Below are 72,089 nucleotides of genomic sequence, written 5' to 3' on the forward strand. Positions count from 1 at the left end.
AATGGAATACTACTCAGTGATGAAAAAGAATGAAATCTTGCCATTTGCAACAACATGGATGGAACTCGAGGGCTATTATGCTAAGTGAAATAAGTCAGTCAGCAAAAGACAGATATCATGTTTTCACTCATATGCGGAATTTGAGAAACCTAACAGAAGACCATAGGGTAAGGGGAGGAAAAATAAGTTACAGAGAGAGAGGCGAACCATAAGAGACTCTTAAATGCAGAGAACAAACTGCGTGTTGAAGAGGGGGAAAGTTGGGGGGGGGACGGGGAAAATGGGTGATGGGCATTGAGGTGGGCACTTGTTGGGATGAGCACTGGGTGTTGTATATAAGTGGTAAATCACGGGAATCTACTCCCGAAGCCAAGACTACACTGTATACCCTGTATTTTAGCTAACTTGACAATAAATTATTAAAAAAAAAAAAAAGGGAAGGGCAGCCTCAATATCTCAGGCAGCTTCCGTGTCCAAGTGGACAACCCGTGCAACACTTGCAGCCCTCAGATCCTCGGCCTACCTGCTTCCAAAGAGTTTCATCCTGTTCAGTATCACAACCACATTCTGGACCTTGCTAGTATTCATCCTCCCTGCTAAGCCCTGTCTTCCCTAATTCCACCTCTGGCTTTCTGCCTCTCCCACTACACCTGCTCTGAACTCAAACTCTTCATGTTTCTATCCACTTCATTTTTATGGAGGCTTCATTATATAGGCATGGTTGATTGAATCAGTAGCCGTTGGTGATTGGCCAATCTCTCACCGCTCTCCCCTCCCAGGAGGTCAGTGGTGAGACTGAGCTCCAACCCTCATATCACAGGGCTGGGTCCCCAAGCAATTAGACACCATCCTTTAGTGCCCTCTAAAAGTCACCTTATTAACACAACAAAAAACACCTTTATAGCTCTCATCACTTGGGAAATTCCAAGGGTTTTAGAAACTCTGTGACAGAAATGGGATGAAGACCAAATATATATTTTGTATTATAAATCACATTATCTTATCTATCATTAGTTTCCCCCATCTATTTACCTTCCTACCTTATGGTTTACTGTTGCTAGAAGCCCAAGCCCCTTTTCCTTTGTCTTGTCACTTCTCCCCAAATTTATTGTCCTTTCTTTTTTTTTTTTTAATTTTTTTTTCCAACGTTTATTTATTTTTGGGACAGAGAGAGACAGAGCATGAACAGGGGAGGGGCAGAGAGAGAGGGAGACACAGAATCGGAAACAGGCTCCAGGCTCTGAGCCATCAGCCCAGAGCCTGACACGGGGCTCGAACTCACGGACCGTGAGATCGTGACCTGGCTGAAGTCGGACACTTAACCGACTGCGCCACCCAGGCGCCCCTATTGTCCTTTCTTAAAATGGTAATAAGCTCCTGGGTCTAATTGCCTCTTTGGGTCTTCATTTTTTTTCTATTAAGGTCTTCCATGAATGTACAAAAATTAAGATATTAGCATCAAATAAAATTTGTGTGCCTCTTCTCCTGTTAACCTGTCTTTTTTCAGTTTAATTCACAGGAGCCAGTCACACTAAACATAGAAGGCAGAGGAAGGTCTTTTTTCCTTGCCTCCAATTAGAAATTTGAGTTTATCAGGTCCCTTGATCTACACATCAACTGGTTACCCGATTCTGTAGGCAAATCTACCTCCTCTCCGTTGTCTCTATTCCCATGACTGTCTCATGTCAACTTTTTGAATGTAATTGATGAACCTGCCACGCCTGATGGAGGATCTCACTAAAAGCCACTAGGAGCATCTATTTACTACTTTCAGAATTCCTCTTGACCTGCTTCCTGCTTTTCTGATTTCCCCAGTCTCACAGCCTTTCTTGTGGCACTATATCTTTAATCCAGCTCCTTGGAGAGGTCTTGGCATCCCTCAAGAGAGGGGGATTGAACACCCACTGGCCCTCCCTAAGTTTAGGCCTTCATCACATCTTGCCTGGATTATAGCAGACAATCTCTCGCCTTCTTACCTGCCTCTGGTTTTTTTTTTGTTTTTTTTGTTTTTTTTTATATTTATTTATTTATTTATTTATTTATTTATTTATTTATTTATTTATTTTTTGTTTGTTTTTTTTTTTATATATGAAATTTATTGACAAATTGGTTTCCATGCAACACCCAGTGCTCATCCCAAAAGGTGCCCTCCTCAATACCCATCACCCACCCTCCCCTCCTCCCCACCCCCCATCAACCCTCAGTTTGTTCTCAGTTTTTAACAGTCTCTTATGCTTTGGCTCTCTCCCACTCTAACCTCTTTTTTTTTTTTTTTTCCTTCCCCTCCCCCATGGGTTCCTGTTAAGTTTCTCAGGATCCACATAAGAGTGAAACCATATGGTATCTGTCTTTCTCTGTATGGCTTATTTCACTTAGCATCACACTCTCCAGTTCCATCCACGTTGCTACAAAAGGCCATATTTCATTTTTTCTCATTGCCACGTAGTATTCCATTGTGTATATAAACCACAATTTCTTTGTCCATTCATCAGTTGATGGACATTTAGGCTCTTTCCATAATTTGGCTATTGTTGACAGTGCTGCTATGAACATTGGGGTACAAGTGCCCCTATGCATCAGTACTCCTGTATCCCTTGGATAAATTCCTAGCAGTGCTATTGCTGGGTCATAGGGTAGGTCTATTTTTAATTTTCTGAGGAACCTCCACACTGCTTTCCAGAGTGGCTGCACCAATTTGCATTCCCACCAACAGTGCAAGAGGGTTCCCGTTTCTCCACATCCTCTCCAGTATCTATAGTCTCCTGATTTGTTCATTTTGGCCACTCTGACTGGCGTGAGGTGATACCTGAGTGTGGTTTTGATTTGTATTTCCCTGATAAGGAGCGACGCTGAACATCTTTTCATGTGCCTGTTGGCCATCTGGATGTCTTCTTTAGAGAAGTGTCTATTCATGTTTTCTGCCCATTTCTTCACTGGGTTATTTGTTTTTCGGGTGTGGAGTTTGGTGAGCTCTTTATAGATTTTAGATACTAGCCCTTTGTCCGATATGTCATTTGCAAATATCTTTTCCCATTCCGTTGGTTGCCTTTTAGTTTTGTTGGTTGTTTCCTTTGCTGTGCAGAAGCTTTTTATCTTCATAAGGTCCCAGTAATTCACTTTTGCTTTTAATTCCCTTGCCTTTGGGGATGTGTCGAGTAAGAGATTGCTACGGCTGAGGTCAGAGAGGTCTTTTCCTGCTTTCTCCTCTAAGGTTTTGATGGTTTCCTGTCTCACATTTAGGTCCTTTATCCATTTTGAGTTTATTTTTGTAAATGGTGTGAGAAAGTGGTTTAGTTTCAACCTTCTGCATGTTGCTGTCCAGTTCTCCCAGCACCATTTGTTAAAGAGGCTGTCTTTTTTCCATTGGATGTTCTTTCCTGCTTTGTCAAAGATGAGTTGGCCATACGTTTGTGGGTCTAGTTCTGGGGTTTCTATTCTATTCCATTGGTCTGTGTGTCTGTTTTTGTGCCAACCTGCCTCTGGTTTTGATCACTTCATTATCCTGCCTGAAACACGAGGACACCCTGGAGGTAGAGTAGCTGACTGAGTAGCAACACTAATTTCTGAGTGTCAGGAATATTCAGAATGGGAGAGAATTCATGGACCCAAGAGTCTGGCAATGGAGAGAGGAGATCAGGCTATAAACATGGGAATCAAAAGATTGCTGGAGTCTATCCTTATGGGTGGACGCACTTGGTTTTAAGGGGCAGAGATAGGGTGAACTGTGATGCATAATAATATCTGGAAATAGTAAGATGTTTTTTTATTCTGCAGTATTTTATTTGTGAGACATGTTTTAGAGAGAAATTGCTGGGTAGATGGTGTGGTCTCTGATAAAGGGCCACCTTCATCCTGTCTCTCCATGGGGCTCAGCCTTCCTTGGAAGGCCTATGATAGGAATGGCTTTGTAGGGTGTTGGGCTAGGCAGAGCCTCAGTTGGCATCCCAGCATTTCTTCATGACTACCTCAGAGAAGTGTGGCGACAGGGAGATGGGTGGGCGGGGGGTGAAGGATGGAGAGAAGGGAGTAGGGAGGGAAGGAGAGAGAGAGACAGAAAGAATCCTAGACTTCCAAGAGCCCTGTGGGAGGAGAGGAACAAAAGGATGGCTCAGTAGGTGCTGTGTGGACCTATACCAGAGGACCAGAGAGGCTGACAGCCATCTCAGTAGATGCCGGCATGCACAGATGACAGAAAAACACCAGGACCTGCTTCTGGATGCCTCTGGAGAATCCCTGAAACCTACATTTAACCCCAGGGACAGGGCAAGGGGAGCCCAAATTGACTGGAACACAATAGAATGAGAGTTTCTACTGGAAATTAGATTGAGATCTAAAAGAAAGAAAGAAAGAAAGAAAGAAAGAAAGAAAGAAAGAAAGAAAGAAAGAAAGAAAGAAAGAAAGAAAAGAAAAAAAACCCAAAGAACATTTTCTTTCTTATGTTATGGATAAAGCTTTATACCCACCTCAGAGATAACTGATTTACTGGCAGCAAGTTCCTGAGAACAGGAGTGCGTATTACCTATCTTCCTAGGCCCAGCACCCAGCATAGTACTGGCAACTGTAGGTGATTGCTGCCTTTGACCATGTGTAAGAACTGCCCTTCCTTCCTGACATACATGTGCTCTAGGCTGGTCTGACTATATCTGAAGTGCTGTGTCCAGCTCTGAACACCTCATTTCTAGAGGCTGAGAACATGGTGCGTGTTCAGAGAGGACTGGTTAGGATACTGAGCGGTTATGACAGTTTTAACTCCAAATCATACCTGTCTCTTGAGATGCAGAAATTTATATCCACTGTCTTCTAGACAAATGTTTTTGAATATTCTGTCATTCCCTCAAACCTGAGATGTACATAAATCAACTCAACACTTTGTCCCAGGCCTGCTCCTCGTCATGTGTTCCTGTCTCAGTAAATGGTTCTATCCTCTCCTTGGTGGATTAGGCAGAACCCTGAACATCATCTTTGATGCCTCTCTTTCAGTGATTATTTTCATTATTGTTATTATTACTAAGTATTGCCTTCAAGTAATACTACAGTAAATTTATAGTAATAATGATGGCAATCATAATGGGTAGCTCACTGAGCCCTTACTATGTGCCCACCACTGTTTTCAGAACTCCACATGTATTCATCCATTTAATCCCTCATGGCAATGCTTTGATGCGGGCATTGTTTTTATCCCTTTTATGAAGAAGGAACTAAGGTCTAAAGATTAGGGAACTCAAAGACACACGGCTAGTGAGTGGTTGAGATGGGATTCAAACGTGGTTAGTACAACTCCATGTGCAATGCTCTTGACCTCTTCACTCAACTGCCTATCTTTGCACTGGTCAGATCAGAGAGGTTTTTCCTTATCTTTTCTCCTGTAGGGTATAAATTCATAGAACAGGAACTCCCTTATTTATTGTTTATCCCCAGAACCTAGCAAAGTGCCTGGCCCAAAACAGATGCTTAATAAATATATGGTAATTGAATAAATGTTTGAAACACTGTCATGGAAAGAAGATCAGGTAAACTCCAAGTATTGAATTGGATAGCAGGATGAGAACTTAGAGTTTATCCAGTCTTGGGGACATTGGGCCTGGAGAAAATAAGATATATATCCTCTATAAAGAGGATATAAAAAGTGTCTTTAGGGGTGCCTCAGTGACTCAGTCAGTTGAGCACCCAACTCTTGATTTTGGCTCAGGTCATGACTTCATGGTTCATGGGATCGAGTCCTGTGTTGGACTCTGCATTGACAATGTGGAACCTGCTTGGGATTCTCTCTCTTTCCCTCTCTCTCTGTGCCTCCTCGCCCCTCAAGATAAAGAAACAAACATTTAAGAAAAAAAGTGTCTTCAAATATTTGAAGAGCTGCCTGGTGGAGGGAGGGAATTGTGTTCCCTGATGCTCCTGGGCACTGAGTCTCAGCAGTGGTCTGGGAAAGGAGCTAGGAGAGAATGTGTGTAGTACAAAAAAAGGTGCACAGCAAATGACAGAAAATAAAAGTCAGCAAATCTTTTGTCTGCTGAAAATAATTAAGTAACAGAGTGCAAAAGGAAGGTTTGGTTTGACCCAGTGGAAAAACTGAGTCATAGGAAGGCCGATCTTAGTTGACAGTATGGAAGAATTTCTTCATCTTCCAGGGAAAGGGTCATTCCACAGAAGGTGACTTTTGGACAGAGTCCAATGTTGGGTTGTAGGTTTGAGCAAAGGTCCCTAAGTCTCTTCAAGCTCTCAAAGCCCCATCTTTCTTCTCTGTTCACTCTGCCCCTCATATGCCTCTGGTTCTCTCTCCAGAATCAGTTGGTCCCTAATCCCTTGTTTCTGGGTCCCTGCACCCTTTCCAAGTTCAGAGAAAATGGCCACCAGTAATGGGTGGTGTAGAACCTGCCTCCAGAGAAGGAGGCTGCCTCAGCCAAGGTTTCACCCCTTCCTGGTGTCAGCCTCAGTCCAATGACAAGTGTATGCTGGAGGCTCAAAGGCCCTTTGCTTCCATTTGGGGCATTTCTGCAGAGTCTTCCCAAAACCAGAGCTCCCCAGGGCTGAGGCCACTTCTGCCAAGGTACCCTCTGCAGTCCTGCCAGCCTCGCTCCCTACCGTGTGCAGCTCTTCAGAGCACTCTCTAGCTCTATCTGTTTCTGACAGCTGCCATAAAAAGTATAGCAAACTGGGTTCCTTACAACAAGAGAAATTTATTCCCTCACAGTTCTGGAGGGCCCCTGCTCCCTCCTCAGGGCTCTAAGGGAGGATCTTTTCCAAGCCCTTCTCTTAGCTGCTGTCATTGCCAACAATCCTTGGCATTCCTTATAGATAGATGCATCACCCCTGTCCGTGTTGTCATCGTCACATGGCACTCTCCCTGGCTGCATCCAAATTGCCCTTTTCTTCTGAGGACACCAGCCACATTGGGTTCAGGACCCATTCTAATCCAGTGTGATCTCATCCTAATCAATTACATCTGCAAAGGCCCTATTTCCAAATGAGGTCACATGCATAGGTATGGGAGATAAATTGAAGACTTATCTTTGGGGGGGCATAAATTCAGCCCCCAACATCAACAGATTGCCTGCTTGCAAATCCCTATTTCAGAATCTGTTCTCCAGGGAATCTGATCTGTGACACTACCCATACCTGTTCTCTTACAGTTCTGAGTTTCAGAACCTTAGCCATCCTCCTCCAGAGTTTCATGGCTAACCTTTACCATTCCCCTCTTTAGTGCCCTCTCACTAGGGGCATTCTACTTTTTCCAGGATATTTAAATCACTTTTCTCCTTGCCCCACTGGCTGCCTTTTCCCTTTCATGCATTAGCCAGGTCATAACTGTTCAGTGCAGTCTTTGGGCTGATGACACAGCCCATTATAAGTCAGCATCCACAGCCACTGATTTACATACTATGCACTTCATTGGTGTTTACATGGTCATTCATACATATATTTTGTATCCACAGATATGTCTGTCTTCTGCAATAAGATAGAAAAGTTCATACATGCACATACTCTGGAGTGAAGGTTATGGTGGAGAATGGGAAGGAGAAAAACATTTTGAGGGTGCAAAAGTGGAGAGGAGAGAAAGAACTATTTTATTTAAAGTCTCAAGTTTTTTTTTTTTAATCCTACAAGCAACTCATGTTTATTAAAGGAAATTTGGAAAATACAGAATAGATCAAAAAATAATTCTACCCCAAGCACAATTATTTTAAATTTCATATTCTGCTTGTTTTCATTTAGCATGATCTCAACATTCTTGAGAACTTTCATTCAGAATTTTATTAAGATTGATGGCTGCAAATGTTAAAGGATATGAACTACTTTCCCCCAATAGCATTTTTTTTCTTCTTATTAAATAATATATAATTGCCATAAACATTTAGGGGGAGGGGAGCCTGGGTGGTTCAGTCAGTTGAGCGTCTGACTCTTGATTTCCGCTTGGGTCAGGAACTCATGGTTAGTGGGTTCAAGCCCCGTCTCTGTGCTGGCAGTGCATAACCTGCTTGGGATTCTCTCTCTCTGCCCCTCCCCCACTTGCACTATCTCTATCACTCTCAAAATAAATAAACAAACTTAAAGAAGTGACATTTACTTCTGAACTTCTGGAGAACTCTTCTGTACCTTGAAAAAAAAAAAAAAACATTTAGGGGGAAAAGCTGACTTTCTTTTTACTCCCAAAAGATGCCAGACTCATTCATGCCTCAGGGCATTTGCTTAACTGTGTCCTCCGCTGAGAATGCTCTTCTCTCTGATTTTCCAATGGCTAGATCCTTCTAGTCTTTCAGACTTAGCTGTCACCACCTCAGAAGGGTCTTCTTTGATGGTTATTGTAGAGGAAATACCAGTCAACTCTGTTATTAAATTATTCTATTTAAAATTTCTTGTGGGGGAACCTAGGGGGCTCAGTTGGTTGAGCGTCTGACTTCGGCTCAGTTCATGATCTCGCTGCTCATGAGTTTGAGCCCTACATTGGGCTCGCTGCTGTCAGCACAGAGCCCACTTCCGATCCTCTGTCCCCCAGTCTCTCTGCTCCTCCCCATTCATATTCTCTTTCAAAAATAAATTAACCTTAAAAAAAAGAATCCTTAAAAAAATTCTTGTGATGCTAAAGATCTGAATTTTTTCTTACTTATTTGCCTATTTTTTGTCTCTCCCCAAAGCAGCAGAAATCTGGTTTTTTCTATAGCCTCAGCCCCTGGCATAGTGCCTGGCACACAGTAACACATAGTAGATGCTCCATAAATATTTGCAGGATGAGTGAGCTCGGGTTCCACATACCCAGGCTATTCACTAGAGGGTCTTCCTCCTCCCTTCCTTCTTGGTGGGATTCAAAGAACTTACTGGTGTCAAAGAAGTAAGGCTTACCTCTTCATCTGCACCTTCATCTGCACCTTCTGTGAGCTTGCTTTGGCCACACAGAAGCTGACCCACTGTGGCTACGGGAGGAAAAGTTCTGTATTTTCAGAAATTCATCTGCTAAAAAAGGAATGTAAAATATGAGGACTCATTCATGGTATTAGATTGGTCTGGGTTTATGGATATACTCAGCATGTGCATCACGAATAATTCAAAGATGGGGAGCCTGGGTGGTTCAGTCAGTTGAGCATCTGACTCTTGGTTTTGGCTCAGGTCATGATCCCAGGGTCGTGGGATTGAGCCCTGTGTTGGGCTCCATGCTGAGTATGGAGCCTGCTTAAGATTCTCTCTCTGCCCCTCTCCCCCTCTTGTGCACTCTCTCTCTAAACAAATAAGAAATAATAAAAAAAGATTAATTAAAAGTTAATCTGCAACTTTTATCTAAGATCAACTAATTTCTTCCAAAAAGGGTTGGAGTTGGTGGGGTCACTAATAAACAGGCTTCCTGGTTCTTGTGCAGGCTGGTCCCTTTTTTTGCAAATGCTTTGGTCACACACATTGCCAAGTGTGCAGAATGACTTTTGGTCAAACCATCTAAATATAAGTTCTGAATTCTGCTATGCTTATCTGTGTTGTACCTAGTCCATTCAAAGATAAATACAAAATGAGGTAAAAACTCAATTTTTACTGCTTAATAAATATTTAAGCAGCATAATAGTATAACATTTACTAAAAATGTCAAATATTGACTAGAGCCAAGGTAAATATTACTTAAATTGGCAATAGAACTGGGAAGGCATAAGAGCTGAATAAAACACATGGTGATTGTAGAAAGATTAAGGAGTATATAAGAAATTTAATAAACCTCCAACTTGAGAACTGAGATCCAGTAGTTTTTTTTAAATACCATTTTTGAGGACTGGGTTTTATTCCTGATTTTCTTTACTGGAAGGGGGACTTCAGGAAGGCTTTAGTAAGGGAGCCAGATTTCCTCTCAAAATCCTCTGATAGCATTAGATATGGTAATTCAGTATGTTTAGTACTTGAATGTTTATAAAATTAGATGATTTTTGTTATGCATATTTTTGAGGTCACTTAATAAAAAACTTGTTTTCTTATTCAAAGTATTCAGAGGCGTTTCATACTGGGACTATTTAAAGAAATCACCCAGTGGAACTACAAGTTGACAGTAAATTGGAAAGTCAAATTGACTGTTGCTGTCATCAAAAGATGAAGCCTTAGTTTGTCTCGAGTGAGGTTTCGTGAATTATGCCCACACTTGGCATAGCATTGCAAACACAATAAGGATTCAAAAGCACGTGTTTAATGGATAAATAGTGTTTATATGCATTGCAGTTGATCTGTCACATGTAGAATCATGCCATATTTTAAGATTTTCATTTTATGAGTAATTGCCATGCAAATTCTTCTCTACCAAATCCCTTCATTTAAGTCACATTGTTCACGGTTTTCCAGATACCAAAGCACACTTGCCCTCCATCCCCTTGCTCATTCTGGGCCCTCTTCCTCGGATCCTCCCCTCTCTGCTCACCCTAATCTTATCCATCTTTCAAGATGGTAGGTCAAGCTTGAGATCGTATGAAACCCTCCTCTGCCCATGGTGATTAATACTATTTATCCCCACCTTTCTTGCTTTCCATTCCCTTGTTGGGCCGCCTGCACTGATCAGGAGAATCACATACCACCAATGCTAATCCAACGTACAATCACCCGGAAGAATCTACAAAAAGTGGCTGCTGTAACAAACTGGGTTGGGGGTAGTCGGGTAAATAGAAATGTTTTTTTTCTCACAGTTCTGGAGGCTAGAAGTCTGAGATCAAGGTCACCAGGGTCAGTTTCTTTTGAGAGCTGTGAAGAAGGATCTGTTCCAAGCCTCCCTCCTGGTTTTGGGTGGCTTGCTGGTGGTGATCTTTGGTGTTCCTTGACTTGTGGGTGCCCCGATCTCTGCTTTCACATTCATGCTGTGCTTTCTCTGTGTACAAGTCTGCCACTGTGTCCAAATTTTCCCTTTTTATAAGGACATAGTCATATTGGAGTAGAGCCTACCCTAATAACATCATTTTAACTTAATTACATCTGTAAAGACCCTATTTCCAAATTAGGTCACATTCTGAGGTACTGGGGTTTAGGACTTGAACATATCTTTGGGGGAAAACAATTTAATTTTTTTTTTTTGAATGTTTATTTATTTTTGGGACAGAGAGAGACAGAGCATGAACGGGGGAGGGGCAGAGAGAGAGGGAGACACAGAATCGGAAACAGGCTCCAGGCTCTGAGCCATCAGCCCAGAGCCTGACGCGGGGCTCGAACTCACGGACCGCGAGATCGTGACCTGGCTGAAGTCGGACGCTTAACCGACTGCGCCACCCAGGCGCCCCGGGGGAAAACAATTTAACCCACCACAGTGGCCCATGTGGGAAATGGTTCTATCAAAGATTTGCATCAAAGCCTTTGCCCTCATGGGTTGGGGTTCAAGGGTGAAATAGAGGCTCTATCTAGATTTCTCTCCCAATGGCTTCTTAGCACCCATGGCTTGGTACTGACCGGACAGTGGTTTTATATTTCAGCGGCTTTAGAGGATGAAAACCTACAGCTTTGAGGTACCTTCCTGGACGCTGCAAAAGTGATTCTGTGTGTACTTAAATAAAATGGATTTACCATTTTAATTTTATTTATAAAGATTAATCAATATTAGTTGATAGGCCATAGAGTATAGAAGTTAAAAGTGTGGATTCTGGAGCCAGAGAGCTTGGCTTCAAATCCTTGGTCACCTCTTATTAGATATGCAATTTCAGGCAAATTCTTTGATTTTTCTGTGCCTCAGTATCCCCATCTATGCAGTGGAGATATTAATAGCCCTAAAGTCATAAAATTCTCATGACAGTTAAAAAATTGAGTACACATGAAGCTCTCAGCAGAGCGTCTGACACATAGATACATTGAAATTGCTCAATAAATGGCAGCTACTGTTATGTGTCCCTAGCTACCTCTGCATGTCCCTCCCTGTGCTTAGTGCTGGGTCTACAAAGTCGAAGACACAGTCCCCGTCCTTCAGAGCTTATGGTCTAAAGGAGACACTGCTGCTCCACTGTCACATGGTAGGAACTGGATGTTCTAACTCTTCCATAACTGGCACTTAGCTGGTTCGTTTTGTAGTTGCTCATGGGTGGGGACCTGCTGGGAAGAGCTGGGGTGCAAGATTCCAGCAAAGGGCCTCAGCTAAGGCCCTGTCCGGGTTCATGAGCACCCCAGGAGCTGAGTCATCATCACCTGCTTGTTACCCAGCTTCCCCTTGTCTGCAGCAGGACCTCTGCCAGCTGGTTCCCTCGTTGGTGCCAGAGAGGACTTATCTGAACAGCATCAGGCACCTCACCCATTGTTGCCCTGCAGGATCAATGCCTAAAAGGATTCTGACTCCAGTTCGTAAGTCAGGGGCAAGGGGGTTGAGTGGGAGGACAGGGATGGGGTGATTTCCCCACACCAACAAGCAATTTTTAGACACCAGCTGAGTGTGCTACAATTTAACTTACTCTGACAACATCTATCCGGAGAAAGCATCACATCCCACAAGTTAAGGGCTCGGTTCTACAAGACTGCTGCCCCCCACTTCAAATGCCAAGTGCAAGCCCTGGTTGTCACCTGTGCTCCTGACTGAAAAGATCAGGGGTTCCCGTGACCCCCTCCCTGGCTATGATAAATTTGCCAGAGTGGCTCACAGAACCCAGAGAAAGATTTTGCTTATTAGACCATCAGTTTATTATAAAAGCATACAACTCAGGCACAGCAGGATGGAAGAGATACACAGGGCAAAGTATGTGGATATGGGCACAGAGCTTCCATGCCCGCTCCAGGCACACCACACCAGGCACTCCAGGCACCAGGCACTCCAGGCACCAGCACCAGCACCTCCATCTGCTCACCAACCCAGATGCTCTCTGAACTCTGAAATTTGGGTTTTTATGGAGGCTTGATTACTTGGCATGATTGATTAAATCATAGGTCTTTGGCAGTCGATTCAACCTCCAACTCCTCTTCCCTCCCTGGAAGTGAAGGGTGGTGGGTGGGACTGATAGTTCCAACTGTCTAATCTCTTGGCTGGTTGGTTTTGGTTCTCTTGGCAAACAGCCCCCATCCTTAGGTGTGGTCCAAAAGTCACCTCATTCACATGACAAAAGACACTTTATGGCTCTGATCACTTATGAAATTCCAAGGTTTTGAGGGGCTCTGTGCCAAAAAAAACAGGGACAAAGACCAAATATACATTTCTTATTATAAATTACAATATTACAATGCGTGTCTGTATCCAAGAGTTGGTTTAGGGTCTGAATGATTACTCTGATTAACACCTCTTGGTGTCCTCCAGGCATGCAGAAGCTCCCCTAAAGAAGGGTAGGGACTTTATACACTTACTGGAGTTCTGGAGATGAGTTTTGTTCAGGTGCAGTTGCTGATATGGGGCAGTGGTTGCTGACAGCTTTGCTAGGAAGAGGTGGCAGAGACACAGGCTTGGTACAGAGGTGGCTGCAGAGAGGGACTGAGCAAAGCAACTGAAGGTACAGGCACAGAAGTTGCTACAGACTGAATGTTTGTGTGTCTTCCAAAATTCATAAGTGGAAACCCTAGTGGTGGTATTTGGAGATAGGGCTTTTGGGAGGTAGTTAGGCCAGAAGGGTGGAGCCCTCGTGATGGGATTAGTGCCCATACAAGAACTTGGTCTCTCTTTTTGTCTTTTATGTGAACAAACAGAAGGCAGCTGTCTATAATCCAGAAAGCAGGTTCTCACCAGACACCAGATCAGCTGGATCCTTGATCTTGTACTGCTAGGCTTCAGAATTGTTGAGAAGTCAATGTTTGTTGTTTAAGACACCCAGTCTATGGTATTTTTGCTGCTGCAGCCTATACAGACTAAGACAGAAGGCTCCCCAGAGGAAGTTCTTGATCTAAGCCTTAAAGAATGTGGAGACATTTGACAGGCAGATGGTGGGGAGAACAGAGGCCCAACCTTAGGAGAATGGGAGGCATTTCATTATAGGCAAAGGTTAGAGAGAAAAATGGCCAGAGGTGAGGCTAAGAAGGGACTGCTGGCTTGGCCCAGCGGGCTTTACTAAGAATTTTGTGATTGGTCTTGTGTTACTGGGGCTTATTGAAAAAGTTCTGAAGTGATAAAAAACTATTATATTTTTGACAGATCCTGCAGGTTTTCTGGGTATTGGATAGATTGATGAGAGGGGGGTGGGTGGAAGAAAGAGCCAAAAATGGAGGTAAAGAGACCATTTAGGAGGCATTTGTAACATCCAGACATGAAATATTAAGAACCTAAGCTAAAGTAGTGTCTGTGGGATTGAAGAAAAAGGGATCTACTTAAGAGACATATAAGGTGTAGCCCTGGCAGGACTTAATGAATGATTAAATACAGAAGAAAAAGGAAAACTAAAATGACTCCAGATTTCTGGTTTGAATGATAGGGCATGTGGTGATGTGCATAACAGGACAAGGTATATGTGGAAAGGAGCTGGTTTAGAGAACAGGGAGGGAGAGAACAGGCAAAGACAATAGGTTCTCTATTGGAGTTCTTACTGTACCTGTTATGGTTTCACTTATGTTTCCCTGAAATTCATATATTGAAGTCCTGATCTCCAGTACATCAGAATGTGACCTTTTTTGGAAATAGGGTCTTTGCAGATGTAATCAAGTTAAGATGAGGTCACTAGGGAAGGCCCTATTCCAATATGCCCGTGTCCTTATGAAAGGGGGAAATTTGGACACAGAGACAGACGTGTGCACAAGGAGAACATCATGTGAAGGTGAAGACAGAGATTGGGGTGATGCATCCACAAGCCAGGGAACTACCAAAAACTAGGAGAGAGGCCTGGAACAGATCCTTTCCTAGCATCTTCAGAAGGAACATGGCACTGTTAACACTTTGATTTTGGACCTCTGGCCTCCAGAATCGTGAGACAATAACTTTTATTGTTCTAAGGCACCCTGTTTTTGGTAATTTGTTATGGCATCCCTAGAAAACGAATACAGCGACCAATGTATAATGACCAGTCCAACTGGGGATGTCTGGGAGCCAGCTGATGTATAGGTCTGGAGTTCAAGAGTTGGCATTAATCCAGTGATGGAGTCATCCATCCCTAGCAGTGTGGTGGACACATGACGTTTATATCTGATCATCATCTTTTTTTTTTTTTTTTTGAAAGACTTTACTACTCCATGTGGTCTCAGTAGAACTGATATCTTGGGGCATCTTCTCCAGCTTGCAGACATGGTCTATCTGTAGCAGGAAAAGAATGCAGCAAATACTCAAAGACAAACCAAAGCAAGCAGACATAAGAAGTGGTCAGAGATAAAATGTCCTGATAGAGTTGAGCCCTGGATTCTTGTCCCTGGGGCCCAAATTCTTGAAGATCTGGGAATTCTGTGAGCTACCCCAGCTGTATCCTTTCCAGCTATCTGAGGCAACAAATTCTTCATCTGTTTCTGAGAGTTTAAGTATCAGCTGCCTTCAAAAGAATATAATTGTTTGTCAAAATCATGAGAGTGTTTGAGGCAGTGCATGTAGAATGAGAAAAGAATAAAAGTGGAACTCTGGGAACCACAGAGAGGAGGAGACCAAGAAAGGATGATGAGAGGTGGGACTGTAGAGGAGATAAGGGAAAAGATTAGTGCTTCATGGTTCTAGAAGGGAATATGAAAAAGAAAAGGAAGCATTCATACATAGCAGAATTTGAGTCAAGTAAAGGATAAAAACATAGTTATGGGATCTGTCCCCTAGAAAGCTGTATTAGTTATCCATTACTGTATAACAAATCACCCCAAAACCTAGCAGCTTAAAACAACAAATATTTATTATCTCTCAGTTTCTGAAGGTCAAGATTCCAGAAGGAGCTCAGCAGGGTGGTTCTGGCTCAGAGTCTCTCATGAATTTGAAGTCAAGTTGTCAGTCAGGGATGCAGTCTCTGAACGTTTGACTGGGACTGGAGGGTCAACTTCCAAGGTGGCCACTCACATGACTGTTGGTTGGAGGCTTCAGGTCCTTCCCTGTGGGCCTAAGGGACCGCTCGAGACAGTTTTCTCCATAGCAAGTGATCCAAGAACTGAGCTCTTTTTATAACCTAATTTTGGAAGTGATATAACCAACCACTTGTGCCATATTATATTGACTTGAAGCACATCATTAAGTACAGCCCAGAGCCAAGAGAAGGGACATTATACTCTACCCCTTTGGGGAGAAGTATCAAAGAATTTGTGGACATATTTTCAAAACTACTTCAGAAGCCTTGGGTGATTTCTGCCAGAGTCCATCGGGGCAGTGGATAGAGAGAAATGGTGTGGGCTCCCAAGTGAGGTGAAGTCAATACCTCTCTCTGGAAATTTGGCTTTAAAGAAAGAAGTGTAACTTCATAATTGAAGGAGGAAGATTTAAACAAATTTTTTTAAATGTTTATTTATTTTTGAGAGACAGAGACAGAGCGTGAGTAGGGGAGGAGCAGAGAGAGATAGGGAGACACAGAATCTGAAGCAGGCTCCAGGCTCTGAGCTGTCTGCACAGAACCTGACACAGGGCTTGAACTCACAAGCTATGAGATCATGACCTGAGCTGAAGTCGGACGCTTAACCGACTGAGTCACCCAGGCGCCCCTAGGAAGAATAATTTTTAAACTCCCTATACTATCTGTTAGCACAGGAACTGTATTTTTATATTTTTATAGTCCCCCAAATGTTAACAGACTGAATTCAACATTGGTGAAATAGGTTTGAATTTGGGAAGGCACTTTCCCACAGAAATGCCTTCCATAGGAAATGGGGCCACCACACAAAAACCTATTTGACCCATGTTTCATTTATGGTGCAGTAGGGTGCCAGGGCCATCACAGCATCCACTCACTTCTGTGTAGGATCTGTTACCAGGTAGGACCCATTGCCCATTTCTGCAAGGATCCCCAAGTTCACCACTATGGGGAATGCCAAACAGAGAGCCCTTTGTAGGTAGACCCATTTATCACGTAGACTGAGTCTGCTAGCATCTTTCTATAAGAGAATGTCCTCTTGTCAATCCAGCTTGCCATCAACTGGAACGCTTCTCTGTCTCCGGGGCTCTAAGCAGTACTTCCCTGGGCTTGGGTCCTTGGTGGGATTGTGCCTTCACGAGGGAGAGGAATGAAGGCATAATGTGAGAAGAAGGAAAGGAGATAAAGGAAGTAGGACTGACATGGATCAAAAACTTTACGTACCTGTCACTTGGGTTCTCACAATCATCTAGAGAAGTGAGTCTTATTCTTTACCATGTTTAAAAATGAAGAAATCGAGGCATGGGTATAAAATATTGGCCAGTTGTAGAGCTACATACCTATATAAATTATATAATAAATAATATATAAATTAAATCATAATAAATTATAGTGAAAGTGTGGCAGTTAGCGGTGTGGGGAAGCCTGCTCAAACCAGCTGATCATGTACATCATTTCTCAACTCTCTATTCAGTGACATCATATCAGTAGCTTGAAATCAGCCACAGCAGGAGTATTTACATCATGGAACTGGACAAATGTTGCAGATTCTCTTTCCCCATAGAGCCAGGTGCTAAACGTTTACCAGCACACTACTGGTTATTGTGCAAATGTGAGGTGGAATGTTGATGAAATCTAATGGCTCACTGAAGAAATGGTGGCAACCTCAGTTGGCAGAGAGGGGGCGTGGGGCTGGTGCAGAATTCCAACCACCGAAATTAGGCAATGACATCTAAGTCCCTCAGTGCAGCTGCAAGGGGTGTAATTTCCTCTTTCACCTCTATTTCCTGCCTATTTTCTGCACATGCAGGTCAAGTTGGGTGTGAGATATGTAACTTCTTTTGGGTGACATTAAGGAAGTGGACTGATTGGGGAAGAAACTCCTCTTTGGAGGAGCTTAAGAGGTCCCTTGCTTAGAGATTGACAGCTGCTGTCTCCCTTAGAAAGGTCTAAGTGGGAATCTTTGTCCTCACAAAAGATTGTTAATAAGGAATTAACAAATTCTTCCCATTTGGGGTCTAGACCTACAGAGTTTTTATATCCAGTTCTCTTATAAAAAAGAGAAACTCTAGTCTCTCTTCTGCTGGATTCTGGACCTTGAGAATTCTGTGGTTTTTCTAGAGTGTGGAGATGTAGATGAGGACTTCTTCAGAGCCCTCTGCCCCCACCAGCTTGTCTGATTGTTCTAGTCTAAGCTCGGGAGCTCAGGGCAGAAAGAAAGGGTTTTAAGACTTGATTGTTCAGTGACTCTGAGGGGAGAGTGGCCTGGGTTAAGCTAGGAGGAAGCTGTGGGTTTCCTTTACTAATTGTTTTCGGGCCTGTTGCTTAAGACTTTACTCACCTTTTCAAAGACTTTACTGCACTGTCTATAGTGCAAGTTACTTAAGAGGCTCTTCTCGCGTCACTGTTAACACCAGCAACTTCACTCATAACCTCACTTGTTTTCCCCGACAGTGTGTTTGCCTGTTATTTGTTGCTTTTACCTGGGGAATCAGATTATGCTTCCACACCCTAAGATGAAAAGTTTTGGAAGGATATGCAAGAAGCTGATACAATGAGCCCCTCCAGGGTATTAAACTAGAGATCCAGTATGTTTCATATATTTTATACATTTCTGAAATTTTCAATTTCTTTTTTCCCTTTTACTTATTTCCTTGGTTCTTAGTCATTTGAAATATTGCAGTAAGTGCCTGTGAAGCCACCACCCTGAACAAAAGCTGAGATCTTTCTAATAATTTCCATTTGGCCCTCTGATTTCCCTACTTCCTTCTCATATCCCTGCCAGCCCTCAACTCATGATAACCTTCATCCTGGATTCATCATTCTCTCACTTTCTTTCTTACACAGTTTTATTGCAGCAACTGGATTCCTAAAGATTATATATTTTTATTGTAGTTGTCTTAAATTTTATGAAAAAGGAGTAATGTTTTAGATAAAATTTGGCACTTATGTTTTCTAGTTACTATGTACTAAACTGTTGAGATTCAACCAAATGTTTGATTCATTTGGTTGCTTACTGTCTAAATGTTTTACCAATAGTATTTTGTACATTTTTAGTAACAACTAGCTTAAATCTTTTTTTTTTCCAGAGAGAGAGGGTGCAAGTGGGCAAAGGGCAGAGAGAGAGGGAGAGAGAGAGGGAGAAGGAGAGAAGTGGGGCTCAGCTGAAGTGGGGCTCGAGCCCATGAACTGTGAGATCACGTCCTGAGCTGAAGTCAGATGCTTAACTGACTGAGCCACCTAGGAGCCCTAAATCTTAAAAAAAATTAACATAATTGACAAAAGGAATATCTTGTGTATTAGCAGATGAAACAACAATTGATATTATCTTTCAGTGGGCAGTAACAGGGCTGTACCTCCTCTGAATGCACATTGCACAGTGTTTTCCGATACTGGATTTTCAGTGTCTAATCTTTACCTCTGAATCAACCCTTTTTCTCTTGTTCTGCTTTCTAATCAAGAAGTCAAGCTTAATGGAGGCATTATATAAAATGTAGAATATCAGAAATAACCTGAGGGGCAATACAAAAACACTGATTTGCATGATTTGCATGAAGTTTATATTTTATTTTTTATTTTTATTTTTTTTAATTTTTTTTTTCAACGTTTTTTATTTATTTTTGGGACAGAGAGAGACAGAGCATGAACGGGGGAGGGGCAGAGAGAGAGGGAGACACAGAATCGGAAACAGGCTCCAGGCTCTGAGCCATCAGCCCAGAGCCTGACGCGGGGCTCGAACTCCCGGACCGCGAGATCGTGACCTGGCTGAAGTCGGACACTTAACCGACTGCGCCACCCAGGCGCCCCGAAGTTTATATTTTAAAGATACCAAGCAATCTTTCAACTTTCCACTTGCTTATGCTTCGCAAAGTATTATACATCTTACAGTAAGTGTTAGCATTTTCTCTCTTAATTTTCTTAGAACCTTGTCAGAAAAGAAGAAAATTTTCCTCTAAACTCTTAGGTTTAGTTCTTAGAGGCCTGTGAATTAAACTGATGCAATTAGCAAGAAACAAGACAAAATTTAATCATGTATTTGTATTAACATATGTACAGGAGTTCATAGAAAACTATGATTCAAAGGGAAGATTAAAATTTGGGGTTTATAGGTCATCTTAATAGGGGAAGGGGAGGAGGAAAAGGGCACTTCTAGGAAAACAAAGAACTTTCTGGAAAGATAAATGAGCCCTTAGGTTCATATGAGATATGACAGCTTTGTGACCATGTCTGTTTAGATGTGGGTAGAGACTTCTCACTTCTAGTTGTCCTGGGGAGTCGATTTATGATGACTGAATTTTTTTTGGATTCTTTGATGAGGGTCTGCTTTTAGGCAGATAAGAGACTTCAGGAACTCAAATGTCTACTGCTCAAAATAATTTTTATGCCACAGAGGTGTATTCTGGACCCTTTCCCCACAACTGCAACCTGTAGTATTAAATTGTCTGCAAAATAGTCACCAAAATTTCTAAATTATCTCACCTCTCCTCTTTGCCATTTTAAACATGTGTGTTCATAAGGCATAGGGAAACACTGTTCTTCATTTGTAATTCTAAACAGCATTTGATAAAATCCTATGCAGATCAATGTTGAAGAAATTTCTGATATCTATGGCAACCGTGCTGGGAACTGTCTAGAAAGACTTTCTAGGACCTCAAGGCTTTCTCCAGAAACCTGTTGCCTTTGCCCAGGGAACAGCCTAAGGCCTCCACACTCCAAGGAGCCAGAACCTCCCCAAAGAGACACATCTACGTGACCCCAAGACTCTTTGATAAATGCTCAAAGATGAAAGTTGGCTCTCTTCCCTTGGAGAGACATTGGGGGATGTCAAGAGATAAGAAGTTTCTAGGAAGAAAAGAATGTAAGGGGAACAGCAAGAGGATAAAAGTCTTCAGATAAGAGGCAAGCGAGAAAAGCATTTTCTGCCAACATTGTGAGAAGTGGAAGAAATATAAGCAAGCTTGCTTTAGGGCAGAACTAAAACCAACTGAGCAAAAAGAGACTTAACTTGTGAGGTATGGGGTTTTGTAACAATGAGAAAAAGCCCAAGGGTAGTCCAAATGCTGGTCCAGTGTTGCCTGGGACAAGGTCTGCTGTAGGTGACCAGACAAGACACCTGGCCCTGTGGGGGGATTTCAGAGCTACCAGGGAGGCTCCCTGAACCCCCCACTGCCTCCACTGTTCTCCGTGACCTGAACAAGAGTCTGAGGCTACAGGTGAGAGTCAGGCAGAACCCCAGCCTGCCCAAAGGGCTGCCTTCCAGTGGGGGGAAGGGAATCTTAGCAATGGCAGGTTGTGTGTGCCCATCTTTTTCTAGAAGCTCCCCAATTTCAATTCTTGAAAGACAGTCCATACAGAAAGCTGTCATTCCACCCTGTAAGGTGCCTTTTTTGCAAATCAGAAAGTGGCACCTCTGTAGGCAGCCTGATGTGGCTGGCCGACACAATGTGCAGATAATGGCACAGCAGGTGAAGGCCGGGGCTGGGTGGGCCCAAGTGGTTCTCAGAGGGGCACCTTCCAGCAGGGCTTTCCGATTCATGGATGCACTCTGGGACCTTGATCCCTACTTAGAAGAGAGGTTCAGCCTGAAGTTGCCAATCATTTCTACCTCCCTGTGAACCACCTTTGGAATCCATTCTGTGCACGGACTTTGGTGGAAGACCAGGACAGAACCAAGAGGCAAGGTCATTGAAGGAGAGCTTGAATGGACCGCGCTTTTGCCCAGGGCCAGCCTGAGCCTGGAGCAGGGAAACAAGGAGCAACTGTAGGAAGTAGAAGCCTCAAGGCCACAAGGCTGGGCTGCTTAGACTGAGCCGATGATGCTCATGGGTTGGCTTCCTTCTGAAAGATGAGAAGACACAGCAAGTGAGGAGGAGGTCTGGCTGAGGTTGACCATGGATTACCACTGAGAATGGACCAGACCAAGGCCTGGGAAGGAGCCGGCTGTGGGCAGATGGTCCTAGCACTTCCCAAGCCAGTCTGAACTTCTTGTTCTCTGTGTTTATGTCCCTTTTACTCTCTCTAATGTTCAGTCAAGCTTTGCCAAAGTTCCACCTGGTTTCAGCTTACCAGAACAATAAAGAATGGGGAGCTGGGTCATGGTGAAGGCAAGGGAACAGAGGACAAATTGGGGCTTGTTCGTCCTCCAGCTTTTTCTGCCTGTAGATGCTCTCCTGGCATTATTTCTGCAAAGCAAGACATTATTCTAGCTCATTCCTCATGCCTGGGGAATGCCTCTCTCAGGGCTCCAGGTGCTGGGCCACCCAGCACCTCTGGCCCAGGATAAACATTGAGCAGTGATTTCCCTCCAAGGTGTTGGAGAGAAAAGCACATTATTTTGTAAACAGGCAGATACATTGTAGAGGACAAACTTCATATGAGCTTCAAATATTTAACACAGATTTCAAAATAGATTTCTTAAAAAAATTAAAAATTAAAGAAAAATTAAATAATTTTTTAGCTTTGGGAAAGTGGCCCCTCGAACTACTCCCAGGCTTTCTTGTGATAGTAAGTCATTCATCCTCTTCTGCTTTTGGGGGTATTTCAGCAGAAAAGTTTGAGAAATAGGCTTTAGCAGAAGCAAATGAGATTATGAGGCAGTTGAGAATCACAGAGAAAGGAGTTCTCAGACTCAGGTGGGTTGTCGAAAAAGGGCCTGGAATGTTGGCAACAGCTGGCTGAGAACATTGACAAGAGTGAGTTTGGAATTTAAATGTGTAATTCAATGCTGATGTACCTTTGAGGACTTCACTCCAGGCCTGGAGCTCTTAAGTGAGAAAGGGCTTTATGTTCTATCAGGTCCTTCCTTCTCTTATTTCTGGGGAAGACCCATAGCCCAGAGAAGTTAAATTATTTGCCTCAGGTCACACAGTTATTCGCAAGGATGGAACCAGAACCAAGGTCTCTTGTCCCCTAATGCCCTAATTGTGATCATAGGAAGCAAAGCTCTGTTTCTTATTGTATTCATCTCTAGGTTTAAAGATAAGTGTATTCTTAGTTACATTTACTTCCAGGTTAACATAAACCTTTCAGGGCTAGAAGTTTCTTTGGAGTTGTGATGGGGGGCATTCCAAGAATGGAAAAGTGAGATCTTCACTATTTGTTCATTCACCCAGTCATTCAACGTGCCTTAATTGCTTGCCTGTTGCATGCCAGACACTGTGTGGGTGCAGGGAATATAAAGATGAATTATTTTCTGCCCTTGTGAGGTGGAGAGATTGGACTGGGAGATACCCAGCCTAATGGGGTTGGTGGTGGCCCATCACAGCACATCAGGATGAGTGTGGGACAGCCACGCACAGGGTTTTTAGGGAATCACATAAGGAGGTTATCTAACCCAGACAGGGATGGGATCAAGGAAATTCTTTCAGAGGTATCAGTTCATAAAATAGCCGGGTTATGGTTGGTAGGCTGGAATGAACCTTTTGATAATAAAGTTCACTCTGCCAGGGTTCTTGAAATATTTGAAAAAACTTGGCAGAGTATAGTCCTTGTATGGGTCATGTTACCAAATGTTTGATTTGTTGGGCTCCTGTGGGCCACACAATGGAAACAGCTTATGATGTCCACCATTAGACCTTACGCCATCATACACGGCAACAGGGTCATTCACCACAATTTATTTCTTCTCATGTCACTCTCCCCATGTCCGTGCTGCTCGAACCACACAGCCTCTTCCCTGTGACTCAGACACACTGAGCACACTCTTAACTCAGGGCCCTTGGACTTGTTCCTCCCTCTGGTCACTTGCCCACAGTATCTCCATATGCTCCTCACTTTATTCAGGTCTCTGCTCCCATGTCCTTTTGACAGGGACAGCTTGGCTTTCCCAACTACATCATGAGAAAAAGTAACATCAACCTGTAGTGGGTCGACTGGTGGCCTCTTGAAAAGATATGTCTCCATTCTAATCCCCAGAACCTGTGAATGTGACCTTATTTGGAAAATAGGTCCTTGCAGACATAATTAAGGATTTTGAGATGAGGATATCATCCTGGATTATTTGGATGGGGCCTTACATGTAATCACAAGTGTCCTTATGAGAGAAAGTCAGAGGGAGAGTTGAGATAGACAGAGGAGAAGGCCATGTGCAGACGTGGGCAGAGGTTGGAGTGGTGCAGCCACGTGAAATGCCAACAGCCACCAGGAGCTGAAGAGGCAAAGAAGGGAATGTCCCCGACAGCTGCTGGAGGCTGGGAGGGCCTACTGATGATGTTGGTTTTGGACTCTGGCCTCCAGACTGAGAGCATAAGTTTCTGTTATTTTAAGCCATCAAGTTTGTGATAACTTGTTATGGCAGCCACAGGAAACTAGTGTATGACACAGCTCCTGCCAATCTCTGCCTCCTTAGTCTTGTTCTTCGTTATCAGTACTTGACATATTCTGTCTGTCTCTCTGTCTATCTATCATCATCATCATTATTCATCTAAACACACACACACACACACGCGCGTGCGATTTCTTCATTCTCTCTTTTGAATTCAAGGGCGTTGTTTTTGTTCACTGTTATATCACCAGCCTCTAGAATAGTGCCTGGCATATGGTAGGTGCTTAGTTGATACTAAATGAATGGATGGATGAGACGTTGGATTCTGAGGCTTTGCAGGCACTTGGTGTTACTTTTTCATCCTGTGTGTAACTGAGGAGACAGAAGGATCCCACTTCTGGTGATGCAGGGCTTTGAGTAATGGGGAGGGTCAGTGACGGAGAGATCTGGATTTAAATCATGACTCTGCCACTTGTTAGCTGGTGACTTTGGGCTCGGAATCTCAGTTTCATTAACAGCAAAATAAATACTGTTGCTGTAGGGCTGCAGGGAATGTTAATAGCATGGCTGGCTCGGTGCCTGGTGGGTGGTGCTCAGCGTGGTTCTCTTTTCTCTCCCATTCATGGCCCTAAAACTCACTGTAGGTACAGACAGGAAGGCTTTCCTCTGTGTGGCCATTTCCTCCTGCCTCAGCTGCACAGGTTCCTGAATACTACCTATCCCCTAGGGCTAGCCCTTGCCATTCTCTTTAAAGGTAGGATTTGCTTAATTGAACACAGCAAACCTGATGATTCTCTATTGTGACATGATGGGCTCCATGGGACCTTGAATTTCCACCCTGGACACTAACTCTTACAATCACTTCATTTTATCAGCCTTTGTGCTGTGAGGAGAAAAGTAGAGGCCATTTTTACACCTGCATCATTATGATGGTTGCTGGCATCCATCAATGTTAGAGAGAACAGCCTCTTCCAGCTTGCCCTGTAGGGATAGCTCTTTAATTGTACATTTGTACCTGGTAGATCCTCATATTGTTTAAGGAAGGTTATACACCCACACATGCGTGTGCGCGTGGATCTAGTTCTCTTTCTCACAAACATTGGTTAAACACCTGAAATATTAGAGAGATTAGCAGTTATTATCTCTAGGCTCCTGGGTTGTTGGATAAAGCATGGTTTTAATCTTTTTCTTGATGCTTTTCTTCATTTTCCAAAATGTAAATTAAAGATGTTTCTAATTCATTTTTTCCGTCAGATAAAGCCACAGGCTTTGCCTTTGAGATTTCATTCCTAGAAGTGGTTCAGAATATAAATGTTGAGGTTAGCTTCAGTGCCAGTGACTGGGGATTTTCTCTAGTCTCTGGCTGAACATGTAGAAGTTGTGTTTTTCATTTCTTTTCTGTTCTTAAGCCATCATACAGACACAGACTTGCATGGTAAAGAGGAATAATGGCAACTGTTGTCTGTCAAGAAGGTTAGCTGTGATTTCCTCGATCCGCTTCTCATCTTTGCAATTTCACTGGTTCCCTTGATGCGAACTTTTCCTGAGGTCTTACACAGACTCCCTGTAAAGCAGTGATTTCATCACACTCTTTAGCTTCTAGTTAAAAATAGAATATCTCATATAATTCCCAGGGAAAATCAGTTTTGTCAAAACTCATTGTTAATTCATAAAGGGCATTTGGCTGTGCAAAGAGAAGAGCATGGAATCCAATGGATGTTTCCAAAGTTATCATTTCTTACAGGAGCTTAATATGCCATCTCTGTCAACTGTGTGGGCCTGAACCAGTTAAACTTACTTCATCCAATGGAGATACATTTGATTTTGCATCAATTAGGGCAGCATTTGCAAAAAGCTCTTGACAGAATATTTCATACATATTCAGTTCCAGCATCTTGTGCTTTTCTTTAAAGTTGGGAAGAGAAGCGTTTCCACTATTCATTGTAGGCAAATGTGTTCTATGTTTTCAAGTGGAGCTAGCATGAGTTGTTATTATGATAACGTTAATAACACTTTTCATGTACTACATTCTGGTTGACATTTCCCCCTAATTGAGAAAAATCTAAAATTAATCTTTGTAAGAAACAAGACCAGAGAGGCTAATCAGGTCTGGAACTGGGACTAATTGTACCATAATCAGATTGATGGGCTGTTAAATATCTGATGTGAAAACCATGGCATGAAATGGCAAGAAAGGATCTGTGCAAAAGTCCCATTGAATTTTCCCCTTGTCCTTTATTTCTCAGTTTGTTCAAAAGGCTTATTACCTCAGCCTCAAAGCACAGATCCAAGACCTCTACCGTTCGGTAACTTTTATTTTTTAATCAGCTCAACTTTTCCTGAGAGAGTTGCAATAAATAGACAAGTAAGTAAATCTTTATCCTCTCTTTGTCCAGGATAAGGTCCTACAGTGATGCTGGTTTAGAGCCTGAAGCTGTTGCTGATTCTGATGCTTTGTGATTAATTTTCAAGTCTGCTTATGGTTAAATTGTTGCTCAATTTTGGCAGATTGAGACAAGCAGACAAGGGACTAGGCACTGGGTAGAATGGGATAGGTCTGAGCAGCAACTGTTAGCTCTTTCACCGAGGTTAGATCCCTTTCATCATCTCTGGGGTGGGGGAGTCAGTCTGGTCAGGGCGTTGGTACTCACGATCCTGTAGCCTCATAAGAGTTCCGTGGGGAGTGATGTGGGGCAGGGGTGTGGTGGCACATAAAACACTAGATTAACTTTTGCTTTTCTCCTGGAAGCAGCAGAAGTCAGAGGTAGATGTTCTATGGGAGGGACTCCATGAATTTATATCAGAGACAGTCTAAAAGTCCAAAGACCACTCAGACCCATGGTCAAGGACGGCCAGTCACCAACGTGATGATACTGATGAAGTCAAGAGCCACGTGCCCCCTGCTCCAGAGTCTTTGTTTTAGAGTCGATTGTTGAAGTAGGAGTGTTGTAACCTCAGATTCAAGTTGCAAAATGACACTGAGAGATTCGGTGTCAAGTTACAGGCTCGATATTTGAATAGGAGGCTTGAGGCGGAAGCTGGTGGAAGCAGAATAGGAGACGGACTCAGATGAGGAGGAGGATTGTCAGAAAGTCTAAGTCAGAAGAGAACTCCGTGGGTGTTTGTAGGTGCAAAACGTATGCCCTGAAAACATCCAAAGAGGATGTAACTTTTATTTGGTGGGGAGGGGAGAAAGGCATTGATTGATTACGTAGGATTTAAAGCACATAAATCCCACTCCCCTCTAACGCCTTTGTCCCCCCAGGAAGTGAAAAATTGCATGGAGAGCACACTTTAACCCAGAATTTTGTGAAGAGATTTAATGAACTGAAAACAAAAACAGAAAAGCCCCCCAAAACCCATTAGCTGAGAAGCAAGGTTCCTGAGATTACTGCTCAGTCACCCAGTCACTGGAGTCAGATTTGTCTTGTTTTCTTCACCTTGAGCCCCTCTGAATGTTCTATGGAAGGACCGTGTCAAGACCTTGTCGTTTCTCTTTCTTAGCCAGAGATCCCTTACACCCTGAGCTCCTAGAGCATCCTGGTGGGGGCAGCCCTCCTGTTGGCCCAGCTTTCCTCCCATTCCACCACCCCCCCCACTCTTGGCTTCTCACTCACCAGGAGCCAGCTTGGTATGCTCAGGACCTGCCTCATTCTACAAGGCACAGTTTTCTGCCTTAAAAGTGTCCACTTTCTAGAGTCTGGTCTAAGACAACAGTGGAGGATCCTAGCAAAGGTGTGGTGTCTCCAGCTCTGACCTCGCTGACTGGCTTGGCTCGCTCATCTCCGGGATCCCTGCCCAACCCACCAGGACCGTCTTCCAATTGCCCTTCCAGCATCCCATTCATACCTCAACACCAAGGGTGGAGGGGCAAAGGAACTCCATTTACAAATCATCTCTGTGGAAGAGGGGAAAAGAGCAAGTGACACAAATGCACAGGTGTGGAGGGGTGCCTGGTTGCTTAAGTGTCTGACTTTGGCTCAGGTCATGATCTCGTGGTTCATGAGTTCGAGCCCCACATCAGGTTCTCTGCTGTCAGCACGAGCGTGCTTTGGATCCTCTGTCCCCCTCTCTCTCTGCCCCTGCCCCACTTGTGCTCTCTCTCTCTCTTTCTTAAAAATTAATAAACATTAAAAACAAAAAACAAAAACAACCCAAATGGACAGGGGTGGCTTCCGCAGACACCAGAAGCTTAGAGGACCGTACACAGTCAATTCTGGCCAAACCCTCCTCACCAATGCAGAGTCCCTGAACCTATTTGCTTCATGGAGGCAAATGACTCAATGAACTCTTTAAAAATGTCTGTTGAAATATTAAAGGCAATAAATATCTGTTATAAAAAAATAAGACATGTGAAAGTAAAGTAAAAAGTGAAAGTTTTCATTCACTTTGCTCTCCTAACCCCGTCTCCTCCCCTGAGGGAAACACTGGTGGCCTTTGAAATGAGTTCTTCCAGATCTTTTTCGGTGCAATATGAGTGAATAGCAATTAAGTCTTTGAATTGTTACATCCACAAATGTGGAAACTGGAAGCATCTTGGGCAACGAGAATATGCCGTTAGCTTATTAATAACAAGGCCTGGAGGTGTACCTCAGTTCTTTCCTTTTTTTTTTTTTTTTCCTTTTTCTTTTACTTCTCTTATCCTATCTAAAAATGTGAAGCCCTGCTAAGGCTATATATCAATTTTACCTCAATAAAAAAAATGTAAAGTCTTAAAGAATATGTCTAAAGAGAATCTTCGCTTGCTCCGAAGCTCACACACATCAAAATTCAGAGTATTTATGCTGTCCACCCCTGCTCCGCAATCCCATCTGTACCTGCAGCCTACTGTTCAAGTACACTCTTAGCGAGGCTTATTAAAGAAAGGCTCCCGGTTCTGATTCCAGCCTGCCTTGTGTGTTACATGTGTGTTTCTGGACACCTAGAAAACAGTCTCAATTATTTAAAAACAAAACGAAATGCAGTGATCTTTCCCACACTCTTGACCTCCAAAACGTCTTGTGAAGTAACTGCTTTGAACACTTCCTGATTTGGTTGCTTCAGGATGGAAACAACTGTTACCTGAATTTTCTGCATACTGCAGCCCTTACCGACTCACACACCCTGCATCGAATGTCCCGCAGACGTGGCCTTCTTTTCCTTAGCAGGATGGACCCAGCATTTCCTTTTTACCAAGGGTCGCTCCCCAGGGACCACACATGCGTGAGTCTCTCCGTTCTAGCCTTTTGGCTAAAGAGAGAAGCTTGTGAAGGTTGGAGTGGTCACCCCAATTTATTGTTTGTTCCCAGCCAGGAAAGTGGAAGACCCGGCTAGTTTCACAAGAAATTTTTTGAGAAGTCTTTTGAAAACAGTAACACAACAGAGAAACTTCATTCTAGAGTTGTGATCCGTGGCCTCCAGGGCAAAGTGATGTCAAGGAAGCCCCGGGGCATGCAACTGGGTTCAGGGGAATCTCATCAAGAAAAAACCCTGGCAAGAGGCTCCAAGGGATTGCTGCAATCTTTTCTTTCCTTTTTTAAAAGTTCATTTATTTATTTTGAGAGAGAGAGAGAGAATGAGAGAGAGAAAACATGAGCGGGGGAGGGGCAGAGAGGAGAGACAGAACCCCAAGCGGGCTCCAAGCCATCAGCACAGAGCCCTATGTGGGGCTCGAACTCATGAACTGTGAGATAATGGCTGAGGTGGAGAGTCGGACACTTAACTGACTGAGCTACCCAGGCACCCCAGGAGTTCTTCAACCTTAATTGCTACTATTGAAGGAAACTTGGGGTTATCTAGCATAATCTCCATGTTTTATAAATGAGAAAGAGAACGCACAGAGCGGGGGAGGAGACTCGTCCATAGTCCCAGAGCTGGAACAAGAGGCCGGGTTTCCAGCTCTCCGCCCAGGACACCTTTCAGTGTATCCAGCCACCCCTCTGTCTAGGACTCCTCCAAATTCCAAGTTTTTGCTTCAAAACTGCAACTCGAGTTGTATATGTTGCTATTTCTACATCATTCACGGTGCTCATTTTTGAAATGCTGTTTTCATTAAGACTTTTATCTATGGCCGCCAAAGAGCTCCCGGAGCCGCCTCGGGCTGGTGATGTGGAGCCCCGTCCAGTCAGGGGGCACAGGGGCCCAGAGGCACCACTGCTCCAGAGGAAAGAGTGCTAGGCATGCAGGTGCCCTGCCAGGGAAGGCGGCCTCCTGTCCAGAGCCGAGCCCCGGCTGCAGCCTGTGCCGCTTCTCACGTGCCAGGCCAGGTGCTGCTGGTTCGGATCTATAGCAGCTCCTATCAAAACCTGCTTCAAGTCAGCGGGGAAAGATGGATTATTCAATAAATGGTCTCAGGGTGACTAACCATCCCGTTAAAAAAAAATGCACTGCTGCCTTCTTATTCCTTATACTGAAACACATTCCAGAGGGATCACACACGTAGGTGTAAGAAACTGAAGTCGTAAGAGTGTTGGAAACAAACATGAAAGAATTTTGTTTTTGAAACATGAAAGAATTTTAAAGTTTAATAATCTCACGCTGGGGCCAGAATTTCTGAGGCTGAGACACAAAACCTAGAAGCCATGAAAAAAAGAGACTAGTAAGTTTGACTGCATAAATAATTTAAATTTCTGCAGAGCAAAGAATTACCATAAAGGAATTCAAAAAATACAAATAAGCCTTAGAAAAATTATATATATATATATATATATATATATATATATATATATATATATATATAACAGAGGCAAAGAGCTAATTTACTGAGTGTCTTTTTAAAAAGTTTTACAACTCAGTAAGAAAAGGATCTGCAACTCTATAGAAAAATGAGCAAAAGGCAGCTAGAAGCAGACTAAAGGAATCCAAGTGGTTTATAAACAAAGAAAAACAGTCAGGCACATGAATAATTAAATAAACACTAAAACAACGGCAATATTTTTTACTATTAGATTGTCACAGATCAGAAATTTTTTTAATACATTAAAAATTTTTTTTTTCTTAATGTTTATTTTTGAGAGATAGAGACAGAGCATGAGTAGGGGAGGGGCAGAGAGAGAGAGGGAGACACAGACTCTGAAACAGGCTCCAGGCTCTGAGCTGTTAGCACGGGGCTCGACGTAGGCATTGAACTTGGGAATGGTGAGATCATGACCTAAGCCGAAGTTGGACCCTTTACCAACTGAACCATCCAGGTGCTCCAGAGATTTTTATATAATAAACAGTTTAGGCAGCAGGGAAAGAGGCACTTAGATGCAGGTAGGAGACGTGTAGTTTGGTGCGACCTCTTTGGAGGGAAAATTGACAATATTGATGAAAAATTTAAATTCAAATACATTTTGACCTGGCAATTTCTTTGTAAAAAAATTATGCGAAGAGATTTATATAAAAGGATGCTCATTACAACGCTGTTTGTTACACAAAATCACCTAAATGATTTTTATTTTTTTAAATTTTCTTTTTTTACATTTCTTTATTTTTGAGAGACAGAGAGAGACAAAGTGTGAGCAGGGGAGGGGCAGAGAGAGAGGGAGACACAGAACGAGAAGCAGGCTCCAGGCTCTGAGCTGTCGGCGCAGAGCCCGATGTGGGGCTTGAACCCATGAACTGTGAGATCATGACCTGAACTGAAGTCGGACGCTCAACTGACTGAGCCACCCAGGTGCCCCCTAAGTGATTTTCAATAGCAAGGTGGCTACATAAATGATGTACCTTCCCATGACGGAATGTAGATACGTCTGCGCCAGAGGTGAGAGGACATGTGTATAGTACAGTCATCACAACATTGTTTGTAAGTTGCAAAAAAAAAAAAAACAAAAAACATGGGAGGGACCACCCAGGTGTCCTTCAACAAGGGCCCGGCACTGATGGGAAGCTGTTGCCAGAGAGATGAGAACACATGTACAGCCGCATGCTGTTAGCGTGGTGATCGCAAAGACACATACATGTCTGTGTGTGCTTTGAGCACCTGGGGAAGCAGTCACAGGAAGGGGATGACGTGCCTGCTTCTGGGGAGAAGACCAGAGGGTCTGGGGAACAGGGTAGAGAGGGGAGACCTGCTTTTCATTGTGTATTTCTTTGCACCTGGGACCTGTATGTCACGCTCTTAAACATTATTGCTGATCCCACTGAGTTTTCATTGACACACACCATATTAAAAACTGAAGCTGAGAAATTTTGAAAACACAAGAAAATAAGCAAATTCCATCATCAGAGCCCTGATGACATTAAGGAATCGTGTAGCCTGAAAAATTTCACTGTATACTAGTTGAGAGATTAAGAGTGAAAAGAATAAATAGCATCTTAGTATTCTTGTGAAAGTAGTTCTGACTTCGTGAACCCCACCCCCAGGGGTTCCTGGTCTGCACTTTGAGAACCACTGTTACAGTGAATATAACAGATACTGATAGATGGTGAGAAAACCAGGCACACAGACCAGGGCTCTGGACACCAGGACTAGGCTGGTGTCCCAGTGAAATGCTATATCCTGGTGTCTCCCCTTCCCCTGGGCTGATGACAAAGGACACCGGGCACTCTCGGCCCCCACCCCTCGCCTACCTCCTCCTTCAGCTGCAGGGCTTGTGTGTGACTATGTACAGTAGCTTTGGAATGTGGCATCACCCAGGCGCGTTATTTCTTGGCCTTAGAGGCAGACATGTGACCACCTGGCCTGGGAGCCCAGCCCTGGCTCTCTCCTCAAATGATGCTGACAAAATTTGTGGGGTTTGGCTCTAGAGCAGAGCCTATTTGGAAGTGGGATTGGGGGTCTAAGACTTTTGAGAGATTCTTTCTTTATTTTTTAATTTTTTTTAATGTTTTATTTATTTTTGAGACAGAGAGAGACAGAGCATGAACGGGGGGAGGGGCAGAGAGAGAGGGAGACACAGAATCGGAAGCAGGCTCCAGGCTCTGAGCCATCAGCCCAGAGCCCTACACGGGGCTAGAATTCACAGACCGCGAGATCGTGACCTGAGCTGAAGTCGGACACTTAACCGACTGAGGCACCCAGGCGTCCCTCTTTATTTTTTTTTTAATATAATTTATTGTCAAGTTGGCTAACATACAGTGTATACAGTGTGCTCTTGGTCTTGGGGGTAGATTCCCATGGTTCATCACTTCTATACAACACCCAGTGCTCATCCCAATAAGTGACCTCCTCAATGTCCATCACCCATTTTCCCCTCTCCCCCGCCTGCCCACCTTCAACCCACAGTTTGTTCTCTGTATTTAAGAGTCTCTTATGGTTTGTCTCCCTCCCTCTCTGCTTTACAGCCTAGACAGTAGCTGAGCTTAGGAAAAGTATCCTGCCTGGTTGACACGAGGACTCAGCCACAGCCTGTCACGATGCCTCTTAGGTGGTGGGGCCAGGGGGAGCCCGGCCATGTTCTTTCAGCTTCTTGCTTCGTACCTGACTTCAGCATTTCAGTTTCTACCTCAAGTTGGCAGCAATAGAGTGGGGGGCAGGAGGCGTCCCTAACTGTCTCGAGCAATACTTGGAGGAATGAGACCCTAGAGTGGTTGGAATAGGAATCTTACTCTGGGTACTTTTCGCACATTCGCTGACTTAAACCTCACAATCATACCATGAGGTGGCTATTATTACCTCCACTTTACAGATAAGATGATCTTAGAGAGGTTAGTTCACGCCCACGTTCACACAGCTATTATGTTGTGGAGCCGCATTCTATTCTGTCTGACTCAGTGCCCTCGGTCTTACCCATTCAGAAATACTGCCCAGAAGCCTAGAAGGATTCATTTGAGTTTCGCTTCTTTGCCTTACCCAGTTTTGGAAAGAACCATCCAGAAACACTTTATCTCTCAGGAGATAGGACAGGTAAAAAAAATGTGATGGGGCAGGAGATTGGACATGTGCCTTTCTTTGAATTCCTGATGAAGTTTTATTTGCAGGTAATTCTACACGAAATGAATCAGAATAGCCTCCTTACTTCCATTATTCTATCTGAGGAACTGAGGAATTTTGTTCAGGTCAGGGACTGAGAAAAAGTGAAATGGGCCTATCCTCAGTGTCCTTGGGACCACGTCTTGACTGCTCTGTGACCTCAGCAAATCCCTGTCTCTCTCTGTGACCTTTGGTTCATCTGTAAAAAAGTTTGGAATAAGAGTTTTTTCTCCTTAAACAAAACAACAACAACAAAATTGCCCAAGTGAATTCCAAACTCCATATTAAATTCCAAATTTAATATGAATGGTAAGATTGGGTCTGATTCATTTTGCATAGAATTACCTGCAAAAAAAGTCATAATGAATTCAAGGTTGACTATTGGGGTGCTGATTCTTTTTTTTTTTTGGCATAGTTGTTTTATTTTTTTAAAAATAAATTTGTTAATTTTAAAAAAATGTTTATTTGAGAGAGAGAGAGTCAGAGACAGAGACAGAACATGAGTGGGAGGGAGGCAGAGTGAGAGAGGGACACAGAATCTGTAGCAGGTTCCAGGCTCTGAGCTATCAGCATAGATTCTGATGCGGGGCTCGAACTCACAAGCCATGAGATCATGACCTGAACCAAAGTCAGACGCTTAACGGACTGAGCCACCCAGGCGTCCTGGCATAATTGATTTGTGTAGGGGTATGGCACAATCCTTCACTTTACATTTGGTTTTCATAGTACACACATAAACGAGGTTGGGTTGTTTTTGTTTTTGCAAAAATATTCCAAGCTGTTATCAGTTTTCCCACAAGTTTCAGCCCAGTCCTTTGATATTTAAATGATCTCTTTTGAAGCCCCTATCCTGTCATCACCCTCAGATTTTCTCTTCTTCAGTTAGTTGGTGTAGCTTTCCCAGATTCTCATTTGTTAATATGGCTTCATGTGTCTGATTTGAGCAGCTTGCCAATAACACTTTCACCCACTTCACAGAAAGTTCGTTTTCCCCAACATTTGCCATGTCTTGGCATTTTTGCATGTACAACTTACAAAATAGTCTGCAAAGAACATTCTTACCTTTGGGGGGAACTGGCTAGTGTGAAAAGGAGAGGGACGGATGGCTGAGAAGGTATAAAATAGAAAAGTGGTCAGTACTTTTAGTGAATATTTTGTGTTGTGATTAACTTTTGCTTTCTGTGTGCAACTTCATAACTGAAACTTGGGTAGTAAATGCTCATCTAACAGGATCCATGGGAAGGATCAGCCACATACTTGGACAAGGGAGAGCAAATAGGTATCACCCCGTGTACCCACTCCAATTGATTGCTAGTGCTTGTCTGAAGCATTGTGTCGAGAAGGATCCTGAGACTCCTTTTGGCCTTTCTAAGGAAGAGTAGTACGATTGATTAACATGTTTGATGATGTGTGGGAGGGACTGAGTGGCGGTCTGTGTGCTGACATAGCCCATACTAAATACTCAGCAATTGCCAAGTTTTCTTTCTTACAATGTGGCATTATTGAGGAGAGATTAAAAAAAAAAAAAAGAAAAGAAAAATGATGATGATTACTCAGAAGTAGTTCACCTCTGAGAAAAGATGGACAGAGACAGGAGTTGGTTGAACATTTATTCTGGTAGTACCTGCTTTGGCTGCTTGGCCAGCCAGATGACAAAAAAGAAGTCTAGTGGTTATTAAGAACACAGATGACATTTTTGTTGTGACGATTTTTGCTTCCCCCTGCTATCTGACAATCATGGAAATGTAGATCTAAAACAAGGAAGTGAGATAAAGCAGAAATGTTACCTCTTGTTATAACTCAGGCTCTGGAGTCAGACAGATTTGGGTTTAATTCCAGTTCCAACATTTATTGAATGACGGTAAGAAACTAGCTAAATCTGTCTAGACCTCAGTTTCCTCATTTGCAAAATGGGAATAACAATAGTAGGTGGCGCTCTGGGTTGTTAGGAGGACTACAAGTGCATGTGCAGCAATTTCCTGCTTCCTGAAATGGGATAGTGAGTTTCTCTCCCAGGAAATGTGTGTGATGCATAGTTAAGGGTAATGTATGCAAAGTGCCAGAGAGTTTAAGTGCCACCGAAACCATACATCAAAGTCTTGACCCTAGGGTCACCCGGATGTCACTGAAGCCACAGAGAGAGCTTACAGAAACAAAAGAAGCCGATGAACCAGTGGAGTTACTGCTCAGGACTCTCTTGGCAATCTCCTTCCTGCTTCTCTCCAGGAATGTGGTTGCTGCTCAAGCAATACTCCCATCTCCACTAATGATCTTAAAAGCTAATCAGAAGATACCAAGAAATACAGCATTCTCAGCATGCCTAACCTTTGCTGAACCCTCTTAAATGCTTTTGTTTGAGAGAAAGTTGTTTTAATTCAAATCTATTCAGTCTTTCAGTTTCAACCTTCTCTGTTTCACTCAAGCTAAAGGTATCCTTATTCTCTAGCCTGGGAGGGAGCCCCAAGGTCAGTTTCGTTTGCACTAAAAAAAAAAAAAAAAAAAAAAAAAAAAAAAAAAAAGGCAGGGAGATGGGCTAGGGGCTGGGATGAGAGAGGGAAAAGGTTCATTATTTTCTAGTCAGAGAGTCAGTGGGTTGTTTGTTTTACCATCTCATTTTGAGATTTTTCTTGTTGACGTGAAGAGTCAGATTTTTCAGGAGTGAAAAATCAAATGATTCAGAAGCCAAGGGGAGAAGAGTGAACAGGTCACAACTTAAAATATTAATAATGACTTTTACAGTCAAAGGGTAGTCAGATAAATTCTGTGAACATTGAGTACCCTCTGAACATAAATCATCGATGAGCAGCCTTTGTAAATCTGCCTCACTTGTATTGTAGCTCCATGTTAAAGTGCAGGGGCATCAGTTACACGGCAGAGAGACCGGAAGTGGGAAGGAGAGCACGCCTTCGGGGCACCGAGGCGCTGGTATCAGGTGCAACCATTTTCTGAGCTCTTGAGAGACAGGCTAGGCATCTGCTAGCCTGGGCTCTCTCGCTCTCTAGCTGTAGGACACGTGGTCATGCATCTCAAAGCCTTAGGCTCCTCGTCTGTAACGTACAGGTCATAGTGTTGCTATTATTAGGCCAGGCTCAGCTCTGTGGCTCTGCGTCCACTCAATAGTGAGTGATCGATTACAATGAACAGTCAGCATCTTATAGTTTACTATCTCCACGCCAGGAAATAAGGGACTTGCCCAGGGACACATGGTAACAAGGAGAGCCAGGAATCAAGCAGACCTTTGAACGGACAAAATCCCTCTCTTGGCTCGGTACATGGCCCTGATCTCACATGTGGAAGTCATAGGTACCGTGAACAGTGGCTGCTCAACCAGAACTAAACGCAGAGTAATGATCTTGGATGGTCGTGGTGCAGCCTCTTTGGAAAAATAAGCAAAAGGAAAATTACTTATGTGGCATACGCTACCAACAACAGTTTTTCATTTTTTTTAATGTTTATTTATTTTTGAGCCACAGAGCGCGAGTTGGGGAGGGGCAGAGAGAGAGGGAGACAAGATCCGAAGCAGGTTCCAATCCGAAGCAGAGAGCCGAAGCGGAGCTCGAACTCGTGAACCGTGACACCATGACCTGGGCCGAAGTCGTCTATTTAGCCGACTGAGCCAACCAGGTGCCCCAAGAACAATTTTTAGAAGAGGATCATTACCCTATGTTAATTGGACAGATAGGGTTTTTTTTTTTTTCTTTTACATTGCTTAGGCTTCCTAAGGCATCGTCTATATTCATATGGGCCTTGGCCTTCTATGGACAAAACTCGAAAATGTATGACCACACCTGGAAGAAGAGGCACCTGTATTGTCCTTTCAGGCATGAGGTTGAAGCCAGGCCCTCTTCCTCTGCCTCTCCATCACTGCCTACACCATCTCAGTGTGGCCCAGGGGCTGTTGCCAGCTCTGTTGCCCAGTGAGTGCAAGTGGGCACTGAGCTGGCTATGCTATTACTCCTTGTTTAAAGCAAACCAGTGCTTGGCTACCCAAGTCTTCCCAGATTTTCTTTTTGCCTAACTTGCCCTACAGCTGTGTGTTTTAAACTTCCACGTGCACACAAACCTCCGGGAATCTTGTTCATTCTGGCTCAGTAGGTGTGAGTTGGGGTCTGAGATTTTCCAATTGCATCAGGCTCCCGGGAGGTGCCCTTGCAGCTGACCACGTTGATTATAAATAAAATGCACCAGCTTTTCCGGCCAGGGCAAAATGGAGCATCTTGAAGCCATATGGTTTTAAAAGAGATTTTAATAATAATAAAAATAAAATAGCGGGCTCTGCCAACCATGTACAAAATAGTTTACTGAAATGGTCTCCTCTTTAAAAACGCTCCCCCCTCCTCACCTCCACCCTTCCAGTATCCCAAGAATGCATTTAGAGTCAGCTACCATGCCAAGATTTTTGCTGGACTCTCTTGCCTTGGGTTTTATTTCTACATGTGCTTATATCAGCCTTTACCTAGTACTTGACATGTGGGTCTTTCAGAGAGCAGTGCCTCTGATTTGATCTCCAAGTTAACCAGGGGCTGCTGACAGATGGCCAATGAGGGCTGACATTCTCCTGTCTCTGCCTTATAGTGAGCTCTGGCCTTGGCTGCTGTGTGTAGTTGTGAGATTTGGCTCATGGAAACATGATTTCCTGACTGTGGGCTTGGCGCCCCTCTCCTTAACACTAGCGATAAGCTTCATCCAGCACTTGATAGTCCAGGATGTCTATCTGGTTGTTTCTGCAAGCCAATGGACTTTGGCTGCCAGCAGGCAGTCCGCAATTTTAGCCTTGATGTTTCTCGTATTTTCATTTCCTTCTCGGCAGATGTCAGCAACTGCTGGCCTGCTTCTGTCAGTCCGCCATGACCATTCGTTCGGGGGTCAGGATGGGAAGCTCGGTTACTTCGTAATTTCCTTCCCCGCATCCCCTCCCTGCCCACCCCAGCCATGAACAACTAAAAACGCAGCAAGAAGTTGGAAGACCCTCAGAGAGAAATCTGCAACATGGCTTTATGGATAATGGCTTAATATCCAGGTATTACTTTCTTACTGAGTCTCAAAGCTGCCATCAAATGCCTTCCTGCCACTGTTTTGATGATACGCGTTGTGTAGATTCGAGAAGCTCTGTGGGTCTCAGTAGTGCAGAACACAGGGATGGAGAAGGAGGGTATGAGATGAACTCCCCCTTCGGTCTTTATGCCTCTCGCACAAAACTTGATGCCATGGCAACCACTTGATCCTGGGGACAGGTCCACGGAGGGCCTTTCTGTAGGTCAGCAGCATCGCTGGTGGACCACTATAGGAAAAAATAATTAAAAAAGAGTTTCCTGTCAATCACTGAGATCTGTCCCTTTTCAAAATGCTTTCTGTGTGCAGCCTTTCCCCACCATTGGTGCTGCCTGCAACCACCTTGGTTCAGCTCTCCTCGCCGCACCCCCTCTCCCCGTGCCTTGAGGCCTGTGGCTCCTCAGCACACGCTTACAAGGGAAGTCTCCCTAAAGTACTGTTCCCCTTGTGCTGTTCCTCCACTTAGGAACCCAAAATGGCTCCACATTGCCTTGGAGATGAAGCATGAATCCTGCTGTACATTTCAGGGACCATGCAATCTGGCGTTCCCTGGTTCGTCAGCCACATTTCCCACCACCCCAAGGTGGCTCAGGCCCATGGCCTTGCTCTCTGCCATCTCCAAGGCAGGACTCAGGACTCAGGACTCGGGGTTGCCCTTTCTTTTCCTTTGTTTATTTGTAAAAATTTTTAATGTGTATTTATTTTTGAGAGAGACAGAGCACAAGCAGAAGAGGGGAACGGGCAGAGAGAGACACACACACACACAGAATCTGAAGCAGGCTCCAGGCTCCGAGCTTTCAGCACAGAGCCTGAGGCAGGGCTTGAACTCACGAGCTGTGAGATTATGAGCTGAGCCAAAGTCAGACGCTTAATCAACTGAGCCACCCAGGAGCCTCAGCGGTTGCCCTTTCTGCCCAGCTTTCTTCTTCTAATGCTCCCCAATCACCTTGTCCTTCTCCTTCCTGGTTCCTGGCATGCTTGTCATTAATGTCTCAATTGCATAGTTGTTTGTTGTCTGTCTTCCTCAACACCCTCACGCCCTGTGAGGGCAGGGGTACCGTGCTAGTCTGCTAGGGCCGCTGTAACAAAGTACCACAGACCAGGTGGCTTAAACACCGGACATTTTCTCACAGTTCCGGAGGCTAAAAATCCAAGATCGAGGCATCAGCAGGTTTGGCTTCTCCTGAGGCCTCCCTCCTTGCCTGCCAGATGGCCACCTTTTTGCTGTGTCCTCACATGGTCGTGCCTCCGTGTATGTGTCTCCCTGGTGTCTTCTTGTCCAAATGTCCTCTTCTTCTAAGGACACCACTCAGGTTGCCTTACGACCCACCTTAAAGGCCTCATTTTAATGCACTCACCTCTTTAAAGGCTCTACCTCCAAATATGGTCACATTCTGAGGTACTGGGGTTGGGCTTCACCATATGAATTTGGGGGGGGGGTACAACTCAGCCCATAATAAGCACTCTCCTTCCCTCTCACTTGTGTATGGCCAGCGTCTAGACCTGTGTCTGGCTCATGGAAGGCAGGTCTCAGCATAGGTTTGTGGCTGAATGATTTTGTGAAAGAAGCTACTGTCCGTCTCTGACGTGTCCTGTCCCTTGTCCCTCGAATCATTTGAGGCCTGGTCCAGCCTTCCCTCACCTGGGAGGACTTCCCAAACCTGGCTGACTTCCTACTCTGGACTTCTCTAGCCTACACTTATGCACACGCACATGCTGACTCTTTCAGGGCTATTAGCCTTGACCCCTTAACTGGAGTGCACAGCTGGAGCTGTGCCCCACTCCTCATGGACCAGACACAAGGAGGGTGCTCTAAAACAAACTCCCTAAACAAATGTGTGGGTGATTTTCCCTTAGGAATGATTTGGATCTGTTGAGGAGGTCCTTGAGGGAGCTCTAGCCAAGTCCAGGGAAAGGGACCACTCAGACTCACCCGGCCCCCAGAACAGAGCTGGAGGAGAAGCTGTGGGTTTGGGGACTTTAACCAATAAACTGCGTTTCCTTTGTCCTGGAGATCATCACAGACCAAGTTGGAAACACTACTCATCAGCCTTTCCCAAATAACAGCTTGACACATTTTATTATCTGAAAGCATTTAAAATCTGGGTGACTTTGTCTTCTTTCCAACCATTATTCTCTTGCCAGCCGTGGGAGCATGTCTTCTGAAATTCAAAGAGTTAGGCCTGGTTATATATTGACCTCATTCCCCAGCAACTTAATTATTGACCCAGCTTGTAAATCATTCATAGCTTTCCAGAGGTATCCATATACCTCTGCTGGCAGCAAATGGTACCCTGGGCTATTTGTGGAATGGAGGCTGGGGTCAGGGAGAGTGTGAAAAATTAAGAATAACAACACTTCCTTTTCTCCCTGAACTTTAACCGCCCTTTTAAATACAGCTAATGCTTTCTTCCTTTGCCACCTGCTCAGAGAACCTAAGTTTACTGCCAAGAAGGCTATGTAGTTTCACTTACCATTCTCCTCCATGCCATGCCACCCCAAGGACATCAGGTAACTTCAGTTTCATCTAGGAGGGAAGTAGCTGGAACCAGCCGTCTTGCCTCAAGTCTCTCTGGGTTTCAGCCAGGGCGTTAGGAATGAAACGTCTTAACATTTTAAGTACCCCTTCTAATCGTATCTGTTAGGGGCTGGATAAGAAGTAACGGCTTTCAGCTGGCCTGCCGGTGGGGCGTTCAGGCGGGTTTGTGGTTAACCAAGGCCACACATCCAGTGAGCAACAAGATGGGGTTTAATTGTAGTGGTGTCTGGTGGGGGGCCCGCACCTCTGTGGCGTCAGGTATCAGCCAGGCCTGCTTACTCTCCAGTGAGGGGAGAGGGCCAGTCAGGTCTCACCGGCTGGCTGCAGGGTTCAGCTCCAATGCCTGTGAAAACAGACACCAAAATAATCAAAGCGCTGCATTCCTGTGTCTAAACGGCAGCTAATCCCCTCTGCTCTGAAGGAGCAGAAACCACAGGTGACAGTCCAGCCCTGGGTGGAATCAGCTGTTTGGTTCATTTGTCCCCCAGTCTTGTAGTTCTCAGAGTTGAAAGGAACCTGAAAGATGCCTCAGTCTGTCTCCCGGGTGAGGAAACGGAGGCTGGAGCGTGTTCAGGGGTTGCTTCTGTTGACCACTTGTGAGTGACCCGGACCCCAGTTCTGCTGTCTGCCAGGCTATAGGGCTTTCTTTCCATCATGTCGTGAGTTGTCGTTCTCAAATGGGTTAGATAAGCCTTCTTTACTCGAGTTTCAATTAATATAAGCTGGAAATGGGCCTATTTTATTAAACCTGGAAAAGAAATGAATGGCAAGAGTCTTTTTTAAAGTAAACAGTAGAACATTTAGAACGCCAGAAGATGATGTCACTATTTACCAAAGCTAGAGACAAATCGTTCTCAACTTGTTCAGTGCACACGGTCTGGCTCCCAATCACTTCTAGCCAAGCTTGTCCTGAAGCACAGACCCTCCCCACCTCCCTGCTCCCCGAAAACTACTGGAACAGGTGGGCAGCTCCTTTGTGCTTTAGAAATGCCTCTTTGTTTCCCTTGGAAGTGTAGTCGGTTGGCGTTGGGTGGGGAAATCCAGAAGAAGAGATCTGCTGGGGAATTTTTAACAAGGTTTGAGTGTTTTACAAGCATCCTTGCAGGCTTCACTACAAGATGCCCTATGACTGCCTGTCCCCTTGTAGATGCTTCTAGGAGTCCGAGATTGCAAAATCAAACTTTGTAGGTAAGCAGTTGAGGGCTGCTGCATATCAACGAGCCACTACCTTTCTTGGTAACCTCTTTTTTTTTTTTTTTTTTTTTTTAACCTTTGGAGAGCATCTGTTAAAGCCAAGCAAATCATTTTTTTCTAAATTTTGCTCTCACTTGGTACCACTTCTGGTCAATTGCTTTTCATATATTAGTGGACTCATTTAATATTCATGAAAACCCTTCAAGGTGGGTTTTCTCATCCCCAATTTTCAGATGAGGAAACTGAAGCCCTGAGCAGTAAGTGGCTTTCTCGAAGTTACATAATTAGTAGTATCACCGAGTCTGTCTTCGTTCCACTGTACGTCTTTAGCAAAGCACAGTATCCCATGATTAAAAATAAAAACAAAATTCTTGACCTTAATATGCAACCCTGCTTAGTTAAGCAGGTGACCAGAGAAGGTTGCTAAGTGTCAGGAGAATTCACACTGCGTGATTTTATTTTATTTTATTTTTTTTTTATTTTTTATTTTTTTTAAATTTTTTTTTTTTTCAACGTTTATTTATTTTTGGGACAGAGAGAGACAGAGCATGAACGGGGGAGGGGCAGAGAGAGAGGGAGACACAGAATCGGAAACAGGCTCCAGGCTCTGAGCCATCAGCCCAGAGCCCGACGCGGGGCTCGAACTCCCGGACCGCGAGATCGTGACCTGGCTGAAGTCGGACGCTTAACCGACTGCGCCACCCAGGCGCCCCACACTGCGTGATTTTAGAGTCCTGTGCCTGTATATTGCGTGTATGTGTATGACGGACTGAATGTTTGTGTCCGCCCTCCCTCCCCCGATCCCTATGATGAAATCTGAAATCCTAACCCCCAATGCGATGGTATTAGGAGGTGGCCCTTTGGGAGCCCTCATGAATGGGATCAGTGCCCTCATAAGGATAGATGTGAGAGAGCTTTCTTCTTTCCCTTTCTCTGCCATGTGAGGACACAGGGACAAGGTGGCTGTAAACCAGGAGGAGGGTTCTTACCAGAATTCGACCATGCTTGTACCTTGATCTTGAACTTCCAGACTCCGGAACTGTGAGAAATAAATATTTCTATTGTTTAAGCCACCATAAGCCACCTGGTCTATGGTAATATGTCACAGCCTCTCCAAGCAGACTAAAACTACGAATACTTATACATAGCATCATCATCATTTTCCCTCTGGGATGGAGTCCGTGGTGGCCTGAGGATGAGGTCTGTGACTGTGGCTGCAAGCTTTGTCAGTGTATTCACTGGGCAGAGATGTGGGCCCTTGCTTTGGGGGGCAGGTGGTAGGAACATCTTGTTTACTCCCAGAGTTCTGCACATCTTGCTCTGGCTTAACCAGTTCACAGAGGGATATGAACTCGAAGTAAGGGAGGCCTTTCCAGATGAAATTATCCAATTATATTTCTTAATTTTAACAGTGTGAGTAATAGAGACAATGTTGGATAATTTGCAGGCAGGTCAGAGAAAACAATATGCTCCCTCACGTAAAGGCTACACCCTAACTCCAGCACGGGAAAACACCATACAGTCCATCCCTCATAAACCCCAGGTGCGATGCCAGCTCCTAGGGCCACACCAACGTGGCACAGATGAAAAAAGCTACCGGAAATGCCACTTCAGGCTGTTAAGCTCCTGCTGTTCTCTCTCTCCATACTTTTTTTGGCTGCTGGTAATTTGTCTGAGGTTCCAACCCCTGCTTCATGACCAGCGCTCTCTCCTCAGCCAGCTCCGATGCTCCCACCAAGCTGAGCAGATGAGCCCAACCGTGCTCATTCCTCAAGGGGCTCTGTTCCAGCCAGCTTCCTCCTGGGCTCCCAGAGTGCACGTATAAGAACAGCATTTTACTAACAATTTTGCTTTAAAAAGATTATAAAACGACTTCACCAATACTGGAACACTGGTTGTGGCCCTAAGAGCTGGCATCGTGCTCAGGGTTTATGAGGGGTTGACTGTATGCTGTTTTCCCATGCTGGAGTTAAGGTGCAGCCTCTACATGTGGGACAATATTGTTTTATCTGACCCGCCTGCAATTGATCTAACATCAAATCTCTATTACACTGTTGAAACTAAGAAATATAATTGGATACACATCAGGATTTATAATTTATTATTTTATTGTTATTTGCTGCATTTATTAAATCTGGCTTTCTGTTGCCTTAGTTTCTAAAGCTGTTTAATACCTTACATTTACTATTTTATATCTGATATTAACTCTCTTACGGTAAAGAAATATATCAACCAAAAAAGACGGTTGAAAGATATGTTTTTATCAGTGTGTGGTCCTGGATTCATTTCTGTCTCCGAATTGGGTTCCCTACCCCTGGTCTCAGTATAAATTAAGTTCTCTTATCTCTATCTGGCAGGGAGGGTCCTCAATAGAATAAGGATTATCAGGTGGGAATGTCTGCAGCTTTCCTCTCTTTCCCAGATGGCTGAAAAAAAAAATGCTATATCTGTCCAATTTCCTCTTTCCTTTCCCCTCCTAAAAAGGAGGTGTTTTTATTGCTTTTTTAATCACTGGGAGAGGGTTTGTATCAATGTACATAATCAGGAGACAGAAAGAAAAGAGGAAGTAAAGAGAGGAAAGACAGTGTGGGGCTGGCTTGGAGAGAGATGCTTGAGAACAGCAGATATGAGTAAAATGGGCAGTGAAGGAAGGAGAATTCATGAATGTTGGTTTGCCTTCTCTTCGTGGTTTCCAAATAAAGACTTTGAGTCTTTGAAATTCCTTTTTTTGTGCTGAGCTGTACTGTTTTCATCATGACATCACTATTAGACTGAACCATGTGGATCCTGGCTTTATTCAGGTCATATGTGAAAAATATTCCCATGTCCTCTCCATTTTTAGGGCTTTCCATTACTTTGTTCCAAGCAATTCAGAGGCATGAGGTTATGATCACAAGCGTCATGATTTTGGCTCTCAGGTGGATCACAGTCTTTGGGATGGGTCTACAATAAGTTTGGACAGAATTCATCTCTAATGAATCTGATAAGCCTAAGAGGAATTACTTCATTACCATGAATAAGAAGCTTCCTAACTGGATTTGATTTCAATAATGAGGACATGGGGAACTTACTCCAGATGTATTCACTAGAATAATATCTGTTAGATAAGCTTCAAAATATTTCAGATTTGTTCCATCTTTTTGTCTGGAGAATCCTCTGAGGACCACACCTGTCTTGTAGAAATGTAGTCAAGATAATCTTTTAGAGGGAATGGTGATTTTGCTGGTGTTCTTTCAAAAAAATTTTTTTTTCTTTAATTAGAGAAATCTCAACTGCTATAAGCTGTCAGAAAGATGTGGTGCTGTCTTTATTTATAATAGAAATGTGTTCAGCAATTTTTTTCCCCTGTATGTTTTACTAGAGAAATTGTTTATATTATTTATCAAGTTCAAAAATGCATTTTTAGGCAACATTCTCCAACTCAGCCTGTCCAGGGTGCTCACAGAGTCTAAGAGATACCTTGTGGTCCTCAGGACTGCCAAGAGCTGCAGAGTTGAGACTTCTTTCTCATTCTTTTTTTTTTTTAATGTTTATTTTCTTCACAAAATTTTTTTTAATGTTTATTTATTTTTGAGAGACAGAGCCAGCATAAGCAGGGGAGGGGCAGAGAGAGAGGGAGACACAGAATCTGAAGCAGCCTCCGGGCTGTCAGCACAGAGCCCCATGTGGGGCTTGAACCCGTAAACCGCGAGATCATAACCTTAGCAGAAGTCAGAGACCTAACCAACGAAGCCACCCAGGTGCCTCAATGTTTATTTAATTTTGAGAGAGGGAGAGCATGATGGGGAGAGGTACAGAAAGAGAGGGGGACAGAGGATCCAAAGAGGACTCCATGTGGACAGCAGAGAGTCCAATGAGGGGCTCGAACTCATGAACCATGAGATCATGACCTGAGCCGAAATCAGATGCTCAACTGACTGAGCCACCCAGGCACCCCTTCTTTCTCATTCTTGTGGAAATGGTGTGCTCTCAATTTGGGGACAACTAAATGACTAACATCTGGGATTTTGCCCTTGTTCACTGTTCAGGGGTTTGCCACTCTGGCAAGAAGTTTGTGAAAGACAAGTTCTAAGTGATTAACAGACTGGAAGCTTATGTTTGGTGACTAAAGTTTCCCTAGTTCATTTTAGAATAGAAAATAGAAATTTGGAAGTATTTCTTTTTTTTTTTCCTGTGCATTATTTTAATCATTTAACTGATTTTTTTTTATTTAAAAAAAATTTTTTTTAAGTTTATTTATTTTTGAGACAGAGAGAGACAGAGCATGAACGGGGGAGGGGCAGAGAGAGAGGGAGACACAGAATCGGAAACAGGCTCCAGGCTCTGAGCCATCAGCCCAGAGCCCAACGCAGGGCTCGAACTCACGGACCGCGAGATCGTGACCTGAGCCGAAGTCGGACGCTCAACCAACTGAGCCACCCAGGCACCCCTTAACTGATTTTTATCTATGCAAGGCCTCATTCTCCAGTTCTCTGGCTTTCTCCATTGTCCGAAGCATTTTCCCTTCTCGACCTTCCCAGCCTGGGCCTTGAAGTATACCTGGGGTTATGCTAAGTGTTTACCAGTCCTACAAATGTCACCTGATTACCTTTGGTTGGGTGGCAGGCTGCACTGCAGACACTGTCAGGAAGTAAAAATATGGCTACTATTTGACTTCCTCCTTCCAAATCTGATGCAAAGTTTCTTGGAGGCTTACTTTGCGTTTCTGTGTAGGGCTTATCTCCCCCTCTGGTCTGCTGTCTCCTGACTGTGGTGTTGGGATGTCAACTTTCTCCTCCTCACTGGGAAGTACCGTCCAGGAAGTCAAAGGTTGAAGCTGACTCTGGTAGGAGCTGGGGCTGCAAACTCCTGCCAAAATGGTGGGACGTGCCAGAACCTGAGGACCAAGTCAAGCCAGAGTCCCTAGGAAGACTGAGGTCCAAATACCAGGCTGCACATGGATGAACATGATATTTAGGAGGTCCCTGGCAGGGACCTGAATCAGGGCCTCAGAACCCAGAGTTTGGAGTTTGGGGGATGAAATTAAAGTGAAAAGAGACTGCCATCAAGGCTAGGGTGAGAGGAAGAAAAACGCCAGAGCAGCTGTGTTTTATCATAGCTGCTGTATATTTGAATCCATTTGGGGCATAGTATATGGGGAGACATATCTGAGAAGTAAACAATGTGGAATTTCTCAAATCAATAATTAAACATTAAAAAATTTTATTTCATGGGGGGGAGGGGCAGAGAGAATCCCAAGGGGGCTCTGCACTGTCAGCATGGAATCCAACATGGCGCTTGATCCCATGACTCTAGGATCATGACCTGAGCCAAAACCAAGAGTCAGATGCTCAACCAACTCCGGCCAGACCTCCTTTATTGGCTTCACAGAGTCCTGGGCCAGGTGCAAGTGTAGCTCCGTGGCAGAGAGTGCCAGTTTTTCCTGCAGGTCACCGTACGATTGAGTTGATGAGAGAGATGCAGGTTCCAGTTGATGAGAGAGATGCAGGTTCCAGTTTGTCTACAGTGTCCATTTGTCCTTGTTTCTACCCACTCCCAGCTGCTTTCGTAGCTGCCCCACAGCATCTGGCTGACCCACAGCAACTTCAGGCTCAACCCCAGACACAGGGCCAACTGATGCCCCCAGCTCATGCAAGTGCAAAGGGAGGACCTCTGTACACTTTATTCTCTATCACCCACAGAGGTTCTGCATCTTTGATTGGACCCTGATGGATACAGAATGATGTATCGATTGCCTCTCAGAGATGCTATAATGGACTGTACTTGGAATTTGTTGATTGAACAGAAGATCAAATTTTAACTGTATATTGATTGGAGTGGTGGAAAATGAGCAAGAAATAAAAATGCCCTGTGGAGATGCATGGAAATATATATTCTCTAGTCTGAAAAGCAAATCCTAAGTAACACAGGGGGCCTTCTACTCTGACACTCAAATATCCTGCATATTCTTCAACGAGGAAGCAATTTTATGAATGCTTAATTATTCATTTGGGGCTTCTGGGTGGCTCTGTTGGTTGAGCATCTGACTCTTGGTTTTGGCTCAGGTCATGATCCTAAAGTCATGGGATCAAGCGCCATGTTGGGTTCCACGCTGACAGTGCAGAGCCCCCTTGGGATTCTCTCTGCCCCTCCTCCCTCAATGAAATAATTTTTTTTAATGCTTAATTATTGATTTATTTGAGAAATTCCACATTGTTTCATGGGGAAATATCATGTTCATCTATGTGCAGCCTGATCTGGCTGGCTGTGGTCTGGGTGTCTCTTCACCCTAACAAGTCAAGCCAGCAGTCAGCAACAACGTTTTCTGGAGGCCACAGCACCTGCTGCAATGCAGACACCTTCAGGAAGTAAATGTATGGCTGCTCTTTCACTTCTTCCTTCCAAATATGATGCAAAACATTTCTTGTGGCCAGTGCTAACCCAGAACGATACAAGGAAGGGAATTCTTAGAAACATAGTTCCAGGTTAGCTCAGGTCACAAGGTAAAAGCCACTGCGGTCTATTCCTTGTCAACTCAACATTCACACACCCTTCTTTTGCTCATGTCTAATATCCAAATAAAGACAATAGAACATTGTGCTTTTGCCTAATGTGATACAATTATTTTTATACTACCTAAGACGTACTACCCTGTCCTACAAAAAGTTCTAGAGTTCTTGCATCGCTTCTCGGCCTTTTGGCTGAGATCAAGTGTAGAGTTCTTGTTTCTGCGTTGGGTGGTATTAGTTTCTCCCTTACCTAAGTCACACTCCCCCTTTGCTAGTCTGTAACTTAAATGCTGAGATCTAAAAATTAATTACCATGAACACATCTCATGTTAGATGTGAGGAGAATGAGAGGGTAATTAACCTCTTTAAACAATCAAACATATTGACCAAAGCTAGACTCAGCAAAAGCTTTCTTTTGAATGAGATTATGGATGTACTAAACTGATGCCTTAGTCCCTGAACTTAAGCTGGCAATTTTAGTTTCTTTTAATGCTGTCAAATTTATCCTGAGAGGAGTGGGGCTCCCAGCCAAGCCTGAACTGTGATTCTGCAATTTGGCCTGGTGGTATCTGATTAATTTGTGTGCAGGAAACCCCCTAGGCATCTATTTACTTAGAGAAACTGAAAACTCTGAGGAAGAAGCTTTGAACAGAGCTCCCACCCACACCCCCGCTGAGTTGGGGGACAGAGGTTGAGAGAAAAAGAGGAAGGGCAGCGTCTGCCTTGCCCAGCTCCAGGGCTTAGATCTGACCTCCAAAGATAGGGTAGGGAACTATAGTCAGAACTGGTAGGGGATGTATGTTTCTGGCAGATACAATCTTACTTGGAATTCAGGTGGAAAGTGTGGCAGAGAGCGAGAGAGTAGGCAGTCTCTCTATTTCTTAGAGAGCATCACAGTCCCATTTGGCATATCTAAAGTGTGTAGGCTTGGGGGTTTCCGGAGGCTGCATCCTGGGCAATAGCACATAAGCCTTGGGGACAGATAGAGCAGAAGGGGAAGAACCAGACCTTCCTCAGGCCTGTAGGAAGTGAGTGTCAAGCAGGCTGGAGTGGGAAAACATGTCTGAGATTTCTCTGTGAGATACCTTCTGGGGACTCAAAAGGAAGTGGGGACAGGGGTTAGGGAGGGGACAATGAGGAAGATGGGGTAGCACAAGGATCTTTGTGGTGATGAAACTGTTCTGTATCTTGATTGTGGTGGTGCTTACATGAATCTACATAGGTGATAAAGTTGCATAGGAACACACACACACACATATACACACTGAATAGAGGCAAAACGGGAAATTTGTGGTTTGTACCAATGTCAATGTCCTGGTTTTGTACAAGATGTTACCAGTGAGAGAGACTAAGGGAACACATTACCTTTCTAATCTATTTTTGCAACTTCCTATGAATCTGTAGTTATTTCAAAATAAAAAGCACATTAAAAAAATGAAACTGGGGGAAATCAGTGAATCTGAATCTTTAGGTCTGGGCCTGGGCATTTCTGATTTTTTTCCCTTTTCTTCTTCTTCTTCTTCTTCTTCTTCTTCTTCTTCTTCTTCTTCTTCTTTTTGGCATTCACCAGATGATCATAATTGACCCAGGATTGAGAATGATCACTTTATCTGAAATTGTGAGGGTCAGATATATGAATTTTAGTAAGGATATGTGATACATTATACTACATATTATATTCTCTAGATGGTCCTGAGGCAGCACCCTATAATAAAACATGAATATTTTTTCAGCAAAATTTATAAATATTCACACCAAGTAGGATAAACAACAATAAAAACCGGTGGGAGACTTTGAAGAGAGGGTCCAGTTCTTTCCTTTGTGCCGGGGGAGGAGTCGAGAAGCCACACTGCTGTAATTTGGGCAAAATTGTTCATTGATCTCATTTACTCCACACGTAGCTAGGAGATCTGAGGAAATATGGGAACTCACCAGAGAAGCATATACAGATTTATAGAGAGAGAGATGTCTGTCCACTTTAAAATTGGAAACAATTAGAAGCAATCTAAATATACAACTATATGGCCTTTTGCTTCCTTACACTGGAGAAAGCAAAATGGGTCACTAGGAGTTCTACTGGAGCCATCCAAAAAAAAAAAAATTCAGCAAAGGCATTGGCTCAAATCAGCAGTCTGACCTGGAACTACAGTGTCAATATGTGCTGCCAGTGTTCCCGTGATTAAGTCGGACTAAGTGAACTTCCTTGAATGGGTCATCCAAGATATCTACCTTCCCCCAGAAACAATGCCAGCTCTTTGTACATAAAATAAAAATACTTCAATCGTGAGTGTTTATATATCTACAGATACATATGAAAATGGTTATGTAAATTATGTTACAGATCTACTGTGGAATATTATACAAGTATAGACTTTGCATTTTAAAGCTATAATGAAATAGAACATTCTCTCTTATGTAATATTTAGTGAAAGTGAGCTTATTTTGATAAGCAGTTTTTTAAAAGACAAGCTACATCAAAGTGTTAACAGTGAATATCTCTAGATGGTGGGAGTACAGGTAATTTTTATTTTCTCTTTTATATTTTTTATTTTAAAATGTTCTACAATGAACAGGCTGACTTCGATCACTAGAAATAAAACAAGTATTATTAATTTTAAAATATGACAAATAATGGTAGTGTGTCAAAATATGCTAAATTATAGTTGATTATTTTCTTAAGTTATGTCTTGAGACTATCAAAATACTTAAGACTTAATTAATATGTTATAAAAGTTTTGGGGAACACTAATTAACAATGTAAATCTATACTGAAATGTTGTAATAGAGTAAATAACCTACCAGGATTTACTTGTCCTTCCAAAATATACATACTTATTCTTGTGATAATTTTAATATTTATGTGTTGCACAGTGCAACTTAATTTGAAATTTTTCTTCAGTTTCCAGATTTTTTTTTTTTAAATTTTTTTTTTCAACGTTTATTTATTTTTGGGACAGAGAGAGACAGAGCATGAACAGGGGAGGGGCAGAGAGAGAGGGAGACACAGAATCTGAAACAGGCTCCAGGCTCTGAGCCATCAGCCCAGAGCCCGACGCGGGGCTCGAACCCACGAACCGCGAGATCGTGACCTGGCTGAAGCCGGACGCTTAACCGACTGCGCCACCCAGGCGCCCCTTCAGTTTCCAGATTTTAAGAAAAACAATCTGCATCCATTTTAAGTGAGGCAAAACCATATTAGTAAAACAATTTTTCTTGCAAACTAATTATATGCTAACTACTTTACCTTTTTTCTTTCTTTTTTCACTTAATCCTCACATCTGCCCTATGAAATAGGTGTTATCATTACCCATTTTACAAATAAGGAAACTGAATCCCCATTAAGTTAAGGTCACGCAATTAGGCTGCCTGACTTCAGAGTCAGGACTTCTAACACCATAGTTCTCAAGGAAAGAGGTTTAGATTGTGCTGGAATGGGGAATAAGATAGAATATGAAATTCCACATGAATGGGAGCTTTTGATCAAGATCTGTGCAGGAGTGGATGGAGTTAGAAGGCAGGTGGAATTTCTCTATGTGGGAAGAGCTGTCGGAGCAGAGGGGGCCAGTCACAGCCTGTGTCAAGGCCCTGGCTTTTACTTCCAGACCTCTTAAATGACTTGGAGAAAATGAGTTATTTACTCCACTGGGAGAATTGCATGAGACAAAACAGAGGCTTTCCACATCCTTTAGCTTTCTGAGAATCATATTTTTCTTTAATATTCTCATTAAATGACTGAAACCTCCATCCCAGATTACATAGTGAATTAATCTTCCTGCCAGTGTGTTAAAAGATTCCTGGGGCATTTACATTTGCATAGCCTCCCTATTTCTCCAGTTCTTGCTCAGGTCAAATTCTTTTTTTTTTTTTTTTATAATATAATTTGTTGTCAAATTGGTTTCCATACAACACCCAGTGCTCATCCCAACAAGTGCCCTCTTCAATGCCCATCACCCACTTTCTCCTCTCTCGGGTCAAATTCTTGAGTGATCCAGTATTGTCCTGCTGGTCATGGTCACTGCCCTCTCTCCACCCTGCTTCCTTCCATACCCGACATTAATCCCTTCTCTTGTTCTCCAAGCAACACCTACATCTGTTAATTAATGTCATGGTAGGTGGTGTCAGCACATCTGGCTGACTTTCACTGAAGATTTGGAGGTAGAAGGAGGGAAGTATGGTTCTGTCTAACCCAGCACGAGAACATGCCAGTCAGTCAACTCCAGACAAGTTATTTCAAGTTTCTAACAGGTTGTCATAAGTATCAAGTCCTCCTCTTTCTTTCCTGGGAAGGCTCTTTTCTCTTCAACAACTGTTCTCATTCCTGGAGTTCTATGGCCAGTTCATCAGATCTCCACTATTTTATTATGCCAAACAAGTCCTGCTTTTTTTGTCCAACTCCTGGGGTCCATCCTGCCTAATTACAAGAGGGAAGATACGTCCAGCCATTCTCCTCTCTACTTTGGCCTGTTTGATCATGGGTGAATTATGGAGCCATTCTGAGCCTCAATCTACTTGTCTGCATGTTGGGGTAGTAACTACACTTCACCCCCCAGGACTATTGTGATAATTCAGTGAACATATTCACTTAGTATAGGGCTCAGAGATCAATGCCTGCTCATTAGTATTATTCCTTGACTTCTTAACTTCTGGGAACATTCAGACTTGTTTTCTCTCCTGTTATGTGTTGAGTCCTTGCTGGGCACCCCCTCTTGGCCAGAGGGAGGTGAAGACTGTTCCTTGGAACTTTTACCTCTGCTATGACTAGTCCTCTCTTGTGGATGTCAGGGAAGAATCTCAGTGCTCTGAAACCAACCAGACCTGCCCTTGCCCAGGATGAACAGGGAGAATGTGGCAGCCATAGCTATTGTGGACTGTTGGCCAAGTGTTTGAGTTGGATGATGAACCCACAGATGGTCACATGGCCCTGGAAACTTGGAGAAAGGACTGATGAGAGCAGCTCAAATGTACAACTCTGTGGTTTCTTTGGGGAGAGGCTGGGAATGAGTGGGAGGGAAGGGGATGGCAATGAGATTAGGGAAAAGAAATCTGATGGTATTGAAAGTTAACATAACTACTGAAGAGTGTTATGGGTGGGATTTGGTGATCATGAATAAACACAGAGATATTTGTCAGGTCCATTATATGAGCAAGAGTGGACAGAGGAAGAGGAGGAGTTCAGCAGCGTGGCTGAGAGGACATGAGGCACATGTACCAGAGTCAGGTAGATAGCTAGGAAGCCTGCAAGACATTCCTCAGAGTTCTTTCAGACTCGATGGTGGTATGGACCCTTGAAGTGCGGCACACTCTTGGTGTCCCACTCACCCCCACCCCTCACAGTGAGATTCGTGCCCTCTCCTAAGGCCCTTCCTCATAGCTGCCTCCTCCAGAAATGGGTAGGGGCAGGCCCAGCCAGTTCCTATCCTTCTGCTCCATTGGAGACTGTACTTCTGGGACACTGGTGTACCCACAGAGTGCCTGGCACAGAGGGCCCACCTGCGCTGGAGTGGGAGGAAAGGGCTGTCAGGGGCCCCTTCTGTAGTCCAGGAGAACATGGAGCTGACTTTATCTCTAGCTGATGGTATCTTGTTCCCTGGAGGAGTAGGGTACCAGGTGTGGGGAGAGAGAGAGAGAGAATGTCCCCTCCCTCAAAAAGTTCCTCAGGCTGGGCTACCTTGTGAAGTTGGCCACCTGGGAGTAGGCAACTAAGAGAAGCCAAGGACAAGACCCTTCCTCCGTTCTTAGCTGCCCCACAGGCCTACACCTGGAGGTCAGGTGTGGGGCAGCTCCTACTGAAGAGGCAGGATGTGGGCATCAGCGGAAATATCAGCCACTGCCAGAGAGAAGCAGCTTTGGCACTGGATGGGGTTATCCCTGGGGTAGGCAAGGCAGGCACAGCCTCTGAGCCATCTCTGAGCCCATCCTCGATGCTTCAGGGTGTGAGGGGGTACTTGGCTTTCAGGAATTATGTTAGTGGATGCTCAGCAAGAGACTATATGCATTTTGTTGTTGTTGTTGTTGCCAGATTTATGGGGATCACACTGTCTGCCTTTTATAGCCTTTAGGTTAAAGGAACCTAGGGGAACACATGATTCAAAATAAAAGTTGGTTCGTCTTTCTAGGTCAAAGAGTTGTAAGTGTCAAAACTCTCAGGCAAGATCTATCAGTGACGCCATGACCACATGCCTCTATTGAAATTTCTCTTTGCAAGTAAAGAGGTATGTATTGTTTTTTCCAGCAGTGGAAATACAAATGATCTACTCTGGAAACCTTGGCTGTTTTACAGATAACTAATTTGTTTGCTGATAAATGATTACCCAGGAGCTGGGGTGGAGACCCAGAAATCCAACTGCAAAAATTATTAAGTTCCCTCTGCGCAGGCCATTGTGCTAAGTGGTTAGGGTACTGCAAAGAATGTGGAGGGTACAGACTTTCTCCATTAGAATTTATAGGTTAGTAAAAGAAAGAAGACAGGAAAAACAACACGAACACATATAACTGTAACAGATAGGACCTATGCCACTCACACTAGCCATGGTATGATTAGGATAGGGTCAGAGACTCAGAGGATGACTTCTTGAAGGAGGTGTTCAAGCCATGGTTTGAAGATGAGAATTCAGGGTCTGGCAGAGAAAGGAGGAGAGCAGGGAGAGAGAGTTGGGGGGGGGGGAAGAATACGAGAGTGGGGGAGATGGGGGCAGAGGGCTAGACAGAGAGAATCTCAAGCAGGCTCCATGCTCAGTGCAGAGCCCGACATGGAGCTTGATCCCACAACCCTGGGATCATGACCTGAGCCAAAATCAAGAGTCAGACAGTCAACCGACTGAGCCACCAGGTGCCCTATATTGCTCCTGTTCTTGTTGGTTGATTCAGGGCAGCCGTAGTGCAAGAGGGTTAAGGACATTTGATTTAAGAAATGAAACAGGGTGTTCCAAAATTAGATCAGAAGTTTTGTTCAACTAGAGTTCAGAACTGGGTTTTGGAAATGTTGGGGAAATTGTTAGTTTTATTCCCAGGACCTGATGCTTCGGTGGTTGGATATTCTACATGACTATTTGCTTTCTCTGCTCATGCAAATAATAGATTTCCCAGACAAATAGTTCAGTGATCCTGGCACCTCACTTCTCAGATGGAGAGGACCTTGTACTGCCATTGTGGGCAACGAGGAGCCATTGGAGGATAGGAGACCAAGAAGTTGGATAATTATATCTGTATTTTAGAAAGATAATCCTGTCAAAGGCAATATGGAAACATTTAAAACTCTGCTACTATTATGGTTGGGTCTGAATTTTGAAGTACTATATAGTCTTTTTCTTCCTAATACTCTTTCCTAACCCTCTCACCCACCTCTCCTCTCCTTGCTGCTTTGAGCAAAGTTTGTGCTCCCTGCCTCAGTGAAGGATACTCAACACAGAAGAAGTATAAAGCCCCATTTTGCTGGCTTTTGAGTTTCTCAAGTCTAAACCCTGGGAGTGAAGGACCCAATATATACCACAGATTTGGGAGTACATGATGTTCCATTTAAAGGTCCCTGTCCCCAGACCCTGGGGACTCTGGTGGAGGAGGTGGCTTAGAGGGAAAGTAAAACTGTATAGTCATTAAGAGATTCTTACAAGTGGTATTGTGTGTCCCAGGTGCATGGGAATGATGGAATCCATTAATTAGTTTGAGAATGGAGAGACGGGTACCTGTTTCTTCTAGGGTCGAGCCTCAGGAAGGTGGCAAGCCCCTAAAGAAATGGATTTGGGGTATGCCTGGGCAGGCAGGGCTGTAGATACAGCCTCACAAAGTTCCCCAAACCACAGCATAGACTGAGAGCAACAGAATAACTCTCATGATGCTAAGAGGGGAAGAAAAGAGTGGCTGGCCTTTAATGGACTTAGTGGGTGTAGTGAGGGTGCACTCAGCTGCCCTGGGCATGGACAATGAGTGACCAGTGCCAGATGAGACTATTGTGTCTCAACAGACGCCAATGTGGACAGATGACTGAAGCCCTCATATTATGCTGAGTGAATATCAGACAGAGAAAGACAAATGCCACATGAGCTCATTTACAGGTGGATTAAAAAAAAAAACAACAAAACACCATGGGGCACCTGGGTGGCTCAGTAGGTTTAGCGTCTGACTTCAGCTCAGGTCATGATCTCAGTTCATGGGTTCAAGCCCCACATTGGGCTCTGTGCTGACAGCTCGGAGCCTGGAGCCTGCTTCAGATTCTGTGTCTCCCTCTGTCTCTGCCCTTCCCATGCTCATGTTCTGTCTCTCTCTCTGTCTCTCAATAATAAATAAAAGTAAAAGGAAAAAACCCCAAAACACCATAAAGGCTAAGTTCATAGATACAGAGAATAGATTGGTGGTTGCCAGAGGTTGGGGTGCGGGGGTGGCTGAAATGGGTGAAGGTGGTATAAACTTCCAGTTATAAAATAAATAAGTCATAGGGATGTAGTATACAGTTTGACAACTATAGTTAATAATACTGTATTGCATTATTTGTAAGTTGCTAAAAGAGTAGATTTAAAAGTTCTCATCATACACACAAAAAATTCTGTAACTATGTGGAGATTTTGGGATGTAACTATGTGTTGATTGATGGTGATAATTTTACAATACGTACAAATATTGAATCATTACATTGCACACCTGAAACTAATGTAATGTATGTCAATTATACCTAAAAAAAAAAAAAAAGAAAGAAAGAGAAAGAAAGAAAGAAAGAAAAAAACAAAAGAAAATACTAGAGGCCCTTAAATACATGCACACACACACCCCTTAGTACACTGAAACAAAGATATAACCTTGAACTGATTGAGATAAGGTTTGGACTCCTCTGGTGAAGGGCTAAAATAGAAATTAAGTGTGTCATAAACGAGTAAAGAAGAATTTATGTATCTGTACACTAAGATTTGTGCCTGCTATTGTCTATTGCTAAATGATAAAGATTTTCTTCCAGTTAATTTTCCTGGGGTTCTAATCGGCTTTCTAGAAGATTTTGGATGGAACCCAGGGATTTTTAATGTCATAGCTTTTAGTTCTGATCCTGCCTTTTGGGCTTAATGTCACATTCCTATGAATTCTCAGGAATGTTGAAAAACAATTATTAGGGTATCCCAAGTTTATGTGAAGCACAAGCAAAGAGTTGGAAGATAAGCCTGTGGTGGATCATTGCCAGGCCTGCCCGTGGAAAGCCCCTAAATGTATACAAATAGAAATTTCTTAGCTCCCGTAATAAAAGAGCAGACAAAGGGAAGTTACTTAACTTGTAGCATTGGCAAAGAAAAAAGAGAGACTGCATAAATACTGGGCAGTAATTATTTTAGAATCCCAAATCTGACTATAGGCCTAGGGGATATGCTTGCCAAGCTATTGCGTGGTACAGTGATATGAATTATCTCTGGGGACTGGCATGGCCCTTCCAGAGGGGAGAAGATAAAAGCTAGGGAGCCCCTTTGTTTTGGGCTCCTGGGCTTGGGCTAATTCCTCACCCCAGGGGCTGATGCCTACAGCACCATCCTAGGTGTATACAGTTAAGGAACATATGGGAATCTTGGGAGGCTGTATTTGTGGTCATTTATTTGTAAATACTGTAGCATGAGTAATGTAGTATGTGTGTGAGTTAATCCTAATCTACCCTAACTCTTTGGAGTGGTTTAATTTGTGGATAAAACAAGTAAACCCCTTCTAGTCTCTGTCAACAATTTAGATTGCTGTATTTGCATAAAAAGTATTAGAAGTAATTTTTGATTTAGTAGAACTTGCAGATTCTTGGTAGGTGTTTGGTTAGGAGTAATATGATAGGACCAATTGTCTTGTATGAATAAAGGATAAAAACCAGCAAGCTTGATAATTATGCCTCAGTGTAGGGCTGAGGGTTGGAGTTCACTGGTGTGATGTCTCAAAGGATAAGACCACTCCCCCGTCTCTCCCCACTATCTAACCATAGGAACCCAGTCTCTGTGTGTTCTTCAAAAAGCCTGACTCCAACTTTTGAGGCTGGGGCAAGAGTGCAAATGGAGGCCCACACAGGATGTGTCTAAGTATTGAAAAGCTATAAATCGAGCTAAAAATCTATAATATAGAATATGTTCCATCCTCTTGCCTTGAAAATATAGATATCTTCAGACAGACCCAGAATGCCAAGTGTGAATACGTTCTTGGACCCCTCAGAGTTGTGCCTACTCCCTGAAGTTCCCTTTCTCTGCCCACCCCCAGCTCTGTCTCACACATTAAAGACACGCCAGCTTACACGCCCAATTCTCTATGAAGAGCTGTCCCCTTAAGCCTAGAGGTGAGCACAGCCATGGGATATTCTATCCTCAATACTCAGACCCCAAGAAGAGGCCTGTGTATGACCTAGAGATGGGTTTGGGACCCTTGGTGGGGAATTCTGGGAGTTTGGGTATCAAAGAGTGGTCTGGAAAGTGAGGTATGGGCTTTGGGTGGGCTTGTTTCCTGGACCCTGTGACTCATCACTCTGCAGGAGAAAGGGTGCCCAAGGAAGGCCAGATAGGTACCCCTGAAGGACAGGGTTGGACAGCAGCTCCTCTTGCGTTGGTGTTTCTGATTTTTTTTTAATGTTTTTAAGTTTATTTACTTTGAGAGAGAAAGGCATAGAGAGAATCCCAAGCAGGCTCCATGTTGTCAGCCCAGAGCCCAACGTGGGGCTCAAACCATGAACCATGAGATCATGACCTGAGCCAAAATCAAGAGTTGGACTGTCAACCACCAAGAGTTGGACCCTCAACCACCCAGGCGCCCCTCTGCTGATTTTTGTTAGGGGTTGGGGGGAAGGTTGCAAGAAGAAGGGAGAGAAATCTCTTCTGAACCACAGTGAGTTTTTTTTAAAGATTAATTTTGTCTACTATCTAACAAATCTCCCTGCATTTGATGAAATTTGGTGTGAGCTGAGACTTGCTTTTATGGCAACAGCTCCACTTGGCAGCAAGCTTGTGGGGGTGGGAGCACATAGCCTTTACTTGTGTACAACATGGCTGGTTACTGCTATTTTCTATGGTCAGTTCATAACTTCTGGATGCAGAACCAACCATGGCCCAAGAGTTCTGTTTGCAATTGCTCATGCCCATGCTGGACTTAGCATGTGCTGAATGACTAGTTGTGCCTGCTAAGAGCTTCCATTCCTTCCCTCAAACTTCAAAATGGCATTCTTTAGGAAGTGGTATAAGTTTATGGATCTAAGACCTGTCTCTCCCCATCCACCATGGACTTTGGGCAAGGACCCCTTCCCACTGGTATCTGAACCTCATGGAGCAACATGGATGGTAGCCTCATTCAGCCCCAGCTAGGGGGCTGACAAACAAGGATAGGAGAACATGAGCTCTGATAATTCAAGGGTCTTCAGAAAACCACAGCAAGCCAGGAAATCCACCATGTTCTCTGGGGAAGCAACAGGGGGAAGGGATCCAAATCTCTTTTTCTTTCTAGGCCTCAGTTTCCCTACCTATAAGATGATGAATGTGAATTAAGTGATCTAAAGTTCCTTCTAGTGCCAGAATTCTTAGGTTACCTGGCTCTCCTTGATTAAGGTGACTTCTAAGCAAAAGTAACATTCCCCTCTTCTCCTTCAGCACAAATGGAATTCATTCTGAAGGCATGATGGGCAGCTATGTCCTGGAGGGCCGGGGGCAGGGAGCCACATCCATTTGCCTTGAGTCAACAGGACAGGAGACCTTCTGCCCACCTCTTTGTGACAGGCCTGGACTGCCCTGCTCAGCCAGGCAGTCCTCCTGCAGGCTTCAGTGAACAATTTCCTTCTCCCTCACATTAGTTTAATTGAGCTTTCCTTTTTGTGTCTGCACGTCAGTTGGTACTCAGTGAATCATGTGGTTTATAGATGTATAGATAGAATTTGATTCTAGAACTCCTTTCCTCCAGGCTCAATAGCTCCGGTGAACTGTATGCCTCTCTTCAGCTTTCTCCTTTTTCAGGAAAAGTGACTAAGAGGTGAAGAAATACACCTTGAGAGGGAAGTTGCTGGAGCAAGCTCTTCCCAGCTTTAATGTCCCAGCTGGTGCCCAGATTGTACCCTGCTCTTAGAGATTGTTCCAGATCTTACCCACTCGGCCACTAAGCCCAGAGGCAAATACAGCCTGCACAGCAGCCAGACAGAAAGATTGTCCAGCTGCTTTGCTGTTTTCCTTGAGTGTGGATGTCACGAGGCTCATAAGGTTGTGGGGGAGACTGGGAGTCTTAATTGTTGGAAGAAAGATGAATTTCCTCAGCCTTGTTCACATGTCTCAGACTGGCTGTTGTGACCTGGAGGTGAGTTACGGGAAGAAGTTGCATTGCCCAGTGGTTGAGATTGAGCTGCTGTCAAATGGTGGAGACAAGCCTAATGTCATGTGGTCCCTTTTTTTCCGGGCACACCCACCTTCCTCTTTTTCTAGTGTCTTCCTCAGTTATCCTGCTGACCCTCCCTCCCTCCTCTGCCCTTAGGTCAGCTTAGGCCCCACCAGCATTTTTTCATGATGACATGTCTCCTCCTTGAGTCCCATGCCTATGCTCCCTTGTGAGTGTGTTATGGCAATGTTTGCAGGACTGTGGGACAAAGACACCTGAAGGTGTCTCACTTGAATGTAGGAAGTGAGCAGTCAAAGGAATTGGGGGTTGTCTGCTTTTCAGGAAGACAGTTTGGTGGGATTGTTTTTTGTTGTTGTTAATGGTGGCAGCCTCTTCTTGACAAAGTGATAAAGAAGGTCAAGTGTATTTCAGACCCTGGCTTTCCTTTCTGAAATATCTTTTTCACTGACTGCTCTAGCCCCCCCAAACCCAACTCTGTCCTGTGAAAACCTCTTTCCATGAAAATCACCCCATCATTTCTTTCTTTCTTCTCTCTCTTTCTCTCCCTTTTTCCTTCCTTCCTTCCTTCCTTCCTTCCTTCCTTCCTTCCTTCCTTCCTTCCTTCCCTCCCTCCCTCCCTCCCTCCCTCCCTCCACAACTTTGAACATATTTAATAAGATGGTCAAGGTCATGAGGGACCTGGGGAGCTAGACGCTGGGATCACTGAGAAATTGGGAGAAAGAAGTCTGCCAATGTTCCTGGAGGTTCAGCCCCTGGTTGTCCCCTTCAAGTGGTGGAGTCATTGGCTGATGCCAGGCCATACAGTTGGTGGAGGAAGGAGAGTGGAGAGTCAGGCTTTCCTGCTGAGGTAGGCAGCAAGACCCTAGGGAAGGTATCCCTCCCTCAGCCATGATCCCCCATCATTTCTTCATTCCACTTTACCCTCCTCAGGATGTCATGGATTATCTTGTTAACATGCCCCTCAACTGGCTAGTAGGTTCCTTTTATCCTTAGCTGACCAAGTCTCAGAATGCTCAGCACCAAGGTGCAAAGAAGGACGCAACCAGCCGGAGGGCCCAGCAACCTGAGCAGAACACACATGAAATCTGTCCCTGCCACCAGCGTGTGGTGGTGCAATCAGCCAGATGACACCTTCTATTATGTTGAAATTAACCTGCTAGACAACTCTGAATTGGAGAGCAACTAGCTAGGAGAAAAGGTCCTCAATTATAGTCATTTGCAACTGGATTAAGAGTTTTAAAGTTCCTGGTATTAGTAGATGAAGACTGTTGTTTACCTGACTGGTAAGAAAAGAATGATACACTGGGCAGAGCCTCACCAGGACTCACAACAAGTTCCAATGCACTTATGGCCTCATTTTGTTGCCACTGTTGCTTCTATTTGTATTGGATAAAAACCTTCATGTGGGCTGTGGTATGAACTGGTGTCTGCTTTGGTTTGGTCTGAGCAGGTTTCATCACTGCTTTGTCTCACAATATAGGCCTGTACAACTTTGGTTTTTTTTATTTTTCACAATGAAGTGCTCCCTATGAACTCAGTAAAATTCACTGCAGAATAGGGAATTTTTTAAAGCCTCCTCAGGAATATTTGTATTTTAAACCTCATTGCTAACTAGGAGGTGAGTGAAAAAGTCTGCCCCTGTTAAGGGAATTTCAGGCATATGACAGCCCATGGGGAGGATTCAAGGAGAAGGAGTGCCTTCTGTGACGTTCAGATCACACCCAGCATGGAGCTCCCTGGGCCACAAAAGGTCAGTTCAAAGTCTGCTGATTGGTTCAAAGTTTTTTTTCAGGTCTAAGGAATTTTTTTCTTTCTCTTTAGAGAGAGAGAGAGTGGGAGAGAGGGATGCAGGAGAAGGGTAGAGAGAGAATCTTAAGCAGGCTCCACATTCAGCACAGAGCCCAATGTGGGGCTCGATCCCACGACCCTGGAACCATGACCTGAGCTAAAATCAACAGTCGGATGTTCCACCACCCGAGCCACCCAGGCAGCTGTGGTGTAAGGATTTTTGAAAAGTGCTTTTTCCACACTGTACTACTCAGGGATGCTAACTTAAGGGGAATAAATTTTTTGGGATTATTTTAAAATATCACCTAAAATTTATAAATTTTTTTTTCAACGTTTATTTATTTTTGGGACAGAGAGAGACAGAGCATGAACGGGGGAGGGGCAGAGAGAGAGGGAGACACAGAATCGGAAACAGGCTCCAGGCTCTGAGCCATCAGCCCAGAGCCTGACGCGGGGCTCGAACTCACGGACCGCGAGATCGTGACCTGGCTGAAGTCGGATGCTTAACCGACTGCGCCACCCAGGCGCCCCTCACCTAAAATTTATAAATGAAGGAAATGATTCTACATTCTACCATGATAGTCTAACTTAGCTGGGTCATCTTACACTAAATGTGGACTACTTTTTCTTTTTAAGTTTATTTTATTTATTTTTAGAGACTTAGAGTGTGTGTGTGCAAGCAGGGGAGGGGCAGAGAGATGGAGAGAGAGAATCCCAAGCAGGCTCTGTGCTGCCAGCACCAGCATAGACCCCAACGTGGGGCTCGATCTCACAAACCGTGAGACCATGACCTGAGCCAAGATCAAGAGTTGGACACTTAACCAACTGAGCCACCCAGGCACTACTTTTAATGGGCCATTTTTGTGTAACATTACTCACTAGTAATTGATGTAGATGGAGAATATTTAGCTAAAAGAGACTTGCATGTCCTTTATTCCTGGCTATTGGAAATGTGGTTCATGGAGATCTGTAGCATATCTCCCTGTCCCCAATGTGTTTCACTAAGTTTGGACTGGAGCCCAGAGAACTCGATATTTTAAAAAAATCTTCTTAGGAACAGCCAAGTTTGGGAACCATCAATCTGGTCCATCTTTTGTTCTCTCGATGAGGAAAGTGAGGCTCAGAGTGGTGAAATGACCTATCCAAATTATCAGCACATTAAAAACACTCACTACCAGGCCAACCTACGTTAAAAAAAATCACATTACCACACAAGATTGGAAAGACTATGTACTTGTGGAATTTGTCCCAAGAAATAGAAGGGGTTTTGCCTGATACGACACCAAAGCTTGGCACACACAAAGGAATTAGAGGAATTAAGAGTGGCTCTCAAGGAGCTTCTAATTCAATGGGGTGAAGAAGATGGTGGCCAATCCAATAAATAAAAATGTATGTAAGAAAAGGAACCTATAAGTGCATTTGCCACTCCAGACTCATGTATGTGCATCTTTGTATTGGAATTGTTTCGTCCTCCACAATCCCGTAGCATTTTGTTTGTTTTCCTACTGGGCCATTTCTAGCCTCCACTGTATCAGAATTCTTTTAAGTGTGAAGCTTTGTGCCTAGCCCCTAAGCAACAGAGTGCCAAACTCTTTCTATCTTTTCTTTTCTTTTAAATATTTTATTTTTAAGTAATCTCTCACCTAACAGTGGGACTCAAACTTACAACCCTGAGCTCGAGTCGCATGCTCCACCAACAGCCAGCCAGGTGCCCCAAACTCTTCCTTAATGGCCGTAGTAGCCAGGCTGCCAGTGCTCTGCACCCAGTTGGAAGGCAGTAGCTTTTTTTTTTTTTTTTATTTAAAAATTTATTTATTTATTATTTTTGAGAGAGTGAGAGGGGAAGGGACAGAGATCAAGGGAAGGTCTCTGTGCTGACCGCAGAGAGCCTGACATGGCGCTCAGAACTCACGAACCACGTGATCATGACCTGGGCTGAAGTTGGATACTTAAGTCCAGGTGCCCCAGAAGGCAGTAGCTTTTGAGGAAAGGAATGCAGGGAGCGGGCCATCCTCCAAGTAGCCATGTAATCAATTACCTGATGTACAATAGGTGCATTGAGTGGTGATTACAGGACCAAGATTATAAAAGATAGTCCTACCCTAAGGATATTTATAACCTGGTAGGGGAGACTATGCATGTTCTCTTAAAAATATAACCAAGATTATTGGCACGCCTGGGTGGCTCAGTCGCTTAAGTGTCTGACTTCAGCTCAGGTCATGAGTTTGTGAGTTTGAACCCCCCTCGGGCTCTATGCTGACAGCTCAGAACCTGGAGCCTGCTTGAGATTCTGTCTCCGTCTCTCTCTGCCCCTCCCCTGCTCACACTCTGTCTCTCTTTCTCAAAAATAAATAAACATTAACAAAATTAAAAAATGTATAGATAACCAAGATTACAAGACAATATATAATAAGGGCCAATTGAAGAATTAAAGAATGTGGAACCAAGGTTCCCAACCCTATTAGACCCAACATTCTGTTTTTATAACAAATACTTTTAAATGGTTCCTTTGAGACACCTGTGGAGTTCAGTCAGTTAAGTGTCTGACTCTCGATTTCAGCTTAGGTCATGTTCTCACAGTTCATGGGATCTAGCCCCACGTTGGGCTCTGCACTGACAGCACAGAGCCCACTTAGGATTCTCTCTTTTTCTGCCCTTCCCCTGCTTGCATTCTCTCTCTGTCTCAAAATAAATAAAATAACAAACTTAAAAAAATAAAATAAAAAAATGAATGGTTTCTTTATTTTCCTGAAATAGAATCTATTAATATAAATGATTCAACAACAGTATAATGAATTCCTTAACTCTGATATAAATAAGAAATAAAATAAAAGTAATTTGTAATAAAACCAGATGTATTTTAATATAGAAATGCTCAGGCACATTTATGCCAAAAAACATAATGAAGCAGTCAGATATAAAATCACAGCCATTGGAATGGCTACAATGCAGACTGATACAGAGATCATGTCCTGGAGACTGAAATTCTGTGAGCAGCAATGCTGTGGAGAACGTGTGTCTCCAAAGTTGTGAACAAAGGAAAAGTTCTTAACAAAACAAGGGCAGTCCTCCCTGAATTTTTACAGAAGCTGAATTCCTAGACAATTCAGTGTATATTAAAACCATGCAAGCAATATTTGGTGTCTCTAGGTAAAAAGGAATTATGGAGCGCCTGGGTGGCTCAGTCGGTTAAGCGTCCAACTTCCGCTCAGGTCATGATCTCCCCGTCTGTGGGTTCAAGCCCCGCGTCGGTCTCTGTGCTGACAGCTCAGAGACTGGAGCCTACTTCCGATTCTGTGTCTTCGTCTCTCTCTCTGTCCCTTCCCTACTCGTGCCCTCTCTCTCTCTTTCTCTCTCTCTCTCAAAAATAAATAAACTTAAAAAAATTTAAAAAAAATAAAATAAAGAACTAGGTTCTGGGCTAAGATAATTAAAAAGAGGTTTTTCACCTACCTGGCTGCCTGGCAGCACTTTAGAAAGCCATGTGACTTAAGAACCAAGTTTTCCTTATAGGGGACTGTCCTCTGTACTTGTCCAGTACCATCCCTGCCCACTCTTGCTAGTGGCACTCCTGCCCCACACCCATCAGTGTGACAAACCCCAAATCCTGTATATGTTCCCAAAACACCTAATGTGACTTCCAATGAGAACCACCAGGAGAAAAGTTACCTGGGGGTAGAGCAGTGCTTCCCAAACTGCAGCATGCACTGGAACTCCCGGGGAATCTTGCTAAAATGCAGATTCAGGATGTCTGGGGTGGGGCCTGGGAGTCTGCATTTCCACCACAGTCCCACAGTGTCTAGCCAGAGCCAGGCTAGACAGATCCAAGGAGGAAAAATACACTTTGGGTTTAGGTAGCAAAGACCTCACAGAAACGAAGGGAACACAAACAGGGCCTTGAAGAATAAACAGATGTGGAGCTGATGACATCCCGTGAGGCCTGGGCCGTTGGAAGGTAGGCACCAGAGAGGGAACAGCAGCGAACGCTGCCCAAAGCAAGCGAGCAAACAGTCTTGAACCAACAGTGGCCCCACCGCTCCACAGGCTGGGTAAAAATCACAGCTCCCTATTGGGGGTGGGTCTGCCAGACCCTGGTGAAGTTCATCTCTTTTGATAAATCCAGCGGCTTCCCCTTTGATAAATACTGTCAAGGCTGGAACATGTGGTGCTAACAAAATATGGTTTTAATTTGGGGCCCACTGCGCTCGTGGTTAAATACTGTGCGTGTGTACACAAAAGCAGACTCACAGCGAGCCAAGTTAATATGCCTGGGCTGAAAATGACTCAGCCCAGGAGGATTCGGTTGTACAGATTTTGCTGCTCTGAAAGGCAACCTAATCACCGTCATCACTTTTAATGCTCCAAGACTTCTTGTGAACATGGAGGCTCTAAAAATCCAGCCATTTGCGCGTCTGTATCCAGCGCTGAAGCAGCACACATGCGTCTTCCTGGTTATGTGTTGGCTGCTTTATTGTCATATGTTGTTTGACATTCAGAAACTAGCACGCTGTTTTCATCAACTCAACACTGCATGAAAACTTGATGGTCCCTAGCTTTGCAGCAAAGGGAGGTGGGGGCGGAGGGGGGCAGCAGAGTGGGAAGAGGAAATGAGAATCAGAGAGTAGCAGCAGACCGGGTCTTGTTCTGGTGGATCCATTCCTGGGAAGACAGACACGCTCCGTGTTTTTGTCAATCTGTGTGTGTCCACGCTGGAACGGCCCAGTGAAAGAAGGGAACTGGCTAAACAAGTTTCTGTCTGGCCTCGGAGGTGGACACTGCAGGTAACTGGACTGCGGCCCATTCGTGAATAATGAAGTCTGCTCCGTCCAGAGTGTAGGTCACAGGAACTGCACCAGGGCAATTGCTCAGCAAACCAAAGATTACAGCACCTGGCCAATAATCTTATCGGCGAAACAAACAAAGCTGAGAATGAGGTCAGCGACAGGTGTCCTCCGTGCATTGGGACGCAGAGAAAGTGAAGAAACCAGGTGGGTGGTGGGAGAGCAGGAAGGAGGAAGAATCTATGAGAATATCCCGACCCTTCAAAAGACCAGCTCACCAGGAAAGTGAAACTGAGGGAAGCGAGCCAACGTGTTTCATGAAAAGGAGCAAGGAAGGCTCTGATTTCTTGAAAAGACTAGGGATTTATCACAAAGGGAATATGAGGATGAAAAGAGCTGATGGGAATTCTTCCTTCCAGAGGCATCTGCCATGTTGCATTTTAAAATTAGCCAAAAGTGTATTTTCTTTCTATTATATATCATTGTAGTGACAGAATAAGCATGAAATGCTGTGAGCAGTGTCTTTCTAGTCAGCCACTGGTTATTAGGGGAACTTCTAAGGGAGCACAGCTTTGTGGGAATGTTTAAGCTTTGAATATCCACATTTATTTTAATTTTTTTTTGGGCAAAAGCGAGGTATGATTATTATAGACAAATATAAAGTACTAAAAAGTGCACCCATTTTTGAGAATCAGGGAGAGTTCTCTTATTACTGGGGTAAGTCTTTCATGGGGCTACCTTAGAATGATCAGGTTCAAGTCAGAAGATGTGAGGATCGAATAGACTGAGAGATCCCAAGGTATTTTCCAGTGGTCTCTGGGGTCCCCCAAGTCTTCTCTGGTTTTCTGGAGGAGGAGAGAAAAGGAAGTCTCATAGCCGCCCCCCCCCCCCCCCCACTATGAAGGCTGCCAGATGGTTTGGAGCTGTGGGGGATTGCCAGTCAGGCGTTGTCCAAGCCAGGCGAACATTTGGAAGCATTGCTGCATTTGGGATTTTCTTCTTTTTCCCTTGGATTCCTTCCTCACTAATGGAAAAGACTGAGAGGAGGGCCTGGCAATTTATCTGGAAAAACCTCTAATGGTATAGAGATTGTGTACCATTGGAAAGGGTGGGGACAGAAGGATCTGTTCCTGAGCACTCATCATGGTGATGAAATGCTATAGGGAGAAGAGGTCAGTGGGCATTTAACCCACACCAAATTTAGCAACTGAAACAAGCCTCTAATTGGAGGCCTGGATTCCACATTAAAAGCCATTCTCCACCTGATACCTTTTTAAGATACTGCCGTGGTATCTGAATTTCATGGACTTCACTCATTGCAGGTCCCCAAGCACGCTAGCCATGAAGCCATGCTATAGCACATCACCTGCTTCCAGCAGCCTTGACCCCAAGGGCTAAGTGGGAAAAGAGGCAGCTTTTCTCTTTCAGGCTCCCTACACCTCTCTAGTTTGTGACCTTTTAACCCCCTCCGGGTACCTTGGTTCTAGTCTCTTCCAATAATCATCTCGGTGGGCCTCTCTTGTTTCTACACCAGTGTCTGCCCTTCCAGTGAATAGGAACCCAGATGTTTATCAGGGGGACTCCCCCACCCCCACTCTAGGTCCCAGATATTTATGGGGGGGCTGCCCCCTCCTACCCTCAGTCTATGAGGGGCTGGTGAAACTGACACCCTTCTCCCTGTGGGGTGGGACAGATGAGCCACACTTAGGCCAATCATTTCATCCTACTTCATGGCCACGTGATTGTTCCTGAGATGGGCACCGCAGCCCAGGCAGAACCTAGGAGAGGCAGTGTGGATTTCTGTAGCTGCTTCTGGAAAACAGGCTCTCCCTTTCTCCTCCATACCAGATACCTGGGAGGACACAGGGATGAAGTGGCTGCCATCCTCTTGCAGTCCCAGGAAGCTGGAATTAATTCTAACAGTGCAATGGGCAGGTTTGAAAGCTAGGAACAAAAAAGAAAAAGCAAAAAATCAAAAGCAGAAAACCTGTGTTCTACTGATACTATATAAACTCTAAATCCAGCTCTGCCCAGAGCTAGCCTTATTATGGAATTTTAACCTATATTTCCTATAAATGCCTTTGCTTAGGTCAAAGTTGTGGCAGGTTATCTGCCACTGGCAATCAGAAGACAGACACAGCCAGGAACTTCTTGTTCTTTCTCACTACCCATATCAAAATCTGTTTTCAGAAAAGGGTTGTCTGTTCTAAATTATGAATGACTGATAATGCTTCAAAGTATGATTCCTTCAAGAGAATTTTCACTTTTCAGCATTCCTTCAGCAAATATTGACCCCTTATGGTACAAAGAGACATGAGAGAGTGTGGTATGAGGAAGGGATAGCCAAACTTTCCCACCAAACTCAGAATTTTTTTTAAGTTTCTTTATTTGAGAGAGACAGAGAGACCATGAGCAGGAGAGAGGCAGAGAGAGAGAGAGAGAGAGAGAGCGAGAATCTCAAGTAGGCTCTGCACTGTTGGTGCACAGCCCAAGGTGGGGCTTGAACTCACGAAACTATGAGATCATGACCTGAGCCGAAACCAAGAGTTGGACCCTCAACCGATTGAGCCTCCCCGGTGCCCCCAAACTCAGATTTTTACTGTTTAATTTTCTCCATTTAGATCAGTTCCAACTTCTGACAGTGGCAGAGTAAATTGTATCTGACTAACCTTTCTGCCAAAGACAATTATAAATTCTGGACCCCAAACAAAATAATAACAACAAAACCTGTTTAAGGCACAGGAGAGCAAACGAAATGATTTGGTTCTGCAGACAAAACCATCTCTGGGGAAGTCATGACCCTTGAAAAAAGAGAATCACACTGGGTGAGATCCACATTGATGAGGCATTTCCTTGCACCACTAAGCACTTCCCACTGTGGTAGGAGACAGTGTTCAAGAAGAAAGTGGCAATCCTACTGAGCTGAAGACTCAGACGTTGGAATTTGGGGCTCCCATAGCAGTTTGAAATTGGGGAGAAGGGAATCCCAGAAAGGAGGGAGCCTCAGACGGGGAGCTTTCAAACCTATGTAGAGACTTCCTGCAAATCCTTGGCTTACTCCTGATCTGTGCATGTGCAGGGGAGGCACAAAGAGCCCAGGGGAGAGAGGAAGGTTGAAACACCAGTTGCCTTGTGTTGAGAGATGGAGCTGAGTTCAATCCCCGCCAAGTCAGAGAGGTGTGGTAAACACCTAGGACCTTCCACTGGGAATGCAAAAGGGCACACTTTGGGAGTGAGGAATGCTCACTCTGTTAGTGAGTCTGTGCCCTAGGAATAAAGGTGAAGCCCAAATATACCTCCCCTAATAAAGCCTAAAACCAAGTCCCCACAGCTGCATTATTCAATATAGTAACTTCTAGCTATGTGTGGCTTTGGAATCCAGTTAAACTTAAATAAAAAATTTAAAATATAATTCCCCCTGTCACACTAGTCATATGTCAAATGCTAATAGCCATTCGTGGTTAATGGCTATTGTGTTGGACTTCACAGATTATGGAACGTTTTTATCATCACAGAAGTTTTATTGGATAGGATCAAGATAACGTGCTACTAATTTAACTGCTTGCTAGAACAAAGCTCAGCTTTCTTTTAAGAATGATAGCAGAATCCAAAGTCTCCTTAACTTATCATACATAAAGTTCAGTATACACCCCCCCCCAAAGTGCAAAGAAATAGGAAAATGCAATCTGTAGTGAAGAGAAACAGTAGTCAATAGAAACGCAGACCCACATATGACCCAGACGTTAGAATTAACAAAGACTTAACAGCTATGATAAATAGGTTAAAGAATCGACAGGACATTATGGGTATAGCAGGTGAAGAGACAGGAAATTTTAAAAGAGACAAGAAAATTAAAAAAAAAAAAAAAAAAACAAATGGAAATCCTGGAGCTAAACAATACAATATCCGAAACTGAAAACTCATTGGTTAGAAATTAA

The sequence above is a fragment of the Lynx rufus genome, unplaced genomic scaffold, assembly GCF_022079265.1.
Source record: "Lynx rufus isolate CCGP_SWC_20201006 ecotype Redwood Valley unplaced genomic scaffold, mLynRuf1.p SCAF_6, whole genome shotgun sequence".
Lineage (NCBI taxonomy): Eukaryota > Metazoa > Chordata > Mammalia > Carnivora > Felidae > Lynx > Lynx rufus.